This window comes from Nomascus leucogenys, chromosome 10, assembly GCF_006542625.1.
Source record: "Nomascus leucogenys isolate Asia chromosome 10, Asia_NLE_v1, whole genome shotgun sequence".
In the NCBI taxonomy this organism is placed as follows: domain Eukaryota; kingdom Metazoa; phylum Chordata; class Mammalia; order Primates; family Hylobatidae; genus Nomascus; species Nomascus leucogenys.
The window spans coordinates 69,085,823-69,138,358 of record NC_044390.1 but is presented as its reverse complement, the minus strand read 5'-3'; the positions used below and the strand labels follow the sequence as shown (position 1 = coordinate 69,138,358).

General features: G+C 40.9%; 1 pseudogene; it reads right to left on the bottom strand.

Annotated features, from left to right (window-relative positions):
• Positions 1-21,364: 21,364 nt before the first annotated feature.
• LOC115837039 lies at positions 21,365-49,628 on the bottom strand (annotated as a pseudogene).
• Between the last annotated feature and the right edge of the window lie 2,908 nt (positions 49,629-52,536).

The following is a 52,536-nucleotide window of genomic DNA, read 5'->3' as shown; positions in this document are numbered from 1 at the left end:
TAGGGGATAAATTTATACTAGCTGTTTTAATGTTGTTGTCTACTAATTCCATCATCTATGTCACTGAGTCTGCTCCTATTGATTTTCTTCCCATCATGGATCTTATGTTCCTGCTTCCATGCATGTCTGGTAATTTTTTATTTAATGTCAGATATGGTAAACTTAATTTTTGAGGGATGCTGGATATGTTTGTAATCCTTTCAATATTTTTGGTCTTTGCACAAGAATGCAGTTAAATTACTTGCAAACAGGCAAGTAATTTAGCAAGTAACGCCAGCACTTTGGGAGGCCGAGTTGGGTGGATCACTTGAAGTCAGAAGTTTGAGACCAGCCTGGCCAACATGGTGAAACCCTGTCTCTATTAAAAATACAAAAATTAGCCACTGGGCGTGGTGGCACATTCCTGTAATCCCAGCTACTCAGGAGGCTGAGGCACGAGAATCACTTGAATCCAGGAGGCAGAGGTTGCAGTAAGCTGAGATCACACCACTGCATTCCAGCCTGGGCAACAGAGTGAGACTCCATCTGAAAAAAAAAAAATTACTTGAAAACAGTGTGACGTTTTCAAGGCTTGCTCTTAAGCTTTGTTTGGTGGGTGCAGAACAGCCTTTAGTCTAGGGATAATTTGACACTACTACTATTGAGGCAATATCCTTTGGAAGGCTCCACTCAGTTTTTTTGTGTTAAGAAGTCTTTCTACTGTAGCTCATGGGAACATAAGGTATTCCCAGCCCTGTGTGTGCTCCAAGGATTGCTCCACCTGCTCCTTTCCAGTGGTTTCTTCTCAAGGTTGATAGTTTCCTCAAATTCATGCACTAATTATTACTCAGCTAAAGACTCAAAGGGACTCTCTGCAGATATCTGGAGTGCTCTCTCTCTCTCTCTCTCTCTCATTGCAGCTTCCTTCTAACCTGTACTTTGCCCCTCTATGAAGTCTAGCTGCCTTGGCCTCTCTGAACTCTGAATTCTGTCTCTTCAGCTCAGGGAGATCACCAAACTAGGCTAGGTTCCCATTCCTGTGCAGTGACCTGGAAATTCTTTAGCCAGTAATCTGGGTCATTCTTCAGGTTCATCCTGGCTTTTTTTCCCTTTCGGGGGAATGCCTTTTTTCTAATGTCTGAAAATCATTGTCTCATAGATTTTTGACCAATTTTTAATTTTTTTAAGAAAGGAGGACAAATTTTGTTCTGGCTACTCTATTGTGGCCGTAAGTGAAACTTCAATGTTTTAACTTCGAGTCTTAAATTTAGTTAGAATGTGAGCTCCTTGAAATTAAGCTAGCACCTAGAATAGAACTTGGCACATAGTAGACATTCATTAAATATTTTTTGAATGAATGAGGTCTGTTTCCTTCAGTATTGTCCTCAATAAACTTTTTTCTTTTAATTCTAACCATTTCTCTAACCATTTGCATTTAGGAAGTAAACATCATCAGTTCTGTTTACTCTCCTGAAATATTGACTCTCCTATATCCATCTTGGTGGGGTTAACATACTCCATAAAATTTATTTTTTTAATTTTTTTTTTCAGAGACGTGTCTCATTATGTTGCCCAGGCTGGTTTTGAACTCCTGGGCTCAAGTGATCCTCCCACCTTGGCCTTCCAATGTTTTGGGATTACAAGCCTGAGCCAATGCAACCGGCTTTCCATAGAACTTTTAAAATGTTTAGAAAAAGATTTCCAAGAGAGGACCTACATAAACCGTAGTTTCCTCTGGTTGACTTAATCTGCCGATATCTTTGTGAGCAGAATCTCTAATCAGTTGTGTACACATCAAACAGTAGTCTAATCCAGTGGCCTGAATTTTCCTCAGAGGAAATGATTCGTACATCTGATCTGCCAAAATAATTTAGCATGGCCCTGGTCTCACATTATAATTTATGCTCTGAACACTAGAAAGTGCTAGAGAATGGCTAGTATTGGCATATTGACTCTGTCTCTTCCACGCTACCAGGCTACCTGCTTAAAAAAAAAAAAATGTCTTGGGTAAAATTGTCTCTTAAATCAAAAGAATAAAGTAAATTCAGTTCCAAGTTAATAACTGCGTTAGCACATAGTAGGCATTTAGGCTCCCTCCATCCTCACTACAGCTGGCCTTCTTTTATCCCTACTGGCATGTTTGTAATTTGAAATGGCAAGAGTTGAACTGCATACATCATTCCAGCATTAAAAGAAAAAATAATACCTTATTTGGATTAAAAGAATCAGATGTGAATTAAATGAAAACAAATTTTAAGTGAAAATAATTTCACTTAAATATATTCTCTTAACATATTCTCAACTTAAAATGGAATTTAGTGAGAGTACCAGCAGACAGCCACAGCATAAATGACTTATCACCGCTGCTTTTAAAGGCAGCATTTCCTGATGTATTGCTTTTGCTCTACATTTATTTTTTACTTTAGAATAATAAATCTAGATCCCTAAGTCTTAGAAGGAATTGGCTTCACTTAGCAACTTGAATCATAGTCCCTAGACTCCGAGGGCTTATCACTAGCAAGATAGATCAGGACTGGAAGTATGATTTGTTTAGAGAGGTTTTTGGATATTTCTTTTCAGTTTTCAATGAAGAAGAGCAGTAAGTCTGCTTATTTGGGCTTACTGTTGAGTCAAACTTAAAACACACAGCCTTTTTTTTTTTTTTTCTGGGACATAGCATGTTAATAACTGAAAGTTTTCTTCTAGGTGAGATGCCCAAGTCACAATTCAGCTCTTATTATACATTGCCCTCATAGTAACCATACATTTCTGGAAGCGATCTCACTTTAAATAGTTGAAACTGAATGGAAATGAAAGGGATCTCTTAGAGTTTCTTATGTTTAAGTAAAATAATGCAATTATTTTTCAACTTTAGGAACTACACTGCCCAAACAGGCTAGTAAAGCAATGATAGTAGTAGCAAAACACAACTCTGTAAATTTAATTTATTAGCAGAAACTTAGTTTGATTTTCCAGATGAAAAAGTGCTGAAACATTTCGAGCACAAAACTTCCAAGGTGCAGGTGGATGTCATCCATCACGTGGGGGTGGAAGGGCCAAGTTTAATTTATTTTTCCCTCCTTTTATTTGTACTAATAATTTGAGGGCAGAGCTTTTCAATGTTGACCGTAATTATTAGGCCAAGAGATTTTAGTCGACAAGGTTACAACATTCAGTGCAGAGGAAAACCGGGACAAATCAAAGTCAAAATAAGTTTCTCCTTCTGGAACTATTACATGAGTGGGAACAGCTTGTTCATTAATTGCACAGATGAAGTCATTTTTGTTGTGCTGATATTAAAGGCTTGACATGAGAATCTTTCAGTCCCATCTCGCTCTGCAATATAACCCTGGTGACAGGTATTTAGGAACTGCCCGTTCTTCCAAAAGGTTCACTGTCTACCAAGTGAACTACCAAGTACTATCAGACTGTCCATATACACAGTTAAACTGCTCCCAACTGTTTTAAAGCACCGCAGACCTTCCGTGTGGTAGGCACGCCTCAGGTTGTAACCCTTCCCTTTGAATTGGATAGTCATTATTTAACTTTTGAATTTTTTTTTTTTTTGCTTGCTTATACTTCAGAAACAGTGAATAATGCTTTGCTTTTTTAAAGAGACCACTTCTATTTAAAAACAAATTTACTTCCTAAATGCAAAGAGCCTTGCGAACTGTAGTAAAATACTTTACAGGATGTCTCAGACCCTTGCTTAAGTTTATTTTCATTGGTGGAGACTCCTTGGGGCTATTTCACATTCTGTTCAATGCTAACACATACCAAATTTGTAGAATCATGGGAGATTGTTGGTACGAAGCAGGAAGGTTTGCAAAATTAAGACAAATTAAGCTAAATGTCAGTGTTATGATCAAACATTACAATTTCCACTAGTCCACAAGAAAATAATAATAATTGGAAGCCCTGCAGTTGAATCCAGGAATGCCCTTTCTGAACAGTTGCTTGCTGTTTACCAATGTGAAAGCAAAATGATCCTTCAAGTACTGTTTCTTGAGAATTTGCTATTGTTATGTGATCTTCTAATAGAGATATTGGCTCCAAGCTCTTTGCAAGAGAAAAGTATTTTGCAATAACCTCTTCTTTAAAAAGGTTGACTCGATGTGAGCATGTCAGACTACAATTTGCCTGACATGAAAGTTGTTGTTATGAGACTTTTTCCCCTCCTTGGCTTTTTTGCTTTTTAATGTCCCCAAATAATAAACCATTTCAAATTTTTTGCTTAAATAATTTTTATAATATGCAAACTGTACTGAACACCATGGCTATCAAAACGAGCCTGCAGTTGCACTAATCTCCATGGAAACATTAAAATGCAGATAAACAATCCTAGACAATAGATAAGAATGCATTAACCTGTTTATTACAGTTTGAATTTCTTCCTAGTACACATATTGGCAAGTTCTCTAAGAGGAAAAACGTTCAGAAAAATCAGAGGAAATGGAGCAATTTTATGATTGCAATATCAACTTTCTATAGAAGTTCTGACCAATAGTATAATAGGCCATATAAGTTATTTTAATTTTGTCTAAAAGCCATATTTTTCAAAGTAAAAAGAAACATTTATTTTAATAATATATGTTATTTAACCCAATATATCTGAAATTGTATTCAACATGTAGCTGGTACAAAAAGCAGTAATGAAACATTTTATATTTTTTTCTCATATTAAGTCTTTGAAATACGGGTAAACTGTATTTGACACTCACGGCAAATCTGAATTCAGACTAGTCACATTTCAAATGCTCAGTAGCCACACGTGGCTAGTGTTACCACATTGGAGAGAGCAATTCTACAGGACAGAATTGCTTGACATATCTATTGCATTTAAAAAAGAAATAGAGTCTCTCTGATGTACAGCCCTTGCAGTTTTCCCCTTGGTCTTGTTTAGAAACTGTATTATCCCCCTCACTGACCCCCAAGGACCTGATATGTTCCTGTCCAGAATGATTATGTCTTAGGGTGCTATGCATGTTATGAGATGGCATTTTGCTTCCCTTTGTCTTCTATATTAAAATTGTGCCCCAAGCCAAAAGTGTATCTTGGTTACTGGCTGTAATATTAATCTTCTAGAATATTTCCCACTTCAAGGCCTCTGTTCCCACAACCTACTGCTGAAGCTGATTTGAACCTAAGAGGAGGCTCATCCAATTCTGATGGGCCAAAAGCTGTTGTCAACATGAACAGCCTATCAGTGAGCACACATTCAGTGCCACTGTAGGCTGGTCAGTAGCTTCATTCATAACCTCATTTGCTCAGATTCTCATTTGCTTCCAGCAGCACATCAGTAGCGTAGTGTTCATCTAGTTCCCTAATTGTACAGCATCTCCCCACACTCTCTCTGCAGGTGCTCCAGCCACATGGAAATCGCTTCTTGCCAGTTCTTGACCATGCCTTATCATTCTTATCACACCAGGTTTATATATGCAGTTTCCTTTGTCTAGAATGAACTTTTCCCTCTTATTTACAGGTCAAAATCCTACACATCCATTCTGTGAAATCCAGTGCAGTGTCTTAGCTTCCCTGCTTATTCCATGGTGAGTTGACCTGCTAATCCGAAAACACTTTTGTTTCTCATGAGAGGATCTATAGCTACTTCCATGAGCTAGTCCAAAAATGCTCACACTTTGAAGAGCATTAATGCTTCAGTCTTATCAAGAGTAATCTCTTAGAAAAACAAGTAAAAGCTTTATTTTAAAGGTTCATTTGGAAGCATTTGAAAAGAAGAATTAATACTTTTTAGCATAGTCATATCAAGAAGGGACTAAAAATGAGACATGGACCTTCTAATGCCTTTTTGTGGCCTGAATCCACATAAGCACTCATTTTGTGAGTGCTAATTCTCTCTTTAGTATTTTTCAGTGTCGTTTTCCGTTCATGTTTTTATTATTTTATTTTGTTTTTATTTATTTTATTTTTGAGATGGAGTCTCACTCTGTCACCTAGGCTGGGGTGCGGTGGCACAATCTCGACTCACTGCAACCTCCACCTCCTGGGCTCAAGTGATTCTCCTGCCTCAGCCTTCTTTGTAGCTGGGATTATAGGTGCCCACCACCAGCCCAGCTAATTTTTGTATTTTTAGTAGAGATGGGGTTTCACCATGTTGGCCAGGCTGGTCTTGAACTCCTGACCTTAAATGATCCACCTGCGTTGGCCTCCCAAAGTGCTGGGATTACAGGTGTGAGCCACCAGGCCTGGCCTATTTCATTTATTTTATTTTATTTTTATTTATTTATTTATTTATTTTTTGAGATGGAGTCTCGCTCTGTTGCCCAGACTGGAGTGCAGTGGCGCAATCTCGGCTCACTGCAAGCTCTGCCTCCCGGGTTCACGCCATTCTCCTGCCTCAGCCTCCCAAGTAGCTGGGACTGCAGGCGCCCGCCACCACGCCCGACTAATTTTTTGTATTTTTAGTAGAGACGGGGTTTCACTGTGTTAGCCAGGATGGTCTCAATCTCCTGCCCTCGGGATCCACCTGCCTTGGCCTCCCAAAGTGCTGGGATTACAAGCGTGGGCCACTGCACCTGGCCTATTTTATTTTATTTTTTAAGACAGAGTCTCACTCTTGTCACCCAGGCTGGAGTGCAATGGTGTGACCTCAGCTAACTGCAACCTCCACCTCCCGGGTTCAAGTGATTCTCGTGCCTCAGCCTCCTGAGTAGCTGGGATTACAGGCATGTGCCATCAGGCCAGGCATTTATTCATGTTTTTACAGCAGAGATATCAATAGTTCACTCTCATACCTAAGCATATTCCAGATCAAACTCATCACCATCTCTCTAAAACCTGTTCTTGTGGACTCTCTGAGTTATCAAAAGGACATTTCTTGGAATTACACTCAATGTGTCCGTCTGTGTCACTCCTGACAACAAATACATTGCCAAGTTTTCTTATTCTACCTCTGCGGCATCGTTGGCAATCGTTCTGCCCTGCTGTTTCCACTGCCAGTGTTCTAGTTCAGGCCCACATCACTTCTCACCTATATCCTTGGAATCACCTCTAGCCCTGTTTCCCTTCAACTCCTAAATTTCAACTTCTACCAAGGTGATGTTTCTAAGGCCCAGGTCTAAGCATGTTGCCTCCCAGCTCAAAAACCCTCAGCTCCTTCCCCTCACCTAAGAAACACAGTCCAAATTCTTTAGCCTGATAGTCAAGGCCCACCCATGCTCTGACCCCAATATAACATTATAATGTGATCTCCTCCTACTCCCCTACAGGCTCTCCAGCCAAAATGTACTCATCAACTCCCAAATACACCCTACCCACTCTAGCATCTGGGTCTTGTCTGTAGTGTTCTTGTCCTTTCTTACTTCCCTGACTTCTCGCTGATTGAAATATGACACCATCCTTCAAGTCCCAGTCAAAGCTACTATCTCTTCCAGGCAGTCCTGGATTTTTTTCAGCAGAAAATAATCTTTTGGTCTTTGTGTAGACTTTAGTTATATCTCTATGATGACTCGCTCTGTAGTTTACATTATAAGCTTGTTTGTGTGTGTAGTATGTCAGTATCTCATCACTGCTCAAATTATAAGATTCATTTCATTTGTTCAACTAATATTTATTGAGTATTTGTGCTGTGCTAATGCAATATAGAAAACAGTGAGCCAGACAGATATAGAATATTCATTTTAGAAGGTCATCATACAGTGCCTAGCATGCACCTTGCACTTTGTAAACAATGTTATTTGTTGAATACCTGACTGAATTTATCTGAAACATATATATCCAGAAAGTTTTATTTTCAGAACAGAAAAGTAAGAATAGGAGATAAATTTAAAAGTCTTCGGAGCAGCCAAACTCAGCGTTCACGATATAGATGTGTTTGACTCTTGCCCAGTTTGGCCATGGAGACTCTGGCAAGCCCTCACACAGAGAGCCCTTTTCTCTTCATTTACACACATTTCTAACAATAATAATCATGACAACAACCACAGTGAGCTTGGGCATCTGATTTCCAACTCATTTTAGATGAGAAGCAGCAAATTAGGATCAGGGAATAGAAATGGCACACTCACATGGACATCAGTGAGATGGACAGCGGCAAGGGAGGACTCAGAAGAGCCAAAAAAACAAAACAACAATAAAAACACAGAAATCTGCAGCCATTTAGAATAGGGACAAACAGTTCTGCAAACCTCAGAGGGGCCTGAGGGCTTCTCAGTGTTATAGCCTTTAATGACAACCCCAAGTCCTCTGGCTGGATCATGTTCATAACGCACTATTTGAGAAGGCAGTTAAGGTTGCTATATTGGAAATGTTTCCATCCAAGATAATTAAAAGTAAAACTTTTGATATTTAAAAAGATAAATCCTCAGCCATCCATTAAACTCACTTATCCAGAACAACTCTCACCCCGCCCTGCACCCGCAGCCTCTGGAGTCAGGGTTTTATTGTGCTTCCCCGTACTACTTGATTCATTTGCGTTAGAACATTTGTTGGCTCTTGGCGTCCAGTTCAATTTTCATTCAATAAGTTTTATTCCCATTTTATTTACACAATACTCTAAGAGAGCCAGTGGAGGACACAAAAGATTTTAAAAATCTAGACCCTAGGCTTGTCTTGGGAATGCTCAGGGTCTAGTTGAAGAGATAAGTCCTACAGCCTTGAACCAACATAAGGACACAATAGAGTGAGATAGGTGTGAGTGCATGGTGAAACATGAAGTTTGTAATGAAGGATCGTTTAGGAAAGGACTAGGGCTAATCAGGAAAGATTTCTTAAAGATGAGCCTCTCAGCTAGAAGTGGAAGATTTGGGGAGGGCATTTTGGGTAAAGAAAACAGCACAAGGAGGAGTATATAGTAGAGGCAAGAAAGAGTAAATTGTGTTCGGGCAATGGTAAAGAGCCAGCCTGGCAGACTGGGGTTGAGGGGCCCCATCTGGATATAATAAGAGATAAGTTTAGAGCGTTTCCATAATTTTGTACAAATCCCTGTGATCTTTCTAAGATCATGTCTTAGTTGGCTAGGGCTGCCATAACAAAATCCATAGACTGGGAGGCTTAAACCACAGACATTTATTTCTCACCATTCTGGAGGCTGGGAAGTCCAAGATCAAGATGCCAACCAGTTCAGCTTCTGGTGAGATCTCTATTCCTGCTTTGCAGATGGCAACCTTCTCACTATGTCCTCACATGGTGGAGAGAGACAGAGCAAGCTCTCTGGTGTTTCTTCTTATAAAGGCACTAATCCCATCATAAGGGTCCCAACCCTCATGATTTTGTCTAGCCCTAATTACCTAGCAAAGGCCCCATTGCCAAATAGCATCACATTAGGGATTAGGGCCTCAACATGTGCATTTTTAGAGAACACAAACATCCATTTCATAACAGATCATGTGAATGTAAATTTCTGCATTGTATGAAAGTCCCCCCAAATCAAGTTTGATGTATAGACTGTTATTGTCTTCAATCACATCATTTTGCTAGACAGTTTAAGTGACAGCTATTTGCAAACTACAGAGCTGCCTTGATTTGCCATCTCTATGTTCATTTTACAAATACAACCATAGGAAATGTAAAGTTCTCCTTTGGCTAGACACCCTGGAGGATACCACATCTAGAAGACACCACCTAGTGAAGTGTGTGAAGTTTTGGGTGATGGTTAATAGATTCATGGGTAATTGGGTATGAACACAAATATTTTTCTAACATTTGTCAACTAATAAGGACTGGAGACTTATCAGCCTGTTAAAATGAGGTTCTGACAACTGTACTTGTACCTTTTTCACTAGACTATAGGCTGTGGGAGGATGAAGTGTTTTCCCTAGTGTCTAGCCCAGTGCCTACCAGCAAGATGGGATTTAGTATTACATGAACAACTGAAAAAATGATTGAATGTAAAACCAATTTATTTATTAACACTTGACTAAAGTAAAATCATGTATTTCTCAAAATAAACTTGGTCTGAATTGGCTGAGACTTTTGTGACTGCTGGATCATGCTTTTTGAACAAATTAGAAATAAACCACAAAATCAGGGATTTAAAAGTAATTCTTCACAAACGTGTTCGTTACAAATCCAATTCACGTATCCTGCTGAATTGGCTGCTTTGTGTAATTGAGGGCCAATTTCAATGTTCGCATGACAATGAAAATCTCAAGCTTAAATTTATTAATATGTTGCCTTGGCAGAACACCAGGCCTCTTAATAGCAAAATATGGAGAGAAAGGATATTAGTCTCCAAAGACTTGAGTTTGATTTTGAAAATAAACCGATGTTCATTTTTTAAAAATCATTCATAAGAAGACATAACTGTGGAACTATAAAGTTATTTACATGGAAAATAATTTAAAGGACAGAACCAAACAAAACTTTAGTACGGCATTTAGTTGGAGTTCCTTTTTAAGGAGAGCCCAAAGATAAAAATATTCAAGTGTTTTGGGGCCCACCTGAGCAATTCAAGTCTTGAATAGCTGCTAGCCCACTAATCAGATAACTCCTAATCTAGACATAACTGACAAATAATTTGCCAAATACACCAAGATATGAAGCAGAAGCAGTGCATGGTTAACCAGACAGATCCCAGCAAAAGAGATGACCACATTTCTAATAACTGTGGCTGTCATTTATTATCAGCACTATATCAAGTGCTGGACAGTCATTATTTTATTTAATACACACAAAACCCCTATTGAGCAGATGAGAAACAAAGGCTTAAAAAGAGTTTAAATAAATTACCTCAAATCAACAAATCTTTAAACAAGAAAGCAGGATTTAAACCCAAGATTGTTTAATGGCAAAGCCTTTGCTATTGACCACTCCATATTATTTTATTGTTTTTCAAAGGATGGTAGTTGAATTGGCAACATCAGCAACAACTGAGAATCTATCCCAAAGTCCCAAATTCTACCCAGGCCTACTGAATCACAATCTCTGGCTATGAGACCTACAAGTTTATTTTAACCACCTCTCCAGGAGATTCTAAAGCTCACTAAAGTTTGAGAAGTACACCTCTACTCTATTTCTCCAAACTTAAGCAAATATATATAATATTTCACTTTGCCAGTGAAGATTCTTACAAAACCCAGAAAATGAATATCACGTCCATTTCCTTGTTTAGGCTATGTGGTCAATTGTCACTATAATTCCTACAAACAGAATATATAAAATGAGCTCCAAGGAAAATGACACAATAGCATTATTATCCATCTAAAATATGAACAAGGGCTACAATGATTGGAATTCTTTCAAGACCTGACTACACATATTGATTTGGGATTAAAACAGTATCAGTTAGCTCACTCTCTAAGCTTTAACAGATAAAGCAAATTTTTAATATAATCTGACAAATGAGTATCTTGCCAAGAGGGCAAGAAAAGTCGAGAGCAACCATCCAGTGTGCTGTGATGAAAGTGAAATATATGAAAATGACAATCTGAATTTCAATCTATTGCTATGAGTGGTTATCTTGCCAAATAATGAAATGTATTGACCCTAATGCTGTGCTGTCATTGGCATGTTATACAGACGTTGAAATTTTCTAAGCAAAGTTGCTGGAGGCCATTCAAATATTTATAATGGTGTAATAGGTGAACTGAAGACTCTCTTTCAAAAAATTTTTGTTCCAAATTCCTTGATGAGAAAATGTTTGGAATAAAGCAAAGTTTATATGCAAACTTATATGACTGAAATTGATTTTTGTTTCCCTGGGAATTTAAGAATCTTTTTTAATGGTTGAGAGCTGGTGTACAGCTGCAAGAGGATGTCTTAATGAGAACCCAATATTTATGCTTTCTTGATAGAACAAATGAGAGTTCGCGCTCTGTTTTCTATCTTACGCTGAAAGCCTGGCAACACTAGGATATAATACTTACTCCTCAAAATGTTTCTAAATTGTTCTAAATACTGTTTTGTATTTCATCTCAGCGCTGCTTTATTTATAATATTATTAAACCTCAAAGAAACCCATATGGTGGAAGAGAATGAAGAAATTTTGTGATTTCACTGTTTTATTCCTTTATAAAAGAATTGACTTGAAAGTGAAAATTGTTTTAGTCTGCTTTATATTCACAAGGACTGTGTCCCTGCCTTGCAATGGGATGGCTTAAACGGACAGGTAAATTATATTACACAATAACTTTTTTGACTGATGTATAATGCTAGAGAAATTGTCCTCTTTCCAACAGGTATGTGAAAGTTTATATAGATACTTGCTGTTTATATTTAAATAAAGCAAACCCAGCCTTGCAAAAACACAAACATTTTTGTCCAAATACAGACCAAGGAATATTGCTACCAGCAGCCCCACTCCTTAAAAATTTCTTGGTTCTTTCTAGTATTACATATTTATTCCTACTGCTTACCATTTTTTCCACTATATTGAGGACCTATTAAGAGCCAGCATTTTTAAGCTAACTTATTTATTTTCATGAGTTCATAATTGTTATATATATTTATGGGATACATGAGATGTTTTGATACCAGCACACAATGTGTAATGATCAAATCAGGTAATTGGGGCATCCATCGCCTCAGCTATTTATCATTTATTTGTGTGAGGAACATTCTAATTCCACTTTTTTTAGTTATTTTTAAATATACAATAAATTATTGTTAACTATAGTCACCCTGTTGTGCTACTGAACACTAGCTCTTATTCACTTTATCTAAGCATATTTTTGTATTAATTAACAAGTCCCATTTTATCCACCCCTGCCTGCTACCTTTCCCAGCCTCTGGTAACCATCCTTCTACTCTCTGTCTCCGTGAGTTGTCTTTTTTTTTTTATCTCCCACATATGAGTAAGGAAATGCAATATTTATCTTTCTGTGCCTGGCTTATTTCACTTAACGTAATGTCCTCTAGTTCCATCCATGTTGGTGCAAATGACAGGATCTTACTTTTTATGGCTAAGTAATATTCCATTGTGTATAAGGATCACATTTTCTTTATCCTTTCATTCACTGATGTACACTTAGTTTGATTCCACATCTTGGCTGTTGTGAATAGTGCTGAGAGTACAGATATCTCTTTGATATACTAATTTTCTTTCTTTTGGATATATACACAGTAGTGGGGTTTCTGGGTCATATGGTAGTACTATTTTTATTTTTTTTAATGCTATGCTGTTCTCCATAGTAGCTATACTAATTTACATTTACACCAACAGTATACAAGAGTTCGCCTTTCTTCACACCTTCACCAGCATTTTTTATAGCTTATCTTTTGGATAAAAGCCATTTATGGAGAGATGATATCACATTATAGTTTTGATTTGGATTTCTGATAACTAGTGATGTTGAGCATTTTTTATTTACCTATTGGCCATGTGTATGTCTTGAGAAATGTTTATTCAGATCTTTCGCCTTTTTAAAAATCAATTATGGTCAGGTGCAGTGGCTCATGCCCGTAATCCTAGCACTCTGGGAGGCTGAGGCGGGTGGATCACCTGAGGTCAGGAGTTCGAGACCAGCCTGGCCAACATGGTGAAACCCTGTCTCTACTAAAAATACAAAATTTAGCCAGGTGTGGTGGCATGCACCTATAGTCCCAGCTACTCAGGAGCCTGATGCAGGAGAATCAGTTGAATTCAGGAGGCGGAGGTTGCAGTGAGCCGAGATTGCACCACTTCACTCCAGCCCAGGTAAAAGAGCGAAACTCCATCTTGGGGGAATAAAAAAAAATTATTGTTTTTTTTTTTCCTATTGAGTTGTTTGAGCTCCTCATATATTCTGGTTATTAATCCCTAGTCAGATAGATAGTGTGCAACTATTTTCTCACATTCTGTGGGTTGTCTCTTCACTTTGTTGATTATTTCCTTTGATGTGCACAAGCTTTTTAGTGTGATGTGATTCCATTTGTCCTTTTTTTTTTTTTCTTGCTTTGGTTAACTGTGCTTTTAAGGTCTTACTCAATAAATCTTTGCCCAGACCAATGTCCTGAAGTGTTTTCCCAATGTATTCTTCTAGTATTTTCATAGTTTCAGGTCTTAGATTTAAGGCTTTAATCCATGTGATTTGATTTTTGTACATGGTAAGAAATAGGAGTCTAGTTTCATTCTTCTGCATATGGATATCCAGTTTTTCAAGCACCATTTTTTGAAGAGGCCGTACTTTCCCCAGTGTATGTTCTTGACATTTTCGTTGCAAATGAGTTCACTGTAGATGTATGGATTTCTTTCTGTGTTCTCTATTCAGCTCCATTGGTCTATTTGTCTGTTTTTATGCCAGTACCACACTGTTTTGGTTACTATAGCTTTCTATTATAATTTACAGTCAAGTAATGTGATTCCTCCAATTTTGTTCTTTTTGCTCAGAATGGCTTTGGCTATTCTGGGTCTTTTGTTGTTCCATATAAATTTTAGGATTTTTTTGTTGTTTCTGTGATGTATGTCCTTGGTATTTTGATAGGGATTGCATTGAATCTATAGATTGCTTTGGGTAGCATGGACATTTTAACAATATTGATTCTTCCAAACCATGAACATTGAATATCTTTTCCATTTGTCTGTGCCCTCTTCAATTTCTTTTGTCAATATTCTATTGTTTTTATTGTAGAGATTTTTAACTTGTTTGATTAAAAAGGTATTTTACTACTAGGTATTTAATATTAGTTTTTTGGTTTTGTTCTGTTGTTGTTGTTGTTGTTGTTGTTTGAGATGGAGTCTCTCTCTGTTGTCCAGGCTGGAGTACAGTGGTGTGATCTTGGCTCACTGCAATATCCACCTCCCAAGTTCAAGTGACTCTCCTGCCTTAGTCTCCCTAGCTGAGACTACAGGGACTACAGGCACACACCACCATGCCCAACTAGTTTTTAGATTTTTTAGTAGAGATGGGGTTTCACCATATTGGCCAGGTTGGCCTTGAACTCCTGACCTTAGGTGATCTGCCTGCCTCAGCCTCCCAGAGTATGGGACTACAGGCATGAGACACTGCCCCAGGCCTAATACTAGGTATTTTACTTGATTTGTAGCTATTGTAAATGAGATTACTTTCTTTGTTTCTTGTTCAGATTGTTACCTTTTGGCATATTGAAATGCTACTGATTTTTGTATGTTGATTTTGTATGCTGCAACTTCATTGAATCTGTTTATCATTTCTAATAGATTTCTTTAGTGGAGTCTTTAGGTTTTTCTAACTCTAAGATTATGTCATCTGCAAACAATGATAATTTAACTTTTTCCTTTTCAATGTAAATGTCCTTTATTTCTTTATTTTGTCTAATTGCTCCCACTATGACTTCCAGTACTATGTTGAATAACAGTGGTAAAAGTGGGTATCCTTGTCTTGTTCTAGACCTTAGAGGAAAGGCTTTTTCAGCTTTTGCCCATTCAGTATGATACTAGCTATCGGTTTTTTGCATATGTCTTTTATCATGTTGAGGTATGCTCTTTCTGTTTTTTGAGAGAGTTTTTATCATAAAGAGATGTTGGATTTTATTGAATGTGTTTTTGGCATCAATTGAAATGATTATCTGGTTTTTGTCCTTTATTCTGTTGATATGATGTATCACATTAACTGATTTGCATATGTTGAACCACCCTTGCATTCCTGGGATGAATCCCACTTCTCATGATGAATGATTTTTAAATGTGTTGTTGAAATTAGTTTTCTAACATTTTGTTAAGGATTTTTGCCTCTATGTTTATCAGAGATATTGACCTGTAGTTTTTCTATCTTTTGTTGTGTCTTTGTTTGGTTTTGGTATCAGGGCAATACTGGCCTTGTAGAATGAGTTTGGAAGTACTCTTTCATCCTTAATCTTTTGGAATAGTTTGAGTAGGATTGGTATTAGTTCTTTAAATGTTTGATGGAATTCAGCATGAAACCATGAGGTCCTGGGCATTTCTTTGATAGGAGAATTTTTATTACTGCTTTTATCTCATTACATGTTATTGCCTTATTCAGGTCTTCCATTTCTTCGTGGTTCAATATTGGTATGTTGTATGTATCCAGGGATTTATTCACTTATTCTAGGTTTTCCAATTTATTGGCATATAGTTGCTCATAATAGTCTCTAATGATCCTTTGAATTTCTGTGGTATCAGTTATAATGTCTCCTTTTTCATCGCTGATTTTTTTTATTTGGGTCTTTTCCCTTTTTTTCTTAGTCTGACTGAAGGTTTATCAACTTTATTTTTTCAAATGACCAACTTTTGTTTCATTGATCTTTTGCGGGCCAGCATTAGGCTGTGTGCTTTACCTGAGGTCATATGTACAGGTGCAGAACTCTGACACATGGTAAGCACTCAAGCAAATGTTCTTATCTATAAAATAATACTTGTACTCTCAGCAGATGTGCCTGTAGACAAAGTATTTTATGCTTCTCACCAGCAGAGTTTTGACATAATGTGCATCATCATTTTGGTTTTGTTTTGTTTTTTTTTTTTTTTGAGACAGAGTTTCACTCTGTCACCCAGGCTGGGGTGCGGTGGCATGATCTCGGCTCACTGAAACCTCTGCCTCCTGAGTTCAAGCTATTCTCCTGCCTCAGCCTCCCAAGTAGCTGGGATTACAAGCATGTGCCAACACGCCCAGCTAATTTTTGTATTTTTAGTAGAGATGGGGTTTCATCATGTTGGCCAGGCTGGTATCCAACTCCTGACATCAAGTGATCCATCTGCCTTGGCCTCCCAAAGTGCTGGGATTACAGGCGTGAGCCACCGTGCCCAGCCAATGTGCATCATATTTTAACAAAAAGATTAAGAGCAGGAATCCAATCTGTTAGTATAGTGTAGTGGTTAAGATCATGTGCATTGGTGCCAAGCAGCCTTGGTGTCAATTCTTGCTCTACTGCTTACTACTTATGTGATCTTGAACCAGTCACTTAGTTTCCTGTGCCTTATTTCCAATCTCATAGGGTTGTGGTGAAGATTATCGAAGAGAGTGCTTGGAACAGTGCCTGGCACAAGGTAGGTGGTTGATAGATGGTAGCCATCATTATCATTCTCTTGGCCTCATTTTTATCACCTGTAAAATGGAACTAAGACCTCCGAAAAGGTCTATTGAGTAGCATCATGGAATAACTCCTTTCTTGACTAGAAAGCATTGGACTGGAAATCCAGATCAAGATTCAAGTCCTGGCTCAACTATTTCCTAGTTGTTTGCCTTAGACAAGTCATTTCACCTCTTTGAGTCTGTCACTTTAATTGTGAAATGATTCATTTGGGTTGAAAAGTCCTCTTCTGACTCTGGATCTCTACAATTTTAGAAAATATATCCTAATTTTGTTCCTGAACATATGAACAATTTTTATGATCTATCCTTCATACACACACAAACATGCATACACACACAAAAATGTGTCTGTATGAGTCAACAGTGCCTGCTCAAAATTTTTCCATATGATATAAAAATGTTTCTTCTGAAACAGTGAATTCCTTTCTCCTTTTATTCTTCGTTGGTGATACCTGCAGGAGAGTTGCCCATTCAGATCTGGCTTCCTTATTATATTAGAAATGATAAATGTTGTAAGAGGAAGCCTTGTTCTTTTTTCATCTATATCAGCCCAATGTTATTCCCCTCCTCCAGATTTGTCTATTATTTTTGTTCGTGCTAATTATTTGCCATTTCTCATATATTTAACTGATCGTGTGGGTGTGTGTGTGTGTGTGTGCATGCACATGTGCATATGTGTGTGCTGTCTCCCTATATAAGAATAGCTATCACTAATTAAGCAGCCACTATTTTCCAGGCACCATGCTAGAAAATTTCCTAATTCTTATAACAATCCTGAAAAATTGCAATTAGGAAAACTGAATTTAAGTGCTTAAGTAGGTGCCCATGTTTAAACCACAGTCATTAATGGAGCCAGAATTTGAACCCAGGTCTGTCTCACGAAAGTCAATGTCCTTTCTACACTGTCCTGTATTTTAAACAGCTGTTTGCTTTGTCAAATCTCAATAGCCTAAAAACTTCCCTGGAAGCATCTCTGCTTATCATGTTTATTTGAACTATTCCACCACACACACCATGCACACACAGAGAAGTATACGTAGTAGGTGCCTAGTGAATGTATGTTGAGAAAGTACAAGAAGAAAGGGGCACAGTCGGCCTTCCACACTTTGTGGTCTTGTTTTTCTCCTAGAAGCTCTTTTTGGGGATGAAAACAGGAAGTGGTAAGGTTGTGACATAAATACAAATCACAGAGTAGTGACAAGTGCCATACTGGTTCTAAGGCATCAAGGAACTCAAAGCTTGGTCCCTCTTTTGCAACATTCAGCAGGCCTGAACCTCAGTATCCCCACCTTATGACAGCCTCTGTAAACAGCAGCCTGCTGTGGAAGGCTCGAGCACTGTCCTTACCAGTGACGGGGATCCCTGAGATCTTTTCATACTCTATGCCTAATAGTTTTCTCTAGGTCCATTAAAGTATCTCTTAAGAGAAATTGATCTTTTTGGGGTATTATTACCACTCACATATTTTGAAGACTATAAATGTAAGCGATTGAACAAGGCTATTATTTCTAATCATAGAGATGAGACAGTTTATACTTAAATGGATTAATAAATACAGTTTTGGAATCTTTTTTATGGGGTACTTTTTTGAAAAGTAGGTAGTTATGATCAATCTAGGAAGGTTACGTTAAACTTAGTACTTAGATTAGTCAAGATAAGCTAGCATTTGTAACAAGCAGTGCCTAATTCAGAGACTGTACACAATAAAAGATTATTTCTAACTGACGCATTAGTATCATGCAGATGTTCTCAGTCAGCTATTAATCCCCCTAATTAGCAACTCAGGGGCCTAGACTCCTTCTGTCTTGTAATTCTACCTCTTCCAGATCTTCAGGGTCCTCTCCACTAAGCTATCAGATGTAGAAAAAAATATAGATTAAGCAGAAGGTTTTTATAGGCCATATATATATATATATATATATAATATATGTCATAATATATAATATGTATTACATTATATATATTATATATTTATATATATAATCACTTCCTGTCCACATTCCATTGGCCAGAACTTAGTTACGTGATTACACCTAACAGCAAGGAAGGCTGGGAAATATAGTCTAGCTGAATGGCCAGTAAGAAAATGGAATGGGGTTAGGTGAACACATAGCAGCCTCTGCCACAGCTCTAAATGTGTACTTCTCATCCAGCATGTCAGAGTTCACAATGTTCTATGTAAAAAGTCAATAAATGATTACTCTTGTTACTATTTGTACATCTGACCGAATCCAATAACCATTATCTCAGCCCTGTATGGTGCACATTCTAGTGTTAGCTGTGGGCTATGATAAACAAAACATTACTTCTGCCTTTAAGAACTTTGCACTAAAATAGAGCTCTCTATTTAGACCAACACTGATATAGAGGAGATGAAAGTAAGGACAAAATAAAGGTGAAAGATTTTTGTAATATACATTATATGTGTGTATATATGTAACACACATGTGTATGTATATATGTAACATACAGATTATATGTCTATCTGCTCTAACTTTAACCCTCTTGAGGCCAGGACCTAATAATATCCATATTTGTGTCTGTGATCTTTTGTCAGTACCTGGCATATAGTGAGTGTTATAAACGTATGCTTAGGGAACAAAATAAAGAACTGTATTGAAGGAGTACAGAGAACAAAATAATTACTTATGACTGCAGCTTGTTATAAGTTGTACATTGTATAACTCTAGGAAGTGCAACTTATGTTGTAATTATGAATGTCTCTCCTTAGAGTTGTGTGGTACACACCTGCACAGGTATATGTGGCAGCCCTAGGGAAAAGAGCAATCAGAAAACACATCCAGGAAAACATGAAAATTGAACTGGGTTTTGAGATACTCAAAAAAATTCTACATGTGGAGAAAGAGTGCAAAGGCATTCCATACTGAGGAAAAAGTCTGTACAGAAGCCCAGAGTCAGGGGAAGGCAGCTAGTAGACCAGGTAGCTGAGAGTTATGTTGTGATAAGGAGGTAATGGATGACAGGTAGAGAAGTTACTTTGCCACTCAATAATGGAGGACATTGCCTGCCATACTAAGTGTGAGATTTTCCTGGTGAAGGAGGGAAATAATGTGAACCTACTCATGTTTTAGAAAGCTCACTCTGGTCATTTTGTGGAAGATGGACTAAAGAATAAAAGGCAGAGAGATCACTGCGGTAATGCAGCTGAGAGATGACAAAGTCATTATTAGGATAATGACAAAAAGGATAGAAAGAAGAAGACAAAAAGAATGTTGTGACTTAATGGCTGCTCCAGGTGAAACAGAGGAATAAAAAATTATTCCAAGGGTGACTTGGTAGACAATGGTACAATTAATTGCAAAAGGGGACAGGACTTTTAAAAAGGGAGCTGATGTGTTCAGTTTAGCAACAAATGTGTTGCATTTGAGGTACCAGCAGGACGTCTACATAAGTAACTGGTGTAGAGCTCAGAAAAGAGTTAAGATTAAGATTTCTGAAGTATCAGCTCATGGAGGGTGGTTTAATCCATATGGGCCAGGTGGGCAGCAGTTTAGGATGTTACTGGTTCTTAACAGGGTTAAGGCCAGGGAGACAATATAGGTCCTTCAGTGGTTCTATTCTTTTTTTTTTTTTTTTTAGATGGAGTCTTGCTCTGTTGCCCACGCTGGATTGCAGTGGCATGATCTCAGCTCATGGCAACCTCAGCCCCCCAGGTTCAAGAGATTCTCCTGCATCAGCCTCCAGAGTAGCTGGGATTATAGGCGCATGCCACCAGGCCTAGCTAAATTTGTATTTTTAGTAGAGATGGGATTTCACCATGTTGACCACGCTGGTCTCGAACTCCTGACCTCAGGTGATCTGCCCTCCTCAGCCTCCCAAAGTGCTAGGATTACAGGCCTGAGCCACTGCACCTGGCCAGCTTCATCAGCGATTCTTAACAGGATGGTATGTGTGTATAGGTAAAGGGGGTTGGTCTAGTTTACCTATTGTTGAGTAACAAACTACCCTAGAGCTTAATGACATAACACAACCATTTATTTTGTTTATGATTTTGTGGGTCAGGCATTTGGAAAGGGTATAGCTAGGTAGTTTTGTTCCACATGATAGTGGCTGGGCCTGAAGGATCTACTTCCCAGATGGATTCTCCACTCACATACGGGATCTCATCCTTTGCAGCTGCTTCACATGGCCTAGCTTTCTCGTACCATGGTTGTCTCAGGATAATCACACTTCTTACAAGAGGTAGGAGGTGAAAGCTACCAGACCAATAAAGGGCTGTGTCTAGAACTAGCACAGTCACTACTATCACATTCTATTGGCCAAAGATGTCACAGGGCCCCACTATATTCAAGAGGTTGATAAATAGGCTTTATCTCTTTTTTTTTTCCAGATTAAGCATCTGTTTTATTCAAACCTGGGTAAGTCAGAAGCTTTAGGCAGCCTGTTTTGCAGGAGATTTAGTGCTGGAGTGTCTTCCTACCTCACAATCCCAAGAACCTGCTCCTGCAGATGAAACCTCAGAACCCTTCCTTCTTGTGAAAAAGCAGCTGGTCTTCAGCCTTGAAGTCCAGGCTGGGGCTGCCAAACTCATTGAGAATTGTCTGAGCCCTGTAGCTGACAATGGGGTATTTGGCTTTGTACACGCTGGTGAAGACATCATCCACGGACTACAACTTCTTGGCTATGAGACCTGTGGTGTGTCACAGGTGAGGTCTACATGATCCAAGGACATCTTGGCTACCCCTCTAGTGGAGTCCTTCCTGGTCAAGGCATTGTAGGGGGCTCTTTGTCCATAAAACCCCTTTCCAGAGGTGACGTCAAGCCCCACTCCCTTCACTGCCAAATAGATGGGCTGATCCTCCTGCCATAGTGGACCAGCCCCCCAGGCTAGCACCAGAATCAGGACTAGCACTGCCAGCTGCTGCAGCCACTGCCCTGGCATGGGGCCCACCACAGTGAGCACGTGGTGCAGAGCAAGGGCAGCCTGGCCAGCCTAGACTTTATCTCTCTCTTGATTCTCTTGATGTGGGAGTGGCACAGTCACATTGCAGAAGGACATGTGGGACAGGAGATATTTTGGAGCCATATTTGAAAAATACTGTCTGCCACAGAACTGTTCACCAAAGTCACCTGAGGAGCTTTTGCAAATTATAGCAATTATGCTTCCAAGTTTTAAATAAATTACATAGAGGCTTCTGACACATATGTCTGACCAAGACCCACTAGAAAAAGTGGCTCAGGACTGACATATGTAAGGAGGGGAGCAGCTTTGAATGTGGAGCTCCTACTGTAGCCCGGAGATGAAAGAAATGAGCTAGAAGCAGTACACAAGCCAAAGGAGAAGAGAATTTCAAGGAGGCTGAGGTCAGAAGCACTAACTATGATGGAGACAGTGAGCATGGGGAGAACTAAGCAAAGGCTGATGAATTTGGCTTTAAAAGCTCTCCAGAAATCTTTGAAATCTGTTTCAATGGAGTTGAAATCTGAATTCAGAAGCTTGCAAACTGAGTTTACAACCAAAATAAGTTTTTTTCCACTAGAAGTGTGGCTAGCCTCATTAAAATCTTATTTGTAAAGATTGAAATAGCAGTTCTATGACAATATACCCAGTCTGCAAACAAAGTGTTGTAAAGGCAGCTAAGGTGTAAACTTTAAAGGCAGCTAAGGTGTAAACTTCAAGCAAATGGAGATATTTTCCTCTTGCTACTTCCTTTTATCTTTGCAAATGCATTGCTTGGTATTAACTTTGATGTTTTCCTTTATTTGGGATATCAATTCAGAATCATGTAGTGTATCAGTTAGTTCTTGTTGTATAACAAATCACCCAAAACTCAACGCCTTAAAATCGGGGGTCAGAAAACTATAGCCTGTGGTCCAGATGCCAGTTTTTGTGAACACAGTTTATTTAGACACTACCATGTCTGTTCATTTACACATGATCTATGGCTATTTTTTGGCACTACAGTAGCAGAGGAGAGTTACAACACAGGCTATGCTGCACGAACCTATATTATGTACTATAGGGTCCTTTAACAGTAAAGGTTTGCTGAATTCTGCTTAAAACAATGAATATTTGTGACTGCTCATGAGTCAGCTGGGCAGTTTTTCTAGTCTCAGCTGTGCTCACTCAAGCCTCACTCATGATCAGCTGTAAGCTCTGGCAATGTGGGGTAAGGTCTCTCATCTGTAGTGGTTGACTGGTTGTTGGCTAGCTTAGGATAGCTTTGACTGGAATCACTGGGATCTTCTCCATAACTTTTTATCGTCTAAGTATAGCCTAGTGCTATGTCCTGAATGTGTCCTCCAACAACCCATATGTTGAAACTTAATCACCAATGTGTTAATATTAAGAGGTGGAGCCTTTAGGAGGTGATTAAGTCATAAAGGCAGAGCCCTCATGAATGGGATTAATTACCTTATAAAAGAAGTGCAAGGGAGCTGTTTGCCCCTTTTCCCCTTCGTGTCTCTATTTCGCAATGTAGGGACACAGCATTCATCCCATTTGGAGGAAGCAGTGTTCAAGGCACCATCCTGGAAGCAGAGACTGGGCCATCACCAGGCACCAAACCAGCTGGCACCTTGGTCTTGGACTTCCCAATCCCCAGAACTGTGAGAAATAAATTTCTATTATTTATAACTTATCCAGTATCAGCCATTTTCCATAGCAGGAGGAACAGACTAAAACACCTAGACTTGACCATATAGTGGTAGTAAGTTTACAGCAAGCAGAAGCTCACAGGTCTCTTGGTGCCTGTGCTCAGAAGTGGTGTACCATCATTTCTACCACATTTCATTGGCCGAAGCAAATCACAAGGCCATCCCAGACTCAAGAAGTGGGGAAATAGTCTACCTTGAGATGAAAGGAACTGCAAAGTCATATTGCAAAGGACATGGATATGGGGAGGCCTAAAGGATATGGGGATGGCCATCTTTGCATTTATCTGGAGCAGTACATTCTGGAGTACAGAAAGTACACCAGACTGGGACTTGAGAGAACTGAGCTGACATGGCTGCAAACTCGCTCTGTGACCTTATACACATCACTCATCATCTCTGAGCCTCAGACTCCTTAGCTCTAAATTAATATTTTTAAATGCCATACTCTGTTCTTGTTTGCATTCAACAAATGTTTATTTTCTTGAAATATCTTTTAACAACTCTTGAAAATACTCTCTATTTTCTAATGTGGTATTACTTGGGGCCAACATAAAGGAAAACATCTGCTTTTTTTTCCACTCCTTTGACAAGGATTCTAAATATTTGTAATTTACGTGAAAAAATTACAACAGTCATACTGGGTTTCTTTCAAATGTGAAGAAAGAGCAAAGATTTTTCAAATGAGAATGATAGAAGCCACCTTCATGGGAAAATATTCTGAAGATGTTGTTTGCTCAGAATGGCTCAAGTCCTTGCCTTCATCAGGCAGTACTGGTAGAGTGGTAATATAAAAGAGATTTAGGTTCATGAACTCTCTAGAGCATCCTATAATAAGAGTTATAATGACTGGGTTTGTCATATGCTTATCAATCCATTTCCAAATTAAACTAGAAAGACAGTGGTGTGAACCTGGCCCTTCCTAGACCTGCCATCAGGGTGATCTTCAAGCAGCATCCTCCCCACCCAGCCCCGGAAAAGGCTCTCCAACATCCACCTTCAGCAAGGCCAAGTCTTGAAACAGAGTTTGCATAGATGGGCTGGTGTCATGGGGATCTTCATTCTTTGTAATCAGGTTCCCAGTGCTACAATGGGATATTTATAAAGATGGGGAACCAGTGGGGTGCCATGGCTCACACTTGTAATCCCAGCACTTTGGGAGGCCAAGGTGGGTGGATCATTTGAGCTCAGGAGTTTGAGACCAACCTTGGAAACATGGTGAAACACCGTCTCTACAAAAAATACAAAATACAGCTGGGTGCAGTGGCATGCACCTGTGGTCCCAGCTACTTGGGAAGCTGAAGTAGGAGATAAGAGAATCGCTTGAGCCAAGGAGGCAGAGGTTGCAGTGAGCCGAGATCGAGCCACTATACTCCAGCCTGAGTGACAGAGTGAGACGCCATCTCAAAAAATTTTTTTAAAAAAAGATGGGAAACCAATTGAGTTATTAATCAGCCCTACTGTTTCCAAATCAGTTCAGCCTTGTCCTTCCTCCATCCCCTAGCTACTACTTCCTGCTCATTCTTGTTCATATTTTATCTTCCTCCCCTTTCTTTGTCTCTCTGTCTTATTCAAATCCTAATCAGACTTCAGAGCCAGGCTGAAGTCTGCTTCTCCCTGGAAGCTTCCCTTAACAATTATAGGTCTCTCTGACATCGTCCATACAAGCATGGGTTACCCAATAGAATGAATAAGTACGTGTTCAAGAAGTAACATTTATTCTGCATTATATGGGGAGAAAGCACACAAAAAGTGTATGTTTTTTAGTTTCTGGCTTTTAGAGCTCTTAATTTTGTTCTGATCTTTCCTCTGAAATTATATTTGTTGTGTTTTCCATACATATGGGCATGTAATTGTATATTGTCTTGTGTATGTGTATGGCCTAGTGGCTGAGAATATGTATTCTGAAGTTTGATTTGTGTGGTTGGAATCTTAACTCTGACACTTGACTAGTTCTGTGATTTTGGCAAAGCATTTATGGTAGATAGTCTCCAATCATGGCTGTCATCAACTCCTTTCCTCCTATATATTCACACCACTTCTCCACTGATAGGTAAAATTTGTTTCCCCTTCTCTTAAATCTTGGTAGGCCTGTGACTGCTTTGATCACTAGATAGTGGCGGAAGTGACCTTCTGAGATTTCTGAGCCCAAGCGTTAAGAGAACTAGAAGCTTACATGTCTTCTCTCTTGGAATGCCCCCTTTTGGAACATAGCTGCCATCCTATGAGAGGTACATGGAGAAGCATGGGTTTGTGCCCTTATGGACGGTCCCAGCTGTGCTCCCAGCTGAAAACCAGCATCAACTGCCAGCCATACAAGGGAGCCATCTTGCATGTTCCAGCCCAGTTGAGCCTTCAGATAAATGCAGCCCCAGACAACAGAATGTGGGGCAGAAGAACCATCCAGCCGAGCCCAGTCAACTCACAGAATCATGAGATATATTAAAATGGTGGTTGTTTCAAGCCACTATGTTCTGGGGGTTGTTGTGCAGAATAGATAATTTCCATCTTAAACAGTATTTAAACTCACTAAGATTTGTAAAATTGGGTCAATAATGGTACCTCTCTCATAGAATTGTTTTGAGGATAAATGAAGTTATATGTATGGTAAGTGCTTAGAGCTAGTATGTTACTTATTTATATAAGGGAGAAAATGAGTGGAGCTAACATTTATTGGACAGCGAGTAGGTTGGTGCAAAAGTAATTGTAGTTTTTGCCATTAATTTTTTTAAAATCTTATTTTTTTTGAGACAAAGTCTCACTCTGTCGCCCAGACTAGAGTGCAGTGGTACAATCTTGGCTCACCGCAACCTCCACCTCCTGGGTTCGAGTGATTCTCCTGCCTCCGGCTCCCGAGTAGCTGAGATTACAAGCACCTGCCACTGAGCCCAGCAAATTTTTGTATTTTTAGTAAAGACAGGGTCTCACCATGTTGGCCAGGCTGGTCTTGAACTCCTGACTTTATGTGATCCACCTGCCTCGGCCTCCCAAAGTGCTGGGATTACAGGCATGAGCCACCGCGCCTGACCTGTCATTATTTTTAAATGGCAAAAACCACAGTTACCTTTGCACCAACCTAATACTACTAGTACTACTACTATGTGCCAGATCCTATGCTACATTTTCACACACATGATCTCTCTCACTCTTCACAAAAACCTTGTTGGGCACATACTTTTGTCCTTAGCATTGAGCTGAGATTGAAAGAGGTGAAGTGGTTTCCCCAAGATCTTACAGCTAGCAGGTAGTGCAAGTAGGCTTCAAACCCCTGGCTGTCTGACTGCAAAGCCCATTCCTTTTTTCTACCTTTCCACACACTTTGGATAGAGGGCCTTCCTGAAATCTTCCAGAGTGTAATAAATATTTTCAGTGAGAAATTACATAATCAGTCAGATCCTATGCAACCCAACCAATATTCTGCTTCTGACACGAATACTAAGGAAAACTTAAAAACATTCCCTAAAGCATTTCACTTCCACTATGAAAAGTATTTGCAAATCTAGTAACAAAGAATCTAGACAAATCTTTCATGGAACTTTTCATAGTTACTTTCAGCTTATGCCACTTCTCTGGGAAGCAATTTCCAGGCATCTAAAGTGGTATTTCCTTTTATTTTCTCTATAATATTACCTTAAACCCTCCAGGAAAGGCTGCCCCCTCATGCGTGTATACATTGCCACCTAATTTATAAATGGGAAGTTAATTTACCTTTTCTCACAGAGCCAGTTTGCTTGGTAAGGTCAGTACAAAGCTGACAAGAAAACCCAAACTAGGTCCCCCATACCAGGCCTCTGACATCCTGGCTACAAGCTCACCAGAGATCTGTGTCCAAAAATAAAATCCTCCTCAAATCTGGGAGCACTCAGCTTATTCCTGCCTTCTCAATCTTTTAAGTGCCTCCTTCCCATGCTCCTTTTTTTCCTTTCCCCAGTCTCTTGCAAAATCTTGTTCCAAAATGTCAGTCAACCGTCAGCTAATGGGATCAGAAGTTGCCTCACAATCACAAAAACCTCATCCCAGCCAAGGGCCCCCCATCACATCCAGTGTCCCAAGATGAACTCCCAGCCTCCATGACGTAAGAAGGCATTTCAGAGAAACTTTATAAATAGAGAAACTCATTCGTTATTTTTTTCGAAAGACCAAGGAAAGAAAATGCAATGAACAAGGAAATTGTTGGTGGGTCATTGGCTGGGACACTGACATTCGAACATTGAACAATTAATTTGAGGATAATATAAACAGGCTTCATTATACTGATTTTAGGAATATGATATGAATAGTCTGTTGTTTTGAATTCTAGAATGTCCCTCCCCCTACCACACACCATCTCCCTTCCTACTGGCCCCCTTACTATGAGCTGGCGCTTCTCACTACTCTCTCTCCTGCTGGTTGTTTTCTCCATCCATGTCTGCTGTTAGAGTACAAATGAACTCAGTCTGCGACTGGCTTCATGTGGTTGCCTTGCCTACATTTATTCTGGTTTTCTATTGCGTTCCTGACACATTTTTAAGAGTTCCATTATGTTGGAGCTTTTTTTTTCCTACTCTCTTCAGAAAAAACAAATGACTTTTCAAAAGGAACATCTTTTAAAAAATGTTTTTGTTTAAAGAAATAAGATTCCCTTTAGTTCTTTGTGCTCTTTCACAATTACAGCCATGTAATCCATAAGGAATCCATTAATGTGTAAGAGGCTTTGAAGCTACCACGTGTGTATGTGCGCATGTATGTGTGTGCATGCGCACACGCTGTTTTTCCTTTTTCTCTTTCTTTCAGAATATTGCTGCTGCCAACCACTGATTTAGGAATGTTTAGAGGTATATGCCAACTCAATAATCAAAATCATTTTGGTACTGGGAACCCAACCACAGTCTCTGTAGACCAGTGGAATTTATTGCTTGCTCCAGTTTATTAAGTAATAGTACCAACAGCATTATGAATAAAAAAAGAGTCTGATAAGATGTGATAGAATGTCAGGATAATTCATTTTGATCATAAAACAATGCTTGTTTTGAATCTGAAATGTTAAAAGCACAAACAGCCTGATGATCACGTTTTCCATCCCTTGACCTGGTATGGGAATATGATTCATAACTGTCTTCAGGAAAGAAGCTCAGTATAAACTGATGGTTTTCTGCTACACACACGTCCCTGTTTTTATTCCACAAATACGTATCTAATACCTATTGGGAACCAAGCACCGTACTCGGCACTGGGACCACAGTGGTGAAGAGAGTAAACACAATTCCTGCCACATGGCACTCACCAAGGGAAGCTATCTTGGCTGCATCAATTACTTAAGACATTTGGGATGCACACAAAACAGAGTAATGCTGAGGCTTGTGGACTCTGGAGTCCAATGTCACTGTGTTCTGTTCAAGGCTAGACCACTCCAAGCTATTTTATCTTCAACAATTTATGCAGCCTTGCTAAGCTTCAGATTCCTAAATTGCAGTACTTACTTCATAAGGTTATTTCTAGGATTAAGTGGAAAAATGCTTGTGCAGCTGTTAGCAAAGTGCCTCGTTAGCCAGTAATAGTAGTAGCACTAGTAATAGTAATAGTATGAGATGGGCCATATCTGGGGTCCCCAAGCCCCAGGTCATGGACCAGTACTGGTCCGTGGCCTGTTAGGAACTGTGCCACACAGCAGAAGGTGGGTGGCAGGCGAGTGACAGAGGCTTCATCTGTGTTTACAGCCACTCTCCATCACTCACATTACCGCCTGAGCTCTGCCTCCTGTCAGATCAGCAGCAGCATTACATTCTTGTAGGACCGCGAACCCTATTGCGAACTGTGCGTGGGAGGGTTCTAGGTTGTGAACTCCTTATGGGAATCTAATGCTTGATGATCTGTCACTGTCTCCCATCAGCCCCAGGGGTGACCATCTAGTTGTAGGAAAACAAGCTCAGGGCTCCCACTGATTCTACATTATGGTGAGTTGTATAATTATTTCATTATATATTGCAATGTAATAATAATGGAAATAAAGTGCACAATAAATATAACGTGCTTGAATCATCCTGAAATCACCCCTCCCCCCACACTGGTCCATGGAAAAATTGTCTTCCATGAAACTGGTCCCTGGGTGCCAAAACGGTTGGGGACCACTGGGCCATATGAAACTTCAGTAGAACAGGCTCTTTCCTTATCCTTGGTATTTCAAGTTCTTAGGTCCACCTGTCACCAGGAGGTCACAGATCCATCCTACCCTGGGATTCTGTTCCATTTGAGGGAGAGAAAAAAAAGGCTTGCCCAATGCTCAGAAACACATTTTCTGCCTTCTCTTGCAGCGCCTCTTCTTGCCCATGGAAGGACATGCAGCTTCTTACTCCTCCGCTGCCCAACACAGTTTAGTGGCTGGCCGCTCCATGGCTAGGATCCTTCACACTACCTGAGACCTGATGTCTCTGGCTTCAAAGGACACAGCTCTGCTCATCCCCCCGTGAGGCCTGTCATGAGTTGCTGTGGCTGTGGAAGCCTGCCATCCTGGGATGGAGACTTTTCCCACCACCCTGTCCCTTTAATTTCAGCAGGCACATCATCCCGCTTCATGTGGATCCCCAGAGCAGCAGATCTGGAATCTCCTGTGATGCTGAGGCCTTCAGGGATCACAAGAAACCCATCTTAATGATGAATCCTGGACTTTCTTTCCCCTTGGAACAGTCCTGGTTTCACACATTTACCTCCAAAAGAGCACTTAACAGTTGCCACGTGGCTGCCCTGAGGTTTGGGCTGAAACAACATGACCATCATACCTTCCCAGACTCCTCCCAAGAATGGTCTCTAGGTTCTCCTTGGCACAGTGGGGTACAATGGGCTACTCTGCCCAAACTGTGTACTCTCCTTGGGCTACTCTGCCCAAACTGTGATTTGGGGCATATAGCTATGCCTTCTCTGGTTCCTCTGTACCTAGGTCTCTCCAGTGGCTACCTCTTCTACTCAGCAGGACAGAGAAGCTCTCTTGGTTTTTATTCTGAGGATCCAGGTGCAAAAAACAAACAAACAAACAAAAAACCTCATCGTAGCTAATCTGCCCCCTCCCTTCTCTATGAAATGGGCAGGCAGAGAAAAATCCCCCTGACCCTGCCTAGCCCATCCATTCCTAAGGGGCCTTACTATAGCCAGATTGCGAGAGGAGAGCAAATTTAAATGAAATAAATATGAATTTCCTTCTAACAATAATAATTCTATTCATTCAACACTTACTGAGTTCCCAATTACCTACTCAGTGCTAGAGGACAGATAAATCCCAGCAGCCTTCTTGGTAGTTTAGCAAGAAGCTGGCTGAACAGGTCTGTGTTAGTTCAAAGGAAAAACAGGCTGATGCCAGAGGCTAAACTCTAGAAGCTCTCTCTTCTAACAAGGCTGCTTCCTCAACCAAGAAGTTCCCAATATCTGCAGTGTGCTAGATGTCCTCTGCCATCATTTCCCATAAATACATAGAGCAGTAAGGGGCAGCGTCCTTTCCCAGGAGCCACTGCCAGGGAGCTAGCATCCAGCTCTGGCTGACCAAGCACACAGCTTTTTGTCAATGATTACAGCCAGGGTACTATGCATTCTGCTGCCACTCCACATCGATGCATCCCCAGTAAACCATATTTCACTCTCTGCTACATGTCACTTGTCAGGTGTGTATCTGTGCCACCTTAGCACGACAACATCAGACCCCAGCAGATTAGCCATGCAAGTGTGAACTCAAGGTTCTCATGCATAAAGAATTCATAGTCTTGTGGAAAAGAAATCAAAGACAATAATAGATGCAAATACATTTATAGACATTTGTTATTTTTAAAAATGACTTGAACAAGCTGTTACTCCACCCTCACTCCGTGCAACAAATATACTATGTGCAGTGATTGTAATATTAACTAAGATGCATATTTCTGCCTGCATAGCAAAGTCCTGTAGGACCACTCCTTTAAGAAACGTAAAGAGACCAGAACTGGTTCCTGAAACCTCACTTTCACTCTCCAGGTATTGAAACAAACAAACAAAAAAATCCGCTACAGAAAACTTTATCCTAACAAGAACTTCCACTAGGAAGAAACTCCAAAGGAGGATGCTATGGTCTAAATGTTTATGGGCCCCCTGAATTCATATATCAAAATCCTAACCCCCAAGGTGATGATGGTGGGTCCTTTGGGAGCCGATGAAGTCAAAGAGACCTAAAAGAGTTCCCTTGTCCTTTCCAACATGTGAATTACAGCAGAAGGCACCGCTTGTGAATCAGGAAGTAGGCTGTCACTAGACACCGAATCTGCCAGACTTGCTCTTGAACTTCCCAGCCTCTAGAACTGTAGGAAATAAATTTATGCTGTTTCTAAGCCACCCAGCTTATGGTATACTATCATTAGAGCTTGAATGGACTAAGACAGAGGGGATCTTCACTAAAAGGGAATCAATTTTGATGGAGAATGGACCACTAACTCAAATATACTAACTTTTTTTTTTTTTTTTTTTTTTTTTTTTACGGAGTCTGTCTCTGTTGTCCAGGCTGGAGTGCAGTGGCATGATCTTGGCTCACTGCAACCTCCGCCTCCTGGGTTCAAGCAATTCTCCTCCCTCAGCCTCCCAAGTAGCTAGGATTACAGGCACGTGCCACAACGCCTGGCTAATTTTTGTATTTTTAGTAGAGATGGGGTTTTGCCACATTGGGCAGGCTGGTCTCAAACTCCTGACCTCAAGTGATCTGCCAGACTCGGCCTCCCAAAGTGCTGAGATTACAGGCGTGAGCCACTGTGCACAACCTTAACTCTTTGCTTACATTGACTCATTTAAGAAACTTAATAGAAAATACTAAGTTTTTGCTACAAACCAGAGATAATGTTTCCACATGAGCAGACACTCCAGTGGGGATGAAAACATGGTAGTTGGCCCTTTGAAATGAGATGGCAAACATAGGAAAATACTCAGGCCTGGGCTGCTGTGTTCAGGTTATGCCTTACACAAGAAAGAGGGACTGAGGGGAAGAAAGAAGCTGAAATTGACTCCTCTCTTAGCTTGTGTGGCTGAAGCATCCAATGGAAGGAATACCATGCTTTTATTTCACACAAAGACACTACCACCCACCAAGCCTAGAGAAGCCCATTTTTTCTAATTCATCTGCCCAGAGGCTTTCCTTTTTATAATTGCTGTAATTTGTATGTGCTAACAGGTGCTCCAACTTCCTTCAAAGCTTTCTGAACTTGATGGTTCGGAAGGCAAGTGGGGGATCCAACTATTAATAATTTGAAGCATCCACCCTTCACTTGAAAATGGCATCTTCTTCAAGGCCTCAGACTTACTTTGGACTCTGGTCTTCTACAAGGGGGTAACCAGGGAGCTTTCGAAAATAATGGGCTCTGTTCATTTAGGGATTTGAAAAAAAATATATTATTAAACTTTTTATTGTCAGATCACTGTAAATTCATATGCAGTTGTAAGAAGTAATACAGTGAGATCCCATGCATACTTTACCCAAGGTTTATTTTTTTTATTTGTTTTATTTATTTATTTATTTATTTATTTATTTATTTATTTTTGAGATGGAGTCTCACTCTGTTGCCCAGGCTGGAGTGCAGTGGTGTGATCTCAGCTCAGTGCAACCTCCGCCTCCCGGGTTCAAGCGATTCTCCTGCCTCAGCCTTCTGAGTAGCTGGGACCACAGGTTCATGCCACCATGCTCAGCTAATTTTTTGTATTTTTAGTAGAGACAGGGTTTCACCATATTAGCCAGGATGGTCTTCATCTCCTGACCTCATGATCTGCCCATCTTGGCCTCCCAAAGTGCTGGGATTACTGGCGCGAGCCACCACGCCTGCCCCAAGGTTTATTTTTGCAAACCAACATTTGTTGATCATTTTTCTGTACCAGACATTAGGAAAACAAAGATGTTTTAGATGAAACCCCAGCCCCTTAGGACCTTCATTCTCATGATGAAGACAGACACAGAAGGTTTTTTGATGAAGTTCATCATGCAAAGTGCCCAGAATGAAGTTAACATCTCAGAGAAAGAGTCCTGCGCAGTGTCTTAGGGGATGAGCAGAAGTTTTCCAAGAGCAGTGGATGTTGGAAGGGCAGTCTGGGCAGAGAAAACAGCATGGGGCAAGGCTCAAAAGTAGGAAGTAACATGGCACCGGTGTGCTGGGGGCCATTCAAGAAATTCAGCATGAATCGGAGCAAAACATTCAAGGATCGGAGTTCAGAGGCACCCTGAGCACAACAAGGGAATGTTGTGTGACCCTGACCTCCTATGTTCTATGCCGGGGAAATGATAAGCAGATGGGAATTATGCTCCTAAACATGACTAGAGAATGACTCCCAGAGAAGCTGGAGAGAATCTCGTTCAGATCTGAAGAGCCTGCAGAGACCTCACTGCAACCACTGGGATAATAGGGCCCAACTTCCTTCTGTGACCTTCACCCAAAGCCAAGGACAGGAAGTCTAGCTCACATCCTTCCAGCAAGGCAGAAAATTCTTCTCCTGTATAAGGGCAGCAGTTGGAACAAAACAGAGTGCCCCCTCTATCAATCTGGGCTGCTAAGCCCAGCTGTCCTTGGCTCTCATGTGGTGTGAAGAGTGTCCTAAAGTCCTTCAAGGGTCCATTGAAAGATAAAGAAGGTAGATGGTGTGCTGGCAAGCTCAGCAGAGGGTTACCAAAGTGGGAGCTTGTGGGCAGACCACCTGGGCTGGTGATCAAATGGGAATCCCCACAACTTTAAAGAAATACACAATCTCAGAGAGCTGAGATGATGCAAGCTAACCAGGAAGCCCCCAAACCCTGGCTGAGCTAAGAGGCAGCAGACCTAGAGTATTATTGTAGCCACAGATGTTTGCAGAGGGTGCCGGTAGAGTGAGGAGTGACAGGGTAGATAGGGAAATCATTTCTTCAAAACAGGTGAAGATCTGGCATGAGACCAACACAAAGATTGGAGTTCCACCCACCCATCACCACAGTGACACAATCAGCAAACCCTAACAAGCCACTTGGAGCAGAAGACAGAGGGGACACTGAAATACTTAAATCTAAGTTTCCTTGTTACTCAGTAGGGTGGAGCTTATGGGAGGATTAGGTAATTTATAGAAAAATAAGAAGCTTCATTTTCTTTGAATAAATGAGCATTTTGTGTATAAATGATCAACCTTCTGTATATTTTAAGAAATCCCTGGCAAGGTTTTGAAAGAAACAAGTCTACTTTAATTCAGAATAAGGGTTCTATGCTGGTTAATGACTTCTGAATGATGCCATACTCCCTGCCAGTGTTAAAATATTCTCTAGAATAAGCCTGTCCAACCCACGGCCCACGGGCTGCATGCGGCCCAGGATGGCTTTGAATGCGGCCCAACACAAATTTGTAAACTTTCTTAAAACATTATGAGATTTTTTTTTTTAGCTCATCGGCTGTTGTTAGTGTTAGTATATTTTATGTGTGGCCCAAGACTACACATAAAAACACTGGTGGCCCAAGACCACCAATTCTTCTTCTTCCAATGTGACCCAGGGAAGACAAAAGATTGGGCACCCCTGCTCTATAATATTCAGTAGAAAAAGAGATGAGCTCCTTTTTTTTTTTTTTAACCTGTCCTGAAGTCCAAAGAAGTGACAGCTCCTGGTACATCTCCAGAAAACGGGAATGTGACCTACTACTTTATAAGAGGACGAGAGTAGACCTTGTATCTGTGAACTGGTTTATTTCAGGACAATCTGATTTCGTAGTATACCACCTTGAAGTTGAAAGGGAGAGAGAGAGAAAATGGTGTGGGATAAAGAAGGAAGCAGTGTCCTTTAACAGACAGGACTTGAATTTGGTGGCTTATGAGTCACTGATGGTCATATTTTTAGGTGTGTTTTTTAAAGTAAAAAATACATTTTCTTAGTGAGGTTATTAGCTGTGTTAACAAAACCCCTCCAAATCTCAACAACTCAGAACAAAATTTTTTCTCTCCCTCTCTGTATTTCTGTCTCATTCCAGGAACCAGGCTAAGAGAGTAACTCCTTCATGGGACATACCTGGGAAACAGCAAGAAAACTAGCCAAAACTCACAATGCATCTTAAACACCCAACATAGCAGATGCCATATTTACTCACATTTCATTGGCCAAAGTGTGTCACATGGCCAAGCCCAAGTCCAGTGAGGTGGAGACATAAAATTCCCCCACAGGAAGGATAGTAAACCACCTGATGATGGACAGGGATGAGTTATACTCTTTTTTTTTTTTTCTTGAGACAGAGTGTCACTCTGTCACCCAGGCTGGAGTGCAGTGGTGCAATCTCAGCTTAGTGCAAATGCTGCCTCCCAGGTTCAAGCAATTCTCCTGTCTCAGCCTCTTGAGTAGCTGGGATTGCGGGCATGCACCACCATGCCTGGCTAATTTTTGTACTTTTAGTTAAGAAGGGCTTTTACCATGTTGGCCAGGCTGGTCTCGAACTCCTGACCTCAAGTGATCTACCCACCTCGGCCTTCCAAACTGCTGGGATTACAGGCATGAGCCACCATGCTCGGCCGAGTAATACTCTTACAGGGATGGGCTAGGGAGAAATTGAAAAAATATATATAATTTACCCATGATAATACAAACTCATTGTCAAAAATTCGGAAAATAGGGAGAAGAAAAAAATAATAATTACCTGTAACCCACTGTTAACATTTTGACATATTTCCTTTCAGTATATATGTGTGCATGTGTTTGCAAATACAAATGCAAATTTGGGATTATATAACATATACAAGTATGCATCTGCTTCATAGGCTGCTCGTTTATATAGAGTTTTATTATTGAATTCTTTCCCATATAATTATTTTCTAAAAATATCATTTTAGTCCCTGCATAATTTTTATGTTACTTTAGACAAAGTAGCTTTCGTAGCAATAACAAAAAATTCTCGATGTGGCTATATGACTTCATACAGCAAAGGTTTGTTTCTCATGTCTGGTACAGGACAGCATTTTGATCACTTTGAAACAGAGCCCAACTGAGCAGCTGCTATTTCAAATGTATCTGATCATTGAGCAAGAGGAAAGGAGAATATAGAAAAGTAGACATATTTTATTAGCCAATGCAAGTTATGTGGTGTGAAATAAATATATGTATTTAATTTTAATTTTTTTCATTCTTTTTTTCTTTTTGATACAGACTTTCTCTGTCGCCCAGGCTAGAGTGCAGTGGTGCAATCTTGGCTCACTGCAACCTCCGCTTCCCAGGTTAAAATGATTTTCCTGCCTCAGCCTCCCAAGTAGCTGGGATCACGGGCATGCACGCACACCTGGCTAATTTTTGTATTTTTAGTAGAGATAGCGTTTCACCATGTTGGCCAGGCTGCTCTCAAACTCCTGGCCTCAAGTGATCTGTCGAGTGCTGGGATTACAGGTGTCAGCCCAGCCAATATGTGTGTGTGTGTTTGTGTGTGTGTGTGTGTGTGTGTGTGTGTGTGTGTATAATGGCTACAATATTTTGCGGATCCTCCAATCAAGAGGTTGAGTCTATTTCTCCATCTGTTGACTCTGGGCTTGGCCATGTGACTTACTTTGGCTAATGGGACATTAGCAAATGTAACATGAGCAGAAGCTTGACACATGCTTGTGCATTGGGGCTTTTCTGTCTTCATGCTTTTAGAATAGCCTAAGATTGACCTAGAGGATTAAAGACCACGTGGAGAGAGAGGCTGAGACTTCCCGGCTGTCCCATACACGCAACCAGCTCCAGCTGAGCCAGCTCAGACCAAAAGATTCATCCAGCCAATCCGTGAATTTTGACAGGTCTTAAGCCACTGAATTTTGGGGTGGTTTGTTATGCGGCAAGAGCTGGCTTATACACATGTTTATTTCTAACTTATTCTGGGAGGGAGCCATAATAGTTTTGAAGGACCTTAATGTCTACCTCAATATTAAATTTTATGGGTGTGTCATCATTTATTTAACCATTTTTCATTATTCAAATCACACTTTTAACATCACATTTATTAGAACTACAAATAACACTCCCATAAACAGCTTTGTTTATAAATTTTTATCCAAGTTTCTGATTATTTCATAATAATAACTTCCACTAAATAATAGACTGGTGGAAAAAGAATTACTAGGTCGAAATTTAAGGCTGTTATTATTTATCAAATTATGTGCCAAAAGGATTGTACCAATTTATGTATCTAATGAAAGTGTGTAAGCATGACCATTTCTCCATACCCTCACTCACCATCATTGGCTGTGAGCTTTTAAAAATATCTTTGTTGCCCCTGAGACTGAAATATTTTATATATATATATATATATATATATATATATATATATGTTAATCTTTTTTTTTTTTTTTTTTTTTGAGATGAAGTCTCAGTCTGTTGCTGGGGCTGGAGTGCAGTGGCGCGATCTCGGCTCACTGCAACCTCTGACTAATTTTTGTATTTTTAGTAGAGACAGGATTTCGCCATGTTGGCCAGGCTGATCTCGAACTCCTGACCTTAAATGATCGGCCTGCCTTGGCCTCCCAAAGTGCTGGGATTACAGGCGTGAGCCACTGCACCCAGCCATATATGTGTTAATCTAATGGAGAAAATTTTCTGATTTAAATATTAATATCTTTGCAAATTGAGATTGATTTTTTATATATTGTTAACAGTTAAGAATTTTTACACAACACTCATAGAGTGTATGGTGAGTATTTCTTTATTTTGCTATATCAAATTAAATCCAGTTTGAGTGTCCCACAGGACAAAATTGGCAGGAAGCTCAATAACAGATCTCTTTCCCAGTTTCCTTTGTCTCTCTTAGATGGTGGGGATCCTGGACTCTGCATGGCTGTGTAAAGGTGGGGAGCTCTGTTCTGCTGCCTCATCCCTCTAAGGGAGGCATAGGGAAAACTTTATAAAGGGGAAACTTCACCTGGGTTCCCACAGCATTGAAGGCAGTGTCTGGTTCTCACACTTCCACATGCCTTATATCTACCTCAAAGACACTGGAGTGGGTACAGGGCCCCTTCCTGCTCAAACCTTTAACCACCTGTTGCTTACCCACTGTCACTTCTGTCAGCACCACAGGAAGAAACCTCTAGTTCCCATTACTTGGAAGAGTTATAATTTGGGAACACTTAAGTGTGGCATGCTAGGCTTGTTGCTGGTTGTAAAATTAAACAAATAGGCCGGGTCTGGTGGCTCACGCCTGTAATCCCAGCACTTTGGGAAGCCAAGGCGGGTGGATCACCTGAGGTCAGGAGTTCGAGACCAGCCTGGCCAACATGGTAAGACCCCATGTCTACTAAAAAGACAAAAAAATAAAATAAAATAAATAGCCAGGCATGGTGGTGGGTGCCTGTAATCTTGGCTACTTGGGAGGCTGAGAGGCAGGACAGTCGCTTGAACCCAGGAGGTGGAGGTTGCAGTGAGCTGAGAACATACCATTGTACTCCAGCCTGGGCAACAGGAGTGAAACTCTGTCTCAAAATAAATAAATAAATAAATAAATAAATAAATAAATAAGTATGGCATGCAGGGTGTGGGGAGGTAAAGGGAAACGAATGGCTGGGGCACAAAAGGGTATGTGTATTCCAAAATGCCTTTCCCAGTGGAATGAGCAGATATTTCAGAAGACAAAAGTTTTAACTGTTGGAAGTGTGATATAAATGTCACAGGTCTAAGAAATCAGATATGGAATTATTGACCTATGAACCATCCTATTTCCTTTGTAACCAAGAAAAAATATCACATCATTTTTATTGAGCTAGACTATAAATACAAAGTCAGACTGAACCCCACTTCACGGACACACTTACTACCAAGGCCTTCTGTATTCCCGCCTCCCACAGCCACTAATTTTTCATATCCTGCTCTTTGAAAAAGTTTCACTTCCATAAAGTGTCACAGATGTACCTTCTGCCAGCCAATGAATTGACTACCGGTCTCATCACTTGGGGTGACGGGACAGACGCAAAAACCCAGTCATAGTTGCTTGTACCCAAGGAACGTAAAGTCCTGCTTTTAACTCTTCAAGGAAAGTAGCTGAGTGAAAAAGCCAAGTCCTCATGAAACCCACTACCAACTATCCGAACCTGCCTCTGGGTTAGACAGTGCAGGGGCCAGTCTGCATCTAAGACAGAGGAAGAACTAGCCAGAAGCCACCTGAAGGCTACTAATACCAAACACGTTATGAGACGACACGCGCCAGTGCCATCTGTGTGCATTATGCCTTCCCTAAAGGAATGTCAACAAAGGAAGGAAACCGAAACTATTCCCCATGTGGGCAACCTTCCCTTCGCCTCACGTGCAAGAGCTGGGGCAGTGGATGCAAAAGAGGGCAGAGGAATGAGGGCCCCTAAGAAAGTAGATCAGATAAGGGCTCAGCTCTTCTACTTTGAATTTGTCGATGGATAAGAGAGGGGCTTTTAGAACTGTGTCACTCTTCCAGGTCTATGTGAAGTCCCTTGGATGTAGTTACTCCACCACAAAATCTCACATCTCCTTAAGATTCAGCTCAGCGCTGAAGTAATAATGCCTCTTTGGAAAGAACAGAAGAGCCCAGAAGCCTCTAGGTTCAAAAGGGCACGGTCTAAACTGACAGCCTGCTTGCCAGCCTCAGAGATGATAAAATTTCTCAGACTGGGAGAGAAATCCACTGTCAAGAATGTCTGCTGAGGAGAGCTCGCTCTGATTGCCGCCATCCCATAAACAAAAACAGATGTGTGTGCTCACGAGTAAAGTAAACATTCAAGGTCAATATATGCTCCTCTCCGCCAATCTAGTTTGGCACCTCAGTGCGAGCAAATAGTCTGTGAAGCAGAGTGGAACTTTTCTATAACATGGGCGGTATCAAGTGACAGGGCTCACATCTGTGTATTAGGTTACTTGTTATATGAAAAATCTATAAAATAGACTGTTTCCCAGGGAATGATTTGAGCTATGGCAAATCTATTGCAATGGAATAAATAGTTGCTCCATATTGAAGAAACAAAAGAGCATCATATCGAAGAGCATGAGTTTAAATCCTGGTTCTACCACTTACTGTTTGTGTAACCATGGGCAAGTCATTGAACCCCAGTGTTTAACATCTGTAAAACGAGTTTTAATAGTACTTATCTCTCATCTTGCGAGTGGTAAGCATAATAAAATGTGAGCTCCTTTTAGGATTCTTTCATGGCACTAGAGGGAGGAAGTAGGATCTAAAAGTCTGAATGTTTAAGCTTGTCTTTATTCATCCTTTCAACAAATATGTATTGAGTATCTACAGTGTGCCAGGTACAGAGACAGAGCAGTGACGACGACAGGTATAACTCAAAGGGACAGGATAGAAAAGGGATGAAACACGTCCCTGTTGTTTACTGCGGACTGTTCCTGGATGCAGCCATGTGACATTTCTGCTTACATCCCACTCATCATAGTAGCAAGAGGGCTGGGTTAGCTGTTATTCTAGATGGCTTTGTGACTGGTTATAAATTAGAGCATTTTGGCTGGGCTTGGTGGCTCACACTTGTAATCCCAGCACTTTGGGAAGCCGAGGCGGGCAGATCATGAGGTCAGGAGTTCAAGACCAGCCTGGCCAACATGGTGAGACTCCGTCTCTACTAAAAAAATATAAAAATTAGCTGGGCATGGTGGCGGGTGCCTGTAATCCCAGCTACTCAGGAGGCTGAGGCAGGAGAATTGTTTGAACCCAGGAGGCTGAGGTTGCAGTGAGCCGAGATCACACCATTGCACTCCAGCCTGGGTGACACTGTGAGACTATGTCTCAAAACAAAACAAAACAAAACAAAAATAAATTAGAGCATTTATTCATCACAGAGTCTACAGTCTTGGGATTTATCTGGCCCCTAAGATATGGCCCTCCTATATCACTTGCCACCCTGAGCTTAGTGTTTCCCAAAGTTTTTTAAACATAAGACTCCCCTGGCACCCCTGTGAAAAGACAGATTCTAAGACCTCACCTCATCCTACTGAAAATCACAGGAGGATTCTGACTCCTTTTTCCTCACTGGCAAAACAGGGAGCAGAGCAAGCCCTATCACAATCTTGTATGTTTCAAGGGAAATAGCATATGCAAAGGAGCTTTGGAAACCATGAAGTTACTCTCTCGTGGCTGGTATCCAGGCTCGCTTTGGAGGTTCAGAGGCAAAAGCCACTCTGAGGCTGTGGCCCATCACAGCGTCCTCCTCCCCACACCACCTTCCCTTTCGGGGCTTTCTGGAGACACCAATCAGAAGCCACCCACCTCCATTTGAACCCAATGAACTGATGGTCCCAGTCTGGAACCTGCCTAAAGTTCATCACCAAGGTGGACACCTGAGTTGTGTTCTAGGAGTGCTGGTTACAGAGCTTCAGGAGGTCAGTCAGTGGTTAAAACTGATGGTTTTCAAGGGATGGCCCTGCCTTCCCTTGGTACCTGCTGGAATGGAAAATGAACCCAAAGATTAGAGTGGGGAAATGTAGGGTCTTGGTAAGTTCTCATCACCCAGGCCCTGCCCCCTTCTCCAGCTACATCTCCCCCTACCCCTCCATATACCCATCTAGCCTCTGATTACTCCTCTCCTTCTTTCAGTAATAAAATCCTCTACTTTATAACCAGTCACAAAGCCACCTAGAATAACAACTACCCCCAGCCCTCTTGCTACTATGATCAGTGGGATGTAAGCAGAAATGTCACATGGCTGCATCCAGGAACAGTCCATAGTAAACAACTGGCATGTGTTTCGTCCCTTTTCTATCCTGTCTCTTCTTTCATCCTGCTGCTTGGAATACTGATGGGATGGCTGAAGTTCTAGCATCTATTTTGGATGTTGGGGATGAAACTACACATTAGGAGTACTGGAATAGAGAAGGAGCCCGGAGCCCTGAGTACTGTATAGAGTTGAGCTTCTAGTCTAGTTTTGGACTATCTGGTTTGGGCTAACCTCTGGACTTCTACCTAAGGGAAATAAACTTCCATTTAATTTAAACCACTGTTGTTTGGGGTTCTGCTATCACAGCCAAAATGAATACTAACTAATAGAGTGCTCAGAAGCATGTATTCTGGAATTAGATTGGCTAGGCTCAGTCACTTATTACCTGGCAGCCTTAGGTAATTTGCTTCCCTTCTTTGCCTCAATTGTAAAATCAAAATGCTCCAGCCTGGCCAACATGGTGAAACCCAATCTCTACCAAAAAAGCACAAAACTTAGGCAGGCATGGTGGCACACACCTACAGTCCTAGCTACTTGGGAGGCTGAGGTGAGCAGCTTGAACCTGGGAGATGGAGGTTGCAATGAGCCGAGATTGCACCACTGCACTCCAGCCTGGGAGACAGAGTGAGACCCTGCCTCACAAAAAAAAAAAAAAAATATATATATATATATATATATATATCTCAAAATGCTAAAGACAGCATCTACTTCCTGGAATTGCTAAGAATGAGCTAAAACATGTAAAGCTTAAAACATGGAAAGCCCACCACATAGTAAACACTCATTGAACATGAGCTATTATTGAAATCAGCTATTAAATACATAAAGAATAAAGATATGCCCCCTAAAGGAGCAAGATTGAAGGATATTCTCTATCATGCTGCATGCATGCATTTTTGCAAAGGGCTAGATTTTTCTGTTAGTAAAGAAACACAGAAGGTGGGCTGGGCAGTGTTGCTCACACCTGTAATCTTATTGGGAGGCTGAGACAGGTGGATCACTTGAGGCCAGGAGTTCAAGACCAGTCTGGCCAACATGGTGAAACTCCATCTCTACTAAAAATACAAAACAATTAGCTGAGTGTGTTGGCATATTCCTGTAATCCAAGCTACTTGGGCGGCTGAAGCATGAGAATCATTTGAACCTGGGAGGCGGAGGTTGCAGTGAGCTGAGATCACACCACTGCACTCTAGGCTGGGTGACAAAGCAGGACTCCGTCTCAAAAAAAAAAAAAAAAAAAAAAAAAAAGAGTCATAGAATATAGAAGGTGCCCAAATTCCCGGTGGAAGAATTTTGTTTTCTCATCCCTGACACAGCTCAGATATAAATAGGCCCTTTATTTGATCACATAAAATGGTAGTCCTAGAATGTACTTTGAAAAAGGAGGTCCAATCTAGGCTTAGCTTGGAAACGGGGATAGAAGGAAAGCCTTGATCCCTCTTGATGGCATCTGGATAACAGGGCCTGAGCCTGAGTGATATTCATGTTCACCCTGAAAGGGGCCCAAGGAGTGGAGCATCTGGATTGGGGCGAGGCTTCACGACAGTGCATGTGTTTTGAATCGGTGATTCTTTTAACAGAAGCAGTTTGGAACCGAGACTGGGAAGCTGCCGCTAACTGGAATGTTCTAGCCATGTTGCATGTTCCCTGAGGGCAGGGCTGGTGGCTCTCAGTGCATTGGGACGATTTAAGTTAGATGCTAGGAAGAACTTGTTTACTATAATGGTTGTGAAAGGCAGATACAAATGTGGTTGTAGAATGTTTCTATCTGTAAGAAGATAATCTGAAGATAGTAGGGGGGAAAGTATCTTTCACAGATAGAGGATATGAACTGAGCATCCTCCAGTAAGAAAGAGGAAGTGAGAACAAAGAAAGTAATAGCATAATACTTCTGAGTAGTTGTTTCTTCAGTCCAAATAGACCTAAGTTCAAATCCTAGCTTACCAGTTCCAATTAACAACTCTGACCCTCAGTTTCCTCCTCTAACAGGCGATCACAGTACACCCGCCTCTGAGAGTGACTGTGAGGTTGAGACAAAATATATCCAATAATATGGGAGGTGTTCAATAAATATTCATTTTATTCTTGTCTTACAAATGTTTTCCTGTTCTGCGACTCTATGATTCAGCACTTCCTGGAATTCTAAGGCACTAGAAACTTTCCAAAGAGTTTAAACTGCTTAATTGCTAGCTTCCAAGCTCTTCCCAGCATTTCTTTAAGAGGTGAATGATAGAAATGGATCACAAATCAGACAGACAAATTGCACTTTGTTTGCTGGTCTAGCAATATCCCCTCACATGCTATTTTCTCCATTGTTCTCACTGGGACAAGAATGGGATTGTCAAAAACAAGTCACACCCTGCAATGTATAGAATTAGGATGGGATGTGACTATTGCTCCTACACTTTGCTGCCTGCAGAGATAAGCACCTGAAGTCTCTTAAGGGCTTGAGACTGGGGTCCAGCACAGGGTGGTGGGAAGGACATTGCTTTGGGGAACAATTGTCTAGAAGCTCCGGGACTGGCCAGGCTGGTACCTCTCTGCATGACTCCCTGGTCCCCTCCTGTACTTAATGCAAGGACAAAATTAGGTGAGTGCAAAAGACTCTTCAAACTCAGAGTTTCTCTGAGCTGGTGATTGCTGTGGGTGGAGAGTGATTCCTCTGTCCTTTGCTGGTTTCTGTGGGCTATATTCCTGGATCTTGTTTCCTCTTTCTCTTGAGGAAAACATTTTAAAAGTTTATGTAAAGTCTTCTCTCCTACGTGGGAGGCTCTGTGTAGGGGCTGTGTTGGTGGGTAATAACAAGGGAAGATGTAGAGAAAAAAAAAACCAACCTGAGCATTTGCTGCTGACAATTCCCTTAAGTCTCTTGTGTTTGACTCTATAAGTCTTTTGTGTTTGGCTTGGATAGGGAGGCCTGTCTGTCTTGTTCTGCTTCACAAGAGAACAATAAAGACATGATAAGTCTACGTGGTATATCCACATACGTGGGAGGCTCTGTGTAGGGGCAGTATTGGCTGGTAATAACCTCCTCTCCCCTCCCCTCCCCTCCCTTCCCTCCCCCTCCTCTCCCCTCCCCTTCCCTCCTCTCCCCTCCCCTTCCCTCATCTCCTCTCCTCTCCTATCCTCTCTCAATTGCCTCCAATCCTTTTATAGCCTGCCACATCATTAAAAAGAGTCTTATTGTATAAGTCTTGAGCCCAAAGTCTAGAGAAAAAATTTAAATTACAAAGAACTTATGTCCTAAAAAAGTTTGTTCTTTTCCTCACATGTACAATTTATTCCCCCTTTAAAATGAGAAAGCTGGTGAAGGAAAGAACCATTCATTTCTCAACTCATAGGTTCTATGTTTCTTCATTAAGAACTTCCATGGTAGAATGTAGTTGCCCCAAGGTGGAAACAAACCACTGACAAGCAGTTGTTGAAAAGAGTTGCTTTATGTGATTTTCTGTCTATAAAGAGAATGAGCAAAAGAAAGATATTACTTATCCTGATTCTATCTCCACCATTGTATTCCTCCAACAGAAAGCCAGGGAGAAACCCAAATTGCTCTCAGTAGCTTTCCATTCAGCTAGAAAAGGAATTGCCGAAATCCCTCCCTCCCTCCGTTTGCTACAACTTTGGTTTGCCCTTTCTTGCTGTTTGTGGAGGGGTGGCCATTACTACAGTCCCCTAGTGCCCCCTGTCGTTCATATTGCGAAAATAACCAGGCAGCATGAACTACTAAACTTTTGGTTCCTTATCTTAAAACCCTTTAAACTTTTTGGATACATCTCAAAAATCCAAAATTGTGATTCCACCTTTAATTCACTGAGGGGAAGTTTATAGTCAACTTATATTATTATTTCATAAACAGAATGTGAGGGAGGGTCCTTAGAATCTATTCAGCCAATTGTGCGTTTTGTTCTGTTCTGTTTTGTTTTGTTTTACCAAGTATGGGATTAGTTATGAGAGATATTTGCTGTTATTATGTGAAACCAAAGAGGGTTAGGAAATGCTGGGTTGAATAAGAATTAAGTAACATTAAACAAGGAGCTTCTTTCCTGCTGGCCTTCTCAGAGCATTTAATATGGACTGTGTCTCTCCCAAGGGAAAGGCAATTTCCCAATCGTGCTTTTGACAACAGAACCGCTTTTTATATGAATTTCTTGCAGGGCCAATATTCCAGGGAACACACTTGGGAAGTGCTAATCAAGTCCAAATGAATCGTTCTACAAGTCTGGAAACTGAGGCCCAGGGAGGTGCCAGTGACTGGGTGGTAGTAGACACTGCAAGGCCCCTGTCAGGAGGCTCCCAGGCCACTTCCTCACCAGGATCCCTCCCATTCATTGGAGTTGGCCTTTAGTATTTCTGTATCCATAAAGCGTGTTTACTTGTGGAATGGGGAATGGTGTTGCCTTTAGCCAAGGATGTTGGAAAAGTTTAGTAAACCTTTTTTCAAGAATGCTCTAACTCCATGGGGAAGAGAATTTGCTTCCGATATTTTCAATTCAATTTCTTTCAGTCTCTTGTGAAGAACTTCATTGCTTTCTAAAAAGCTCCTATTCAACAAATTTGCATTAAGCACCTACTATGCACAGATACAAAGGAGGTCAAGATAATGCATTACTTTGGATAAGAGAAAATATTTGGGGGTCAAGTTCTGGTTCTGCTACATCCTGACTGTGTATAATTGGACAAGTTGCTCATCATCTTCTAAGACCCAGACTCCCCATCTATAAAATGGGAGTAATAATACCCCCCTCCAGAGGAATTGTTGAGGATTCCATTAGATAATACATGTTAAATGGCCAGCACAGCGCCAGCACATGTAAAGTACTCAATGAATATTTGCCGTTGCTATTATTGTTGTTAGGATTGTTATTGTTGGGATTATTGAGGCATGGTCCCTGCCCTCAGGGACTTAGCTCAGCTGGAGAAAGAAGACAAGCACGCCCAGAAACTTGAAATAGCGATATAAGGGAATAGATAGATCAGAGACAGCAACTAGGCTTCACAGAACTCCAGTCAGCCTTTAGTGGCTGCCTCCAGTGCTGTGTTGGGAAGAATTCTGAGGGTTTTGCCAGCTACACAAGGAAAAAGCACCAACATCAATTAGTGATATCTGTCACGGATGTGTGGAGAGTGGGTACGTGTTTATATGACATGTATTTGCCATTCTTAGAATGAACAATGAAATGCCAGGTGTGGCAGATTCGACAGAACAGTGATTTCTGGAGGAGGTAAGAAAGTTGGACCTGGAGAATGGGTAGCACATGAGTGGAAAATAGATAAAGGAAGGAAGAAATATTTGACATTCAGAACTTGTGGCATATGCCAAGGATAAAACCAACATGGGCCACTTGGGTGGCAGTAAGTAAACTAGCCTGTCTAGAGTAAGTCTTGATGCTAAAGATTAGCTCTATAAATATGGTAACCAGCAATGCCACGCTGGTTTCCCAACATCAAACAAGCTGTCCTGTTGTTTCCATAAATTCCCTCATATGCTATGTGCCCGAGTTTGAGGTTCAGAAAATGTGAACACCATTCAGTCTTTATAACCATCTTCTCTACCATGGAACTGTGCAAAGGCTCTTTCCCACTGCCTTTGCTCATGGAGACTATATTTTGGTGTAAGTCCATGGCTGCTGTTCAGAGAGCCCATCACCCTTTGTGTACTTTAGAAAGTCTTTATGAATGTTTTTCATTATGCACAGATGGTATTACAGCCCCAGGCATCTGAACTTCTCAACAAATGCACACATGGAAAAAAGTTGTTGAAAATGAAAAGCGAAGATCCAAGCTACCAGAAACTGTAGCATCCAGGTATGCTATGTGCCTCCTCTATATCTGGTACTACACCAGCTCTGGGAGGGGTGGTGAAAAGGTGTTCATTAAAGCCACAAATGAGGATGAGAAGTTTTGAAAAATTCCTGTTTGCAAGACTTCATCACTTGGTATCATGAGATTTTGTTCATCCCCTCTTTTTTATTATCTACCATGCAATAATAGTAGACAGTCTTCTGTAGTAGTTAGGACTTGTGTGGTTACAAGTGACAGAGACTTAATTCAAATTCATTTGGGCAAAAGGAGTGGGAAGGGTATTAAGAGATAATGTGATGGCCATGAACACTAGCAAGGTTCTGTTTGATTCTTCTTGTTTCTGTGGCTCCACTTGATCTCTTCATTAGCTTCATTCTTCACTTCAGCTAGAGATGAGCCTTCTCTGTGCAGTGAAAAACAAGGGAGCCAATAGCACCTAAATTTACCAGTACATCCACATAGATTTGGTCCCTAGAAAGACACTATCTTAACATTGTCTCTGGTTCTGAGTCAAAACGTCTCAAAAAAGAACTCACTGAAGCAGTTTGCATCAATTCCTGTGGCAGCTACAAAGATGGGATTGGGTAAGGGAAACTTCTGGAAGGAGAGGAGGGAGGTGCTTGGTAAACAATATAAGAGATGCCTGCTAAAACTTCCCTTATCTACCTTTTCATGCCAACTCAGCTACCAATCAACAATTCCACTCATTTAATAAGCACCTATTTGCTTATTGAGTGTCTGCTACATGCCAGGTGCTGTGCTAGATTTCAGGGATGCAAAGGGGAACATGATGCTTTTTAAATTATGTTCCTCTTAGAATGCTAGGCATTCAGAGAGACAGAGGAATATCAAATATGGTGGGTTTAGGATGTCTAGGAACTCGCCATATAACTGGAGAAAGGAGACTATGTATTTGGAGAATAATAAGTGGTAAACTGTTAAGTGGTAAACTGTGTGCCACGGGTGATGAGGGTAAGAGAAACTTCAAGGTAACTGAGGTCAGCAAGGCCTGGAGCATTCAGGAGAGGAGAAGCGTCTTGGAGTGATACTTCTGTGAGGTCTTTAAAGGGTGAGGAAGCTTTGTTTATGACTACATGTGTTTAAAGTGCAGTATTTTCACAACATCACACTAAGTGAGGCCCTCTGCATCTGGAGGCGTTCTGGAATGCAGCCGTCAGCCGGTGGCCCTGTTCCTTTCTCAGAGACAGGACTACCACCCACAGCTCTTCTGATAGCCTTGTTTTTAATTGCCATGGCCTGTTGGATCAAAGCCTCTGAGTTTGATGCTAGTTCAAAATAATTTCCTTCAAGGATTAACTCATCTTTTTGGGCTTGAGGAGCTACAACAAGCAACATCTGGTATAGCCTGCAGAGGGATTTTTTTTTTTCACCCAAGGAGTTTCAAGTTTCAACATGTGAGCCATCCTGCTGAATAACATCATCAACGGGAAACGGCACGCAGAGACCTTATCTTGTAATGAGAGCTCTGTGTAACACCCCACAGTCATGTTTTGCATCGACTATAATAGATGGTGCAAACTGTAACAGGTTCCTTCTCACTTTGTTTCCTGCCAAAGTGACTGAGTTCCACACTGACGGGGTTGAAATCCCCTTGTGGGTTTCCTCTGGGGCCATTCCATAGCCCATCCTAGTGCCGTTAATAACACCCTCCCTGTGTTCGTCAGGCCCACGTTTTAATGCCGTCATAGGGAGTCTCTTGGTCAGTTCCTATTATCAGATCCCATCAGTCACTTCCCTGTCTGCCTAGGTTTCCTGGAAAATTCCTGAGACCATCTCCTTGCTTTTGGTAAATCCTGGCTTCATTCCTCCATGCTGTGTTTTCTGTATTCCCAGCTCTCCCCTTTGCATCCCTTGGGCTAGTCCCACCACCCCTGGAATTCTCTCTGAGGTCAAGATTTTGCAATGCTTTTAAAGGTGAAACAGTGTAATAGCTAAAGTTTAGTGTTATGTGTCAGGGATGTATTATTTATAGGGGTGCTATTATCATCACCCATGACTTACCAGTGAGAAAAATGAGGCTCAGAGTTTGATTGAATTGCCCAAGTACAACACATAAACTCACATCTTTCTCACACTTAAGACTGTGCTCTTTTTAAGGGATAAAATAGGGACCTACAGAATGGTCATGGGAGTCCTGAGTTCCAAGTAGAGGAGGGAGAAGGAAAGAGAAATGAGGAAAACTCCAAGAGTGGCAGCTCTGAATTCAAAGGAAGAGAATTTACAGACATTGTCAACTGCGTCTAAAGCCAGAACAGGTTTGAGAATATAGACACCATTGGCATGAAGATGCCTACTGGCAAATCTTTTCAACAAAGATTTCAGTAATGGGTCTGGAAGAGGTTATTAGGAAGAGGGTAAAATGATACAGATGGCAAACAAAAGCAAAGAGCAGCCACATAGATGGTGGAATGAAGCAGGAGAGTTGTTTTGTATCCACTAAATGGAAAACTCTGGGGCAGGTCCCAGAAACTGTGTTTTAACAAACCCTCCAGGTGATCCTGATGCACACTAAAGTTAGCAAACCGCTACTACAGAACCATGCTTCTCAGCCTTGGCTGCACACTGAAATCACCTGAAATAATAATGCTTCCATCTGACTTCCTGAAATTCTGATTTAATTGCTCCAGGCAACAGGGTTTTAAAAAACTCTCCAGGTGATTCTAATGTGCAGCCAGAGTTGAAAACTGCTGCCGTACAGGGAGAAGACAGTTGAGGGTGTGCAGTCGAAAAGGAGATGGAAGGGCTATAAGAGCATCTGCCATGCACAGCTCTGGCTGGGCGTTTCAAGCTTCAGTGGGCAGGCATAAGGATCACCAACAAGCTCCCAGGTGCTTTACAGGCGTTGCTTCAAGGAATCCTCGTGACAAGCCTACAAGGCAGGTGCCAGCGTTATTCCCACTTTACAGATAAGGATACTGAGACACCAAGATGTTATCTGACTTGACTGGGGCATGACAGAAACGAAATGGTAGGTCTTGAAAATTAGGTCTTGACTCCAAAGTACTTATTCTTTAAAAAAAAATTATGATAAAATATACATACCATAAAATTTACCACTTTAATCATTTTAAAGTATTTACAATTTCATGGTATTCACAATGTTGTACAACTATCCATTTCCAGGAATTTTTCACCATCCCAAACAGAAACTCTTATCCATTAAGCAATAATTCCCCATCTCCCCCTGTCCCCAGCCCCTGGTAACTTCTATTCTGCTTTTTCTTTATGAATCAAAGTACTGATTCTTAATCACTATATTTCAGGATTGGCTCAAAGACGAGATGGAGGTATCAAATTGGATCAAACATTTTCCTTGAATTGATAGCATGTCTGAGCTAAGTGAGGCCACCATCAGCAATTTGTTCCCAAAATATGGAACAACTTGTAACTTCCCCCAAACAGCACATCCTCTTTTGCCTGTGTGTCAAAGCACATGCCAATTTGTCCAGGACATGTGCCTCTTCCCTTCTCGCCTTTATTTAGCAAACTCCATCTTCTCCAAGTCTCTTGCCAGGCATGACCACTCCTGGGGATCTGAATCAAGTGCTTCAACTAGTGTGGTCCCATAGACCAGGACTTCAAAAACTGACATTCATTCCAATCACCTAGAGATCTTGTTAAAATGCAGATTCGCATTTACTGAGCTGGCTCAGGGCACTAAGATTCTGCATTTCTTTCTTTCTTCAGACACAGCGTCTCACTTTGTTGCCCAGGCTGGAGCACAGTGGTGCAATCATAGCTCACTGAAGCCTCAAACTCCTGGGCTCAAGCCATCCATTCTGCTGCCTTAACTCTCAAGTAACTAGGACTACAGATATGTGCCACCACACCAGCTAATTTTTTTTTTTTTTTTGAGAGATGGGGTCTTGGTGTGTTGCCCAGGCAGGCCTCAATTTCTTGGCCTGAAGTGATACTCCTACCTCAGCCTCCCAAAGCTGAGATTACAGATTTGAGCTACTGCCCTAGGACTTAGATTCTGCATTTCTACAGAGCTTCCAAGTGATGGTCATGCTGCTGGTCCCTGGACAAAACCCTGAATAGTGAAGCCATAGGTTGCGGTGATTTGCCATGGTACAAATTGCTACAGTATCCCGTTGACTGTTTCTCTACTCCACTATAAATATCTTGAGGGCAAAAACTCATCTTATTATTATATTCCTGGAGCCTAACATTGTACTACCCACAGTGACAATAAATGTGAATAGAGCAATAGATAAATGAGCAAACAGGCTGGAAGGCTAGAAGGAACCAGATCTGTGAGGAACCTCATAAGCCACACTAAGGAATTTGAAATGTATCATGACATCACGGGTAGATACTGAAAGGTCTGAAAAGGGTGATAGATCAAATGTTTATGTGCAGTGTGTAAGATACTTTGGAAAGGACCAAGATTGAAGTAAAGGAAACCGTAGCAAGCTACTACACGAGTCTAAGCAAATAATTTTGAAGGCCTGAACTAAGGCAGTGATAGCAGGGAGAATGTAATGGGAAGAGGATTCAAGACCATATGGATGGGTTGACCATACATCCCCATTTGCTTCAGACAGTTTACCCTGGGTATGATTATTAGTAGTGTCCCATTTGCTCCCCAAAA